Source organism: Nycticebus coucang, chromosome 14, assembly GCF_027406575.1.
Source record: "Nycticebus coucang isolate mNycCou1 chromosome 14, mNycCou1.pri, whole genome shotgun sequence".
In the NCBI taxonomy this organism is placed as follows: domain Eukaryota; kingdom Metazoa; phylum Chordata; class Mammalia; order Primates; family Lorisidae; genus Nycticebus; species Nycticebus coucang.
In genome coordinates, this window is record NC_069793.1 from 1,390,279 (window position 1) to 1,451,226 (window position 60,948).

Below are 60,948 nucleotides of genomic sequence, written 5' to 3' on the forward strand. Positions count from 1 at the left end.
AAGATGCACCCTAGGTGTGGACCCACCAATCACACTCCCTCCACCCTTCCTCCCCCTCCCTTCCCCTCCCTAGCCCCCTTCCCCATATTCTTATACCGAGATTGGGTTATAGCCTTCGTAAGAAAGCTATAAATTAGTTTCATGTTAGGGCTGAGTACATTGGGTACTTTTTCTTCCATTCTTTTGAAACATAATAAACTAAACTTTTTTTTTTTTATTTGGCCGGGGCTGGGTTTGAACCCACCACCTCCGGCATATGGGACCGAATAAACTAAACTTTTGATTCAAAATTGGACATTTCCTATTTAACGACCTCATAATTTTGATTGTTATGTTAAATCTTTCGTGAAGTTACACTTACGTGGATGTAATTTATGGGACTATTCTAAAAATGACATAATGTTTATAAAAGTCCGATGACCTTTCTGTGATATCATCAGTCCTAATTCTGATTTTAGCTTAAAATGCTCCATATCACGGAAATAACTAAATTTCCTCATCGATTGAAAACATCATCAAGTTTTTTTCATTAGATCATAACTGTGTACATTGCTGCATTCATGGGGCACAATGTGCTGATTTTAACCATGGCTGCTCTACGTTTTTTATATGCACAGTTCTTGTTCTAAATTCTTCTCTAAAAACATTTGCAATCAGCTCTAGTCCAAAATCGCACTTCATGGAAAAGGCTCTAATTAGAGTACCAAGTCGGGGTGGGGGGTGTGATTAACAAAGGACTCACAGGCGTGTTGTTCTGTGGCCTGTCTGCGTTGGCACACAGGTGTGGTTGTTACCCAGCACTGCTGGTGGCTCACAGCTGTGTCACTGAGTGGCATGGCTGCATGGCTGACGTGTCTGCTCCACACTGGGACCCACCTGGCTGCCGCCCGGGTGAGCTGTGCTGTCTGTAGGTCCCTGTAATGGCCCCACTGCACTGCGCTGTCAGGAGCAGAAGGCGACGTCAGGGGAAGTCTAGGTCGTGCCAACTAGAAAAATTGATGCCATCCCAAGAGCATTTCCCACTAAACAGGCACAGTTGTGCCTGGATCCCAAAGTTCCTTCGTTCCCAGGATGGTGGAGGGGGATCGGCCCTCCTGGGAAGGAGCCTTTTGGCTGTGGGGAACGGTCAGCTTTGGTCTTGTGAATACCAGGGGACAGCAGACCGTCGGCTGCCGGGACAGCCTGGAGACAAGGCAGCACAGGTGCAAGTCTGCTTGAGGCCTGGCTCTGCTACCATGGACGCTGTCCAGAAAGACACTTTGAGGACAGGACAGAGCATGGTCAATCTCCCCGCAGTCACTGTATTCCTTAAAGAATTCGAGGCCCTGGTCCCTGCCTCTTCCTGCACTGGAGACAATGTCTGCTGGGTCAGCGGTTACTCTGCAGTCTGTGACTGGACGTAGCCTCACACCCAGACCCCGATACCTCTGAGCACCTCCTGTGCCATCTGAGCAGGTGATGACTCAGGTCAGGTCCTACACTGTCCTGAGAGCTCAGCCCACACCCGGGCTTTGCAGAGGTGGCAGGTGAATGGAGGCTTCCTGTGCACGGAGGGCCCCCGAGGACGGAATTCCTACCTGAGAGACCTGAGGCCCACACTGCCCTCTGCTCTGTCCATGGAGGACTCTCAGGGACTGGGCATGGCAGGACCCTGACAGGCCTGCTTTTTTCTTCTTTTTTTGAGACAGAGCCTCAAGTTGTCACCCTGGGTAGAGTGCCGTGGCATCACAGCTCGCAGCAACCTCCAGCTCCTGGGCTTAAGCGATTCTCTTGCCTCAGCCTCCCAAGTAGCTGGGACTACAGGCACCCACCAGAATGCCTGGCTATTTTTCAGTTGTAGTTGTCATTGCTGTTTGGCAGACCCGGGCTGGATTCGAACCTGCCAATTCTGGTGTATGTGGCTGGTTCCTTAGCTGCTTGAGCTACGGTGCCGAGCTGACAGGCCTGCTTTATCAGGGCCCCGTGTGCCCTTCCTGGGGAGAAAAGTGTGACAGTATCTCAGGACTGCACAGAAAGATCTCAAGCAAATTACACCCTCTTGGAGGAGCCTGCATCCTGGGGTCCCTGGAAGGCTGGCAACTTGGGGTCTTCAGGGTCCCTGTGCACCTCATGGAATGTGTCATTCTCTGCCTTTGCTCCTGGGAGGGCCTGTCTTCAGCTTCCCTGGACTCTCAGGCCCTCTTCGTGCCTTTACCAGCCCACCTTGGTTCAGCTGGCCCCACCTCCCAGGCCCATTCTGAGCCCCCAGCACAGTCTGGGGTCCTCAAATGGCCCCACCTCCCAGGCCAATTCTGAGCTCCGAGGACGGTCTGGGGTCCTCCTCCGCTGGTCCCACCTCCCAGGCCCATTCTGGGCCTCTAGGACGGTCTGGGATCCTCTTCAGCTGGTCCCACCTCCCAGGCGAATTCTGAGCCCCGAGGACGGTCTGGGTTCCTCCTCAGCTGGACCCACCTCCCAGGCCCATTCTGAGCCCTCAGTGGGGTGCTCCCCAGCCAGCCGATTGTGACCTGTGGAAATTTCACTCGCCCATCACCCTGATACATGGCCAGGTGCTCCTCTTCTGCGAAGGTGATACCTTCTAGACTCTGTGTGTGTGAATACAATTATACACACTGTGTAAGGAGCTGGCTCACTCGGTTGTGGGCTCCGCTGACCATTCTGTCTGGGGAGACTCAGGCCGGACCTCTACCTGCAGCGTTGAGGCAGAATTTCTTCTTTGCTGGGAACGCTCACATATCCAAAGCCCTGTGTGGATTGGACAAGACCCACCTGTGTGGACAAAGCCAGCCAGCCTCACAGAGAGCTTGCTGGCCGTAACGTTAATCACAGCTGGAAATACCTTCATGGCAATATTTGGACAGGTGTCTGACCAAACAGCTTGGCATCATGGCCTGGCCACAGTGACACATGAGGGTCACCAAGCAGAGAAGTTCCAGCCCCTCCTTAGCCCCCCAGGGTCACCCTGAGACAGGGGTCCATTCCTGGGGCCTACAAAGGGCTGCCTGGGCTGTGAGATGGGACAGTTTCCAGCACCACTGTGAGACTGGGCTCTTGTTCTCAGGGTGCTGGCCCAGGTGGACACTGTGCTCCTTCATGGGACACAGGGGCCTCTTTGGAGGAGAGAAGCTGTGCTCAGGTGGGTCCAGACTCTTCCCACAACAAGCCCTCACCACTGTGTATTTGGGGGAACACACAGGGGATGCCAGGTCTGAACTCTAGTGTGACGGGTGCCCACCACCCACTGGAGGATCAGCAGATGCTGAAACATGGGTGGGTTCTCGGGAGGGGCCACCTGCTCAGGGGCAGAGGCAGGAAGGGAAGAAGCACAGCAGGCAGAGGGTTGAGGGGTGTTTATTCAGAGGGTCACAGAGGACCGCTGGGTTTCAGCAGGTGCTGGGTAACAAAGAGAATGTTTGGGGAAGGGGCCCAGGAGACAGGTGGCAGCTCCTGAGGATAGGGAGAGCGAGATCTCTCGGGTTGGCGGGGTGGCTGTGGGGGATGGGCACTGGTCCTGGGCTCCCCAAGCCCACCCTTCCCAGTCTGTGGATGCAGCTTCCATGCTAGTGGGGGGTGGAGGGCAGGAAGGGGTGGACAGGCAGGAGAGCTGCCCAGACAGGAGGGGGTATAGGGCAGGAGGGGTGGAGAGCAGGGGAGGGTGGAGGGCAGGAGGGGTGAGGACAGGAGTGGGTGGAGGGCAGGGCGGGGTGGAGCGCAGGAGGGGGTAGAAGGCAGGTGGGGGTGGCAGTCAGGAGGTGTTGCAAGGCAAGAGGGGTTGAACAGGCAGGAGGACTGGTTGGACAGGAGGGGGTATAGGGCCGGAGGGGTGGAGAGCAGGAGGGGTGAAGACAGGAGAGGGTGGAGGGCAGGGCGGGGTGTTGATCAGGAGGAGATGGACAGGCAGGAGGGCTGGAGTCAGACAGGAGCGGGTATAGGGCAGGAGGGGTGAGGACAGGAGGTGGTGGAGGACATGGGGGGTGGAGGGCTGGAGGGCTGGAGGGCAGGGTCACCTTGGCCCTGGTTAGTGGGTGTGAGGGCTGTCATGGACAGGGGAGTACACAGCCCAGCAAAAATCGCCATGAAGATATAGGAAGGGACATTCAGCAGGTACATTTCTAGGGTGAGGACAGGGCAGGCACCATGGAGCTATTTGTGGTTTGAAGATGGGGACTGTAACATTTTAGAGCAGTGCAGGCCAAGAACTCTGCAACAGGGTCTAGGCACTGGGCATGGCCTCATGGGGGATGACAGGTCTGCAGGGCCTTCTGAGACATGAGGCCAAGCCTCAGATCTTGCACTGGCAACAAACAGGGACACAGCAGCTGGACTGGGAGCAGGAGGGTTTGCAGCAGCTGGACTGGGAGCAGCAGGGATTGCAGCAGCTGGACTGGGAGCAGCAGGGATTGCAGCAGCTGGACTGGGAGCAGCAGGGTTTGCAGCAACTGGACTGGGAGCAGCAGGGTTTGCAGCAGCTGGACTGCGAGCAGCAGGGTTTGCAGCAGCTGGACTGGGAGCAACCACAGGACCCACAGCCCCCCTGGCCACAGCTGGAGCTGGAGCAGGCTGGCACACAGCAGCACATGGGCTTGCAGCAACAGATGGGGACACAGCAGCTAGAACTGCCGCCCCCACAGCTGGAGCTACAGCCTCCACAGTATCCACAGCCGCCCTTAGAGCCTCCGCAGGACCCACAGCCACCCTTAGAGCCCCCACAGGAACCACAGCTTCCCTTGCAGCCCCCACAGGACCCACAGCCCCCCTTAGACCCCCCACAGGACCCACAGCTGCCCTTGCAGCCCCCACTGGACCCGCAGCCCCCCTGGCCACAGCTGGAGCAGGAGCAGGCTGGCACACAGCAGCACACGGGCTTGCAGCAACAGACGGGGACACAGCAGCTGGAGCCGCCGCCCCCACAGCTGGAGCCACATCCTCCGGAACAGAGACAGCAGCCCATGGTTCTGGGGTTGAGGGTGGAGCAGGTGAGAGGAGCAGGTGTGGAGGGAGGGGCAGGTGTGGGGTCTCCTTTATACCCCTCCAGGGTCAGGGTGACGCTCAGCTCATGGCCACTTCCTGGTTCCTGTTTGCACCTTTCCCTGAGGAAATATCGTTGTTTTTTCTAAACTGAAAACAGTCACATCTGCTCTGTTGTGTTTTGCACTTTTACTTCTGAGCTGTGTGTCTGTCATTACCCTTTGGGGCTCATGCCACACGCACGTGACCTGGAAGAGACCGACGGGGCCCCGGCACCTGCCGGACCAGCCCTGTCCCTGTGCCAACAGGACTTCCGACCCTTGGGGGATGTCACTGGAGAGTGAGTGGAGACCTGGGCCTGGACCAGGGCAGCTGGGCCAGAAGCAGAGTGGGAAGCCCTGGTGCTCAGGTCCCCTCCTGGCGGACCCTCTGGGCAGCTGGAGGCACCGAGCCCCTCACAGGCCTCACGGAGCGTGTGGCTGAGCATGTGCCTGCTCACTGGGGGATACCCTGGGTCACTGTGTGCACTGTGGGGTTGGGGAGCCTCAGGGGAGGCTGGCACGTCTTCCAACGCTGCCAGGCAGGGTGACACTGTATCCTTGTCCTGGGGATACGATGACAAATGACCAGGAACATGGGCATAGACAAGAGGCGTCCTCCTTCAGGACTGTGTAGGACTAAGTCCAAAGTCAAGGTGTGGGCAGGCCCCGCTCACTCCAGAGTCTCACTGAGGACCCCTCCTGCCTCCTCCCAGGTCCCTTGGGGCCCATCCCCTCCAGGCTCCCCCTCCATTCTCACTAGGATTCTCCGGGTCTCCACGTGTCTCCTCCTCCGCACTGCCATTTCTCCTCTGCATCCCTCTGCCCAGGACATCTGTGACTCCCTCAGAGCCCATCTCCCGTCTGGGCACCCTCCTCTCAACATCGGGAACATCGTTCCCTCTGCAAGGACCTTTTCCAAAGAGGTCACATTCCCAGACCCAGGGACCTGGATGTGGGGAGGAGCCAGTCTTCCGTCACTGGCCCAGCCCTACCGGGATCTCCCTGAGTGGGCAGTGCCCGGCAGGACCAGGTCAGTCCACTGAGAAGAGTGTTTCAGGTCCAGGCTGTGCCCTCCACAGTCACTGTCTGTGAGGTGGATGGGTAACGGGACAGACACCGGCTGGTCACAGAGACTTGGGAGGTTTACAGGGCCTTGGGTGCCCTGCAAGGCCAGGCTGGGAGAGGACTCGTCACAGGACTCCTAACCCCATAGGACCAGCTGGCTCCAGGCTGTGTGGCCCTCACTGCCATGACTGTAGCCCTCCTCCTGATCACACCACACCTGCCCCAGGCCCTAGAGCTTTATCCCAGCACCTCCCCGTGAACTAACCTGGACCAGTTTTTTGGGGAGACAGGACAAGCCCACGCTGTCATGGGGCGTCCACAGACGGCATTTGGGGGGTAAAGTTGACCGAGTGGTCCCAGGCAGATTTAGGGGCCTTATCTACCTCACCCCTCACCTGCCTTCTGGGTGGACGAGCTCCAAGCAGAAAGCCTCCCCCGGGAGTAGGAGCCGGGGCCACCAGGACGAGGGGCACTGCCAGGATGGAGGAGGCCCAAGAGGCTGCTCAGGGCTACAGGTGACGGCCGCGGGGCCCCCTTCCACCTCCTCTGCTGCTCCTCCGTGCCTTTGAAGCTCCTGTCTGCACAGGCTCAAACTGGCCCTTCATGGACCTTGACTTAATTGCCCCCCCGGCATCCATGAGGATCTGGCAGGTCATCACTGGGTGTTCGCCTCCTTCAGGGCACAGACAGCAAATGCCCATGACAGCCTCCCAGAGGGAGACAAGTCCAGGCACCGTCCCGTGGGGGTCAGTTCTGGGCCCACAATCCAAGACGGTTCTCCCCACTAGGACCACTGGGGCACTGCCAGCAGGGTGTGCCTAGAGGGGTTGCCGCGGCCACCCACGGGGCCACCCTGTGTCTGCAGGGACCTTCCGCACTGCCCTGCGGGGGCCTCTGCATCTGGTTCCCCCTGCTTGGGCAGCTACTCCTGCGGGTCCCACCCACACACTCATTAGTCTCTCACACGGGGGTTAAACTTCACCAAGTAATGAGCAGGACTAGATGCTGTCTCTGCCCCACGGCCTGGACATTGATAGGGCCACAAAGAAGACTCCCTGTCCTTCTGGCTCTTTGACACTTCCTTCCAGCTGTGGACGGTTCTCAGCAAATGACCCGCCCACCCTCCCAGGTACTCCAGCCCATGACCTTTGGTCCCCGTCAAGGCCAGGCCCTCTGAGGGACACAGCACACCCTGAACTGCTTTACAGAGGCCCCCCTCACCCAGCTGTGGCTGTTCTGCCTGCCGGAGACAGCCATTTACGCAGAAGCTCTCAGTGACCTGCTGCCAGCTCCATTCAGCCGGGTTCCCCACGCACCGTCCCTGGACGCCTCACAGTGGGACCGGGGCTGAGGGAGACTCCTCCTTCTGTGCCTGCGGGAGGACCTGCTCTGCTGGCTGGTGGCTCCTGCAGGTGCTTTGGGGTCTGCGTGCCCCCAGGGCCTCATCCACTCTCCGGCTGGAGCACACTCTGGGGGACTCTTGGGGTGGGGCCCAGGGGTGGTGTCACCTTTCTGTCCCCCTCAGCATAGGTGGCCACGACCCAGGCAGGGTGACTGGGGTGATCATCTCTGTTCTCTGGCCAGTGCTCACATGTCACATGCCAGGTGCTGGGTCCAGGTCTCAGGGTCCTGCAGCGGGGGGACTCTGCAGCCTCAATCCAGCTGCCCTGGGTCTCCTGGAATGTGCTGAGAGCTCCGCGGTCTCCCCTCTTCCCTGGTCAGCTCCTCCTCCTGCAGTTGTGGGGCCAGTGACTGAGGGACTCAGGGAGAGCCCAGTGAGCTGACTGAGGTCATCCTGTGGCAGAAGCAAGTGCTCAGGTTCGGCGCTCAGGGACCCTGGACACCTGAACTCCCTGGTGATGGGAGGGCCTATAGTTGTGCACTTTGCTGACACTGAGTTGGCGCTGATGCAGGGAAGAGCCCAGCGCACCTGGCTCCCTTGGGGGGCCAGTCACCAGGAAGAGGCACTCAGCCTGGGCACTGTCCACTTCCCCTCACCCTGGGGCCAGAACTGTCACAGTGAGACCTGAGGAGCCTGCAGGTTGTTGACGGCAGGGGAGCCCGGCCCCAGGGACAGGGCTTTGGCATCAGGGAGCTTGTGGCCCTGGCCAGGTGCCAGCCATTCCTGCTCATCTGTGCCCTGTGCACTGTCCTTTGTCCTGAGCCCAGAAACATAAGTCACGTCTTCCCTGAGTTCCAGGAGGCATTCCAGCAAATTCCCAATGCCAAGGTGGGAACCCTGGGGACTTGTGGGCAATGGATCAGAAATGCGGTGGGTCTGGACTCATGATGACCCCCAAAGTCTGGACAGTCTCGAGGGACTAGGATCTGAACAAGAAGGAGCTGAGATTCGTCCCAAGCAGACCTTGTGGAGCTGGCCTGGGTCCCAGCGTACCGGAATGGTGTCCAAGGGCTGAGGGCAGGAGACGGGAACCTGGGTTGCTGACGGAGAAACTGGCACATCCGGGTCAGAAGAGCTCTGTGTGGGAGGCAGAGGGGACAGCGCTTGTCTCAGAGCCAAGAAGACAGCAGATGTAACGGAGAGGGGGGAGGAAACACCGGCACACATGTGGGGCAGGGCCCAGGGTCTTCTAGGTTCCAGAGACGTGCCGCTCCCCAGATCAGCAGCCAGGGCCATGAGCCCAGTCTCTCTGTCTCAGGGAGGCCGAGACACATGTTCCTGGGGGGCCTTTGATGTCACCTGGCCACGTGGTCCCGCCAGGCTGGGAAAGCAGGCAGAGGAGGCATGGAGAGGCCCGAGGTTTGCCGTGAACTCTACTGGTTCGGGGTCCGTGGACGGCACCCGTGACGTCCCACTCTGTCTGGATAAGGCAGCCACAGTGTCCTCCCGCGGGGAACGGGGCCCTCTCTAGGTTTGTCTGCCTCCTGGGCCCGTGATGGGCTTCACTGATCCGTTTTCTCGCCCTGACCGTGGGAGGGGCCTACTCTCCTACTTTTCTCACCTCCTGAGGAGGGACCCCTTTCTCTGCATTTGCACGGGACGTCCAATGCAGTAAACCCCCCTCTGATCCAGGCTCCTGGGCTGTGTCCGGTGGCTGTTGATAGGAAATCTGTCCACACCTTATCCGTCCCGTCACTGCCCCTGTGGTCTGTGCGTCACTGAGCAGTGTGGTCTTTATTTGCAGTAGGAGGGGCGATCCCAGAGATCTTTCCATTAGTGACATTAGAAAACTATTGAGCAGCTGGAGAATACGAGCAGGGTGGCGTTTTTTTCCCTCCATCGGTGGGCCATTCTCAGCAACAGTCCCAGTGGGCATTAAACAGGCCTCGTAGCCGCCCCTCATTAGCGGGTACGGCAGTCTATACGCCCAGCGAGTTCAGCCTGCCAACTGCACGGCTCAAACTCCCACGACTTGGCTGACCTCACTGTCTCCAGCAACAGCGGCTGAGGGACACGTTTCAGCGTGTCCCCCCACGGGGTGGGAAGGGCCGGATTCTCCATGAAGGCTGGGGACGAGTGTGCGCCTTGGGGCCTTTGCACTGGCTGCCTGGGAACTTCTGGGGGGAGCCACAGCTCAGTCTCCAGGTCCTTCATGTCTGTGCCCCAAGAACCGGCCCAGTGAGAGTCCCCTACCCCGTCTGAGCCCCCTATGGCGCTTGCCCCTCGCTCCCCTGTTCTATTTGTTCCCTGGGGCTCACTGGACAGTCCAGCATCCCACTCGGCTCACTGTCACTCTCCACGCACGGGTGTCAGCTCCCTGGGTGGGTCTGGGGGTTTCTGCCTGCCATGTCCACAGCACCTGCAGCGGGGCCCCGCCCGGACAGATGTCACCCCAGCTCAGTGCACTGGAGGGTTTTCCTCAGGTTACTCTGCTGAGCTGAGATATGGATTGCTAATTTTTTTTCTGTTTTGGATTCATTAATCCAAGTATGAGCATTGGGGTGTATTCTAGACAATTCTCCCACATTTTCTCTGAATGTGACTTCTCTCCTCTCGTTTTCCTTACCTCCTTCAGGAGTTGTACTGATGAGGGTGTTCAACTTTCTCCTGGCGTCCTCCCGCCTCCCTGCAGCGCCTTCACGAAGGTCCCATTTGCTTGTGTTTAAATATGGAATTATGCACAATTTACCATCATCTACTTTCCAACCTGTTAGTTCTCCTTTTATCTGACTGAACGTACTCACCGAGTTGTGAAATCTAATTGTCATGTATTTTGTTTGTAGAGTTCTGTATTGCTGTTTGGAATGCTGCGTTTACATTCTGTTCTTACGCACATTTCAATCTGCTTCTTTCTCGAGTCGTGAAGTACTTACTTGTATCCCGTGCTTGATAATTTCCATGCCCAGCGCCTTTGCTCAGCTGACTCGGTGTGGTTCCCGCCAGCCGTCTCATGGCGTCCGTGTGTGGGTCGTGATTTTTGAGCGTGGACTTGTGTTGCTTGGCGTTTCATCTGTGGGAATCCTTGACCCTGTTGAAGGGGGCTTCTTTAGCAGGGAGAGGACGCTGTGTTTTGTCTCACCTAGGACACCCCAACCTGGCTGACTTCACGGAGAATCTCATTGAAGTGTTTGAGAGCCTGGAGCGGGTGCAGACTCAGCTGTGAATGCTGGACAGACCAGCTGCTGAGGACACACGTGGGGGGTGAATTTGGCCTCCAACCTGGACCAAGGCAGGTTGCAGCGTGTCCTGCAGTCCCCATTGCAGAGGGGTCTGTCCAGTCCCTCGTCCCGCTTGGAGGACGTTGCCATCTTTCATCCCAGTGGGTCCGGCACCCCTTGCTCATTCCTCTGAGGCTTCTCCATGTTCTGACCAGCACAGTGACTTCTAAATACGACTTTCTAAAACACAGCACTTTCAACAGCACTTTCAGAGGCCAGGCATGGTGGCTCATGCCTGTAATGCCAACACTCTGGGAGGCCAAGGCAGACAGATTGCTTGAGCTCAGGAGTTTGAGACTGGCCTGAGTAAGAGCCAGACCCTGTCTCTAAATATAGCCGGGTGTTGTGGTGGGCACCTGTAGTCCCAGCTACTCGCAAGGCAGAGGCAAGAGAATCACTTGAGCCCAGGAGTTTGAGGTTGCTATGAGCTGTGAGGCCTCTACTAAGGGTGACAATGTGAGACTCTGTCTCAGAAAAAAGTTATTTTATAATTAAATTCTTTGGGGGTCTGGGCTGTGAATGCTGTCTACCTTATTATTGAAACAGAAACTCAGAAGAACTTTTTGAAATGTTCATGTTGCTAAGTACAACGTTTTCCTCCCCGCCCCACCAGGCCCTCCTGCCCCATCTGAGGGGGTGCCCTATGCTAGTGGCCCCCGGCCCTGCCAGTCAAGTCCCTGCGTCTGGGGACTCTAGTCACCTTCCATCTGCCCACGCTCAACCCAGAGTCCGGCTGAGTGTGGGCGCGTGGGGTACCATTCCCAGGGGAGTCTGTGAGCTGCCTGGGGCCATCTGTCCTCATCGGAGCCATGTCTGCCCCCCACACCCGCCCCTCACAGGTCGGCCCCCAGCTGCTGTGGTCCCAGATTCCACAGTATCGATGAGCCCTTGACACTAGACTCGTTCTCAGGTGCCGTTTCCAAGATGACTCCAAGGTGGAAATAACATGTCTGGAGTCTGAGTCTGCCCCAGAGGGTGGAGACACCCCTACCAAGGATCAGGAGGAGCTCCTGGAGGAGGAAGGTGCCAGCTGAGACCGGAGCAGGAGAGCTGAGTGAGACACAGGCAGGGAAGGGGGGAGGAGCCTCGTCCCCAGGTGTGCAGCAGGGTGCCGGGCGTGGAAATGCCCGCCATTCCCCGCCTGTGTCGGGGACAGGGAGACTGGTGGGGCATGAGAAGAAGACGGGGCATGAGGTGAGAAGGGGATGCTATAACTAAAATCTGTGACCCCCAAATTTGTATGTTGAGTGCTTAACCCCCAAGGTGACCAAATGTGGAGACAGGCTGCAGGGTGACAAAAGTTACAGGAGATGAGGAGTAAGGATGAGCCCTATTGAAGAGACCCAGGTCTTCATAAGAAGAAGGAAAGCCCCAAAGCACTAGCACTGCCCGCCCTTGTGCCAGGGCCTCTGAGGAGGAGTCCACCCAGGAGCCAGGCATGGACTCCACGGGACACCCGCCAGCATCACCCTGGTTTCCAGCCTCCGCGAGGTTGGGGACGCATGTGTGTTGGTGACCGTCCAGCCTGTGCGCCTCTGTGTTGTAACCAGAACAGAATAACTCACATTGTGCTGTTGAGAAGTGGGGTGCTTCTATGGCAAACCCCTGAAATGCCTTAGCCTCTCTGCTGCTGAGTGATGGTAGAGATGGGACAGTGCTGGGGACACGGTGCTGGGGACTGCTGTGCAGGGCAGGTCCAGAAATGCTGACTGAATGGTGGTTCAGTGAGGGCTTGGACATACAGGAGCCTGGAGACAACCTGTCTCAGCAGGGCTGCACTCAGGGGCAGTGGGTACATTCGTGGCTGCGTGAGGTCTCGCTGGGTCACATAGGACAGAGAAGAGGATCCTGATCTGGGGGTGGAGGGAAAGGGACCCTGTGCTGGCAAAGCACATGGCCAGCAGGTCCCGGGTCCTGGGCAATGTGGAGCCTTCGAGCTGGGACTGGACGTGCTGAGTCTGAACAGTGCTGAGGAGCTCGGCCCCCCAGAGCTCGGTGAGAGGAGAGAGGGCAGAGAGGGAGTGAAGGAGCAATCTCAAAGCAAAAACAAGGAGAAATGAAGGGTTCTGGGAATTCTCGGTCTGTCCGTGTCACCCACAGAAGAGCACGTGCTATGACTGTGGCTGGACGGCGCCTGGTTGGAAAAAGAGATCCTGGGCTCAGCTCACGGCCTTGTGCAGCCAACTCAGCAGTTGCTGGTGTTCAGACGCATCCTGCCCTCCACGTCTCTATTAACTTGAACCACAGGAGACAGAGGGACAGAAGGGCACGGAGGCGGCCGTCAGAGATCCTGGTCGCACACTCGCACGGCAGGACTGCGGGCCCTTCAGCCACAACAGGCTATGTTGTTTAGGGAAGGCAAGAAGGACCCCAGAGTCACTTCAGAGATTGTTAGGGCCACCCTGCCCACCAGGGGCCCACGAGGAAGTCTGCTTGCTCCTTGGTGTCAGAGGTGGTCCCTCACAGGCAGCTGGCGGGAACGGGGACTGCAGACGACCGTGGGATTCATGCTGCCCGCTCCCCGGGTCTGGAGGGCAGAGCCCCAACCACAGAGGACTATTCTCGAACCCAAAAGCCCCTGGAACTGGCCTTGCTGGACTTTGACCTTGCCAGGCACAAGTCCGTCCTTCCCTCTGGTCTCTCCGTCTGGGCTGGGGCGTCTGTCCTGCCTGTGTCCCATGGTGCACTTGGGAAGCCTCAAGGTGATTTACAGGCTCACGGCTGGGGAACCATGTGCCTCAGGGGGAATCCCACCTTGGATCTCACCTGTCTCTGACGTAGATGACGTTAGGTGGACTTTGCACTTTGGGTTGGTGCTAGAGAGAGTTAAGACTCCCAGGGACGAGGCGATGGAATGAATCTGTCTGCACCAACGAGGCCCCGGGCCGCATGGTGGGGAGGGAATATTTGTGTCTCCCAAATCCTCAGGCTGAAGCCTCTCTGCAAGGGACAGTGACCTTGAAGGTAGGGGCTCTGAGGAGGTGAGGAGGGAAGTCACGAGAGGCCGTAGGGTGAGGCCCTCTCTGCTGGGCAGAGGAGAGGCTGCCTTGTAGAGCAGGTGGGGGCTCTGCAGTAGGGCCCAGCCAGGAGGAGCCGTGTGCATGCGAGGTAGGGGGTAGGTGGGCAGGAATCTGGCAGGACAGGCCCCAATCCCGACTCTGCAGCCTCCAGAACTTGGGGGAATAAATGTCTAATGTTCCAGCCACCCCGTCTGTGGCGTCCTGTCCTGGCAGTCCAAGTCCACTGGCACAACACACAGGGGACAGTTGAGGGGCCTGGGACAGAGGCTGACAGAGGAGGCACCCAGGAGAGGTCAGAGGGCAGAGGGTGCAGTGGGCTGTGGTGACCTGGGACCTGGGAGACTGAGGGGGAGATGCCAAAGGTGCCTCCAGGTGTGGAATTCTGGAAGACGGGAAACGGTGATGCCTGGAACCAAGGTCAATGCCATGGGCTCAATTTCCCCCATTTTCATGTTGGGGTCCTAACCCTCACCTCACAGTGTGACCTCAGAGTGTGACCTCAGAGAGTGATCCAAGAGTGCGACCTCACAGGGTAACCTCAGAGTGTGACCTCACTGAGTGACCTCAGAGTATAACCTCACAGTGTGACCTCACAGGGTGAGCTCTGAGTGTGATCTCACGGGTGACCTCACAGAGTGATCTCACACTCTGACCTCACAGGGTGACCTCAGAGTGTGACCTCAGAGAGTGATCCAAGAGTGTGACCTCACTGAGTGACCTCAGAGTGTAACCTCACAGTGTACCTCATGTTGAGCAGGCCTTTATAGACGTGGTTAGCTAAGATGGGGACCTAACAGAGAAGGGGACCCATCCCAATGTGAAAGGTGACCTCATGAAAACAGGAGATTAGGACACAGCCGTGCACGGAGGGATCACCAGCTGAGGACACAGGAGAAGACCCCGTGTACAAGCCAAGAGGAGAGGCCTCGAAAGGAACCTACCCCGAGGCACCCCAAGGTCGGACTTCAACCTCCAGGGTGGTGAGACTCCCCTGTAGTTTATGACCGGCAGCCCTGGAGGGGCAGAGGATTCCCAAGGCATAGCTCCAAGTGTGTGAAAGTGTTGGAAAGAATCACAAAGCAAACTCATGGAAGGACAGAATGTATTTATTTAGAAGACAGATGGACCAGTGCAGGAAGAAGGCTCAGAGCCTGAGGCAGAGAGGCTGTGCCCTGCCCAAGAGGGAGCGAGGGTTGGACACCCCCCTCTCCTCAGGGGAGGGCCTCAGGGGACTCTGATGACTCCATGTCCTCTGGACAAATCCACAGACAATCGAGTTCAGGAGGCTCAGAGCAGGGACACCATGGAGGGAGGGAGGAGCCGGGGTGGCAGGGTGGGGAGAGGGGCCAGCCAGGGTCCCCAGCCAGAGGAATCCAGGCTCAGGGCACCTCCAGAAAGCTACCTGGGGAGGGCAGGAGATGTGGGTCTCCCAGCCCCGAGCACGGTGGAGTGGGAGATAAGGAAAGAAAGAGGACTGGGCAGGATGGACGGAGGGTTCTAGATGCTGGAAGCCTCCTGGCCTCAGTGACTGGGGTGAGCTCTGAGTGGGGACACCAGGTTGTCACAGGGCAGAGGACAGACTCGGAGTCATGCTGAGGACTTCAGGACACAGCTGCAGTCACTCCTGGGGAGGCCAGGTCTGCAGGACCCAGAGGAGGTCTGTGGGCAGAGCCTCAGATCTTGCACTGGCAGCAAATGGGTTTACAGCAGCTGGACTGGGAGCAGCAGGGTTTGCAGCAGCTGGACTGGGAGCAGCAGGGTTTGCAGCAGCTGGACTGGGAGCAGCAGGGTTTGCAGCAGCTGGACTGGGAGCAGCAGGGTTTGCAGCAGCTGGACTGGGAGCAGCCACAGGACCCACAGCCCCCCTGTCCACAGCTGGAGCTGGAGCAGGCTGGAACACAGCAGCACACGGGCTTGCAGCAGCAGACGGGGACACAGCAGCTAGAGCTGCCGCCCCCACAGCTGGAGCTACAGCCTCCACAGGACCCACAGCCGCCCTTAGAGCCCCCACAGGAACCACAACCCCCCTTAGAGCCCCCACAGGAACCACAACCCCCCTTAGAGCCCCCACAGGAACCACAACTCCCCTTAGAGCCACCACAGGACCCACAGCTGCCCTTGCAGCCCCCACATGACCCGCAGCCACCCTTAGAGCCCCCACAGGACCCACAACTCCGCTGGCCACAGCTGGAGCAGGAGCAGGCTGGCACACAGCAGCATACGGGGACACAGCAGTTAGACCCACAGCCCCCACAGCTGGAGCCACAGCCTCCACAGGACCCACAGTCCCCCTTAGATCCACCACAGGACCCACAGCCCCCTTTAGAGCCTCCACAGGAACCACAACCCCCCTTAGAGCCCCCACAGGACCCACAGCTGCCCTTGCAGCCCCCACTGGACCCGCAGCCCCCCTGGCCACAGCTGGAGCAGGAGCAGGCTGGCACACAGCAGCACACGGGCTTGCAGCAACAGACGGGGACACAGCAGCTGGAGCCGCCGCCCCCACAGCTGGAGCCACAGCCTCCGGAACAGCCACAGCAGCCCATGGTTCTGGGGTTGAGGGTGGAGCAGGTGTGGAGGGAGGGGCAGGTGTGGAGCCTCCTGGGCCAGGGCCCTTTATACCCCTCCAGGGTCACTCTGAGCACTTGTCATGTCATCCTGGCTGTTTTGGAGTTTCCTGGTGACAGGCTTATTTGTTTGTCCAATTTAGGATTCTCTTTGGCCTAATCCAACATTGACTTGTTCAAGTTTCTAAATGTGGCCCCTTCCTGAAGGAACCGGACCCTATAATTAACCTGCCACCTGCCTTCCCCTTCCTCGTGTCACAGGTGGAAGATGAGTCTCTACAAGATTGTCTGAATGTTTCCTCTGCCCTTGCCCTCTCCCTGTGCTTCCTGTGAAATCGTCATCTCTGTGCAAACACAGTTTGGTTTGACCGGACTTTTCTACAATCACTAAAGAAGCAAAACTGAAGAAAAGCGGCAGCTTCCTCCCGTGCTGACACGTGGGTGCACATCAGCTGATCCCACTTCCCGTATCTGGACACTGGCTCTTCCCGAGTCTTGGCGTCGTGCCCACAGGTCACAACAGTGGTATTTATAAAACCCTCACCAATTTCAGAGATGGGTGGGATGTCTTGTTGACTGTATTCTTGTTAATTTATTATTTTTTTAACTTTATTCAAGTTAATATGAGGGTATGATATTTAGGTTACAGTGTTCTCACTTCCAGGGTAAAGTTCCATTTGTAGAAGAGCCCCTCCCCCAGGCCGTGTGTTATACACCCTCCAATGTGCACATTAGAGAGATCCCACCTCCTGCCCTCCCTCCTCTGCCATACGCCCTCTCCCACCCCCGCCCGCTTCCCTCTACCTCTGAACTGGACTGTAATAGTCTTTCGTTGTTCTTAGGAAAATGTCATTGTTTATATATTGATTTCATATTAGTATGGAGTACATTGGATATTCATCTTTCCATTCTTCTGATACTTTACTAAGAAGAATGTATTTCACCTCCATCCAGGTAACTGTAAAAGAAGTAAAGTCTCCTTAAAATATACCAAGTTTGTTGATTCATTCATGGGTTGATAGGCACTTAGGTTGCTTCCCCAACTTGGTCATTATGAATTGAGCCGCAGTAAACATTCTAGTGCAAATGTCTTTGTGGTAAAATGATTTTTGTTCTTCTGGATGGATAGCTGGTAGTGGGACTGCAGGGCCACATGGAAGGTCTACTGTTAGATCTTTGAGGATTCTCCATACTTCTCCCCAAAATGTCTGATTAGTTTGCAATCCCACCAGCAGTGGGAAAGTGTTCCCTTCTCTCCACACCCACACCAGCATGGTTTTGGGACTGGTGGTGTGGGCCAACCTTGCTGGGGTAGGTGATATCTTAGTGTGGCTTTGATTTGCATTTCCCTGATGATAAAGATAATGAGCAAGGACACAATAAGAAAAGTGTAAGTGGGCAGCGATTTGAACAGAAACTTCTCTGAGGATGACAGATGAATGGCCAACAAACACACGGAAAAATACTGTTAATTTCTTAATTATTGACTGTGATGGGAATTCCATTTTCTCTGAGTCCGTGCATGGAGGGGACCACTCTGTGTGCTCAAGCAACGCACTTTGTACTCCAACCTGTGTCCCTGCCAGTTTTATTTATAGCGTATTTAAAAGCCGTACTATTTCCTGTCCAGCCCACACTATCACAGGCTACAAATTGAATGTCTGAAGAGTCAGAGGCCTCGTGTTGTTCAGGAGAGGGGAGGGGACAAGTTTCGGCTCCATGGGTTCCACTGCTGACCCGAGAGGAACTTGGAGGTGACGGGGTGTGGGGCGACGCTTGCAGAGGTGACCAGAGCGCCACCCTCACCCAGACCCCGAGCTGGCACCCTGCCCTAGATGCTGGGCAAAGGGACCTCAGCTTTCCCTTGTGCTTCAACGTAAGTATGAGATCCAGAGAGGATGGCTCTGACCTGAGGATGAGGACAGGAGGACGGCTGACAGCTGCGCAGACTCCCGGGAGAGAGGAGGGCACGAGGGAGGCGGCAGAAGAGGACGAACCAATATGAACAGCACACCTCTCAGGACAGTCTCCTCTGAACAAATGCGATATAGGGAAAATGAAAAATGTGGCACAGTCACTCTCCTAGGCCACATGCAAAACAGAAAAACTATAGGTAAGTGTTAAAAGGAAGCAGATGAACCTCAGATTGTTCCAGACGGAGCAGATGGTCAGAGGGAGTGAGGGCGGGAGGGACGGCTGGGACAGGGATCACTGGCGGAAGACACAGGAGTGAGGTGGGCACTGTGTGGACAGAGGAGCTGAATGGGCAGGAGGACAGTGGAGACCCCACATCAGGACAGGTGGGGAGGCTGGCAGCACACGGAGGGGAAAACACTCAGAACCACATTCCACCGCCCACCCCACAGACGAGGACCTCAGAGTTTGTCCCCAAGGAGCCGAACAAGTTCCAGGAACATTCAATGCGGCTGCCAAAGACTGAGGACTGCGTGTTTAATCGTGTGTCCCCAATACGTGTGACCCTTAGAACTGGCTCAGCCTCCTCAGTGAGAGCCTGTGAGTTTCCTGAACTTTCGCCTCCATGTGACTTCCTCTGCCCTCATCTGATACACGGGACACTTCAGCTGGGTAATCAATTCTAGAACAGAAAGTATAGCTGGGTAATCAATTCTAGAACAAACTTCACTGGGTAATCAATTCTAGAACAGAAACTTCAGCTGGGTAATCAATTCTAGAACAGAAACTTCAGCTGGGTAATCAATTCTAGAACAAACTTCACTGCGTAATCAATTCTAGAACAGAAATTTTACTGGGTAATCAATTCTAGAACAGAAACTTCAGCTGAGTAATCAATTCTAGAACAGAAACTTGCTCTCTGCCATCTGATAATAACATCGCTTCTCTTGTGCCTTTCATTGAGACTATAGAAAAGGGGCCCTAAACGTTCTCTCTTTAGGAGCAAACTTGGCGATGCCACCACAGCACGTGCGTTGGCTCAGGGACAAGGCAGGCGGTCACCTGGCCTGTGTCTCCCTCTGCGTTTGTGACCAGGGCTTGCTGTCCCTGCAGGAGCTGGCGGCTTCTCGTCCCTTCGGGGGCTCTCAGGTCTCTCTTGCCCGGCTCCCCAGCCTCCCCAGCCCCTGCTGTCCCTCTCTGCCCCTAAATGACCCCACACTAACACACTTCAAGTACGTCCACACATACTTGTGCGGCTTCCCTGGTTTTCTAACGGTCTTGGTTTAAAACTGACATGCGTGGGAGCAACTCATCTTCTTTCATCTTTTCTCTCAGAGTGTGGACTTGGTAGAAGTGACCTGCTGTTGGGGCCTGTCAATCTCGTCCATTCCCTCCCTGCGTGTGCGCTGGCTGGCACAGCCGCGCCCCTCCCTCCTCTCACTCATTGTTCCGGCCCTTCCCAGCTCCCCAGCTGCCCGGCCCCTGGCCCCACCATGAGCCCGTCCTGCATAACCGTGACCACATCCCCAGAGACGTACATGGCATGGGGGACGATTTCACGAGCTGGGGAAGTTGTTAGGGTCCTGGCAGGTTGGGGTCTCCCGACCCCACCAGGGTTCATCCCTGTTTTGCTTTCGGGTTTCCCGCACACCCGATGCTCTCTGGATATTGACCTGCTCGGCTGTGACCTTGCTGAGTCCCCTCTTCTAACAGTATCGCTGGCCCCTGGGAGTGTTTTCCCTCAGACATGGACTCAGATCAGCAAGCGACTGACCTGTCCTCTCCGTAGCGTGGTGAAGTGTCTTCATCTTATCTCAAATTTTAAAGACAGTGTGTCTAAAGTTACTTAATTAAACCTGACATCTGCTGTGGTGTGAGATGGACAGACTCATGAAGTTAAATGGATCTTTGGTCCTCAGCTTCTGTGCAGGAGCGTCCTAACTAATTTTATCAACTTTATGCCGCACCTGCTGAGACGGATCGTGGGAATTCTTCTCTCCTTCGAGCTGTTTTCTATAACAAGTCACAATGACAGATGTCCAGGTGGACAGCCAGGCTGATGGTGTAGGATGGACGCTATTTGATTCTGATGTTACCTGTCGATGACCACACTCGTTTCTCCTCATATTTAACTCAGACTAGCTGCACTTTCATTAATAATGGCTTTTGTTTTAGGGTCATACTGAATCTTGACGTCTCAGGTACACTGAATTACACTTAGCCTTCTCTTTCATTTTATTCCTAGAATTTGAAAAGGGCAGAAAATTTCTTAGGACTCATCTGTAAAACCGTCTGGGTCTGGACTCCACGGAGCAAAAGACTGCCCTTGGTCATTTCAAAGTATTTGCTGGTTATTGGTCTGTTCCGGTTTTCAGTGACTATTTGTATAAATTTTACCCTTTCTTGTTTTTTTTCTTTTTTTTTTTTTTTTCCAGTAGTGTCTCCATTTCTTCTCATCTCAAACCGATAGCAAAAGTTGTTCCCAATATTCCTTTCCACAGCAACCGTTGTGTCTGGTTACTTCACCTTTCTCGGTCTGCGTTTTGTCTACCGTGCTTGCTTTTCGCAGCCAGTCCCCTCGGAGCCGCGTCTCACGGACTCCTCTCGGGACGGCTTCCCTCTCGTCACTTGGTCACTGCTGTTCTCCGGCCTTCTCTGGGCTTCGTCTCTTCCTGTGCTTCCTTTTCCGGCTTCTGCATTTGAATCTCTTGTGTCAGGAGCTACATTCCTGGTGGTCCTGGCTTGGCGTCCCTCTTGAAGTCCTAGTCACGACCCCAAGAGGGGCTGTGTCACCTGAAGGCTCAGCTGGTGTGGGAGGACCCACTTCCAAGACGGTGCGTTCCTCACAGCGTGACCACTCCGCCGGGCTGTTTCTGACGCGGCATGTGGTTTCACCCAGAGGGGCCTGATGAGAGAAAGGGAGAGAGGCCTCGTCCCGCCCCCCCCAGGGCTCGTCGTCCACGCCCTGTCCCCTCAGTGCTGTCTGCTCCCTGCATCACAAGCGAATCGCACGTCTGGCACTCGGGCGCAGCTCTCTCTGCAGGTGTCAGCAGCATCACGTTCCAGCTCAACTGACCCAGGCAGCCCTCTCCCATCTGGAAAGACCCTGCCCGGGCACCTTTATCTCACGTTGCTGTGGTCTCGGTGGGGCTGTGTGTGTGTGAAAACCCCTGTGCCCAGTGTGCCCGGTCTCATAGGAGGTGCAGGATTGTTAGGAAGAAACGCTGCCCCTCCCTCACTCGGCCTGCTGGGCCACTGGGTTCTGGTTCTGACACCTGGAGGATGCGGCTGGACACGAGGCCCGGCAGGAATACTCAACAGTGCTGTGCAGGACCCTGTGTTTCCCTGCACGACCCTGTGTTTCCCTGCAGGACCCCGTGTTTCCCTGCACGACCCCGTGTTTCCCTGCAGGACCCCGTGTTTCCCTGCACGACCCTGTGTTTCCCTGCAGGACCCCGTGTTTCCCTGCACGACCCCGGGTTTCCCTGCACGACCCCGTGTTTCCCCGCACGACCCGTGTTTCCCCATATGACCCCCGTGTGTCCCTGTATGACCCCGTGTTTCCCCGCATGACCCCGTGTTTCCCCGCATGACCCCGTGTTTCCCCGCACGACCCTGTGTTTCCCTGCACACCCGCATTTTTCCCTGCACACCCTGCAGCTGTCCATGGAGCACTTTGCTGACACCTCAAAGACGACTCTGTGACCCAAGCAGTTAAGAAAGGGTCCCCACGCTTGATCCCTGGAGTGTAGTACAGGAGAAATAGGACAACACACAGTGTGTGCAGCGGAGGCTTCATGAGCATCCAGTGGGTCTGAGGAGCCCAGGCCTGGAGCCTGCAAGGGCTTCTGTCTTCCTCCCAGGAAGGACCTGTCCCCTCCTGTGCTGCTGCCCTGGAGCCCCAGACTGCGGGGCGGACACGCTCAGCAGTGACACCAGGTGGCAGCAGGAGGAATCGCAGCGGGAGTGGTGTGGAGCACAGATGTCACGGTTACCCCTGTGACCCTTGGAACTCGCCACACTCAGAAGGTATCTTTACCTGAGATCCCAGTCTTTCTGGGCGTCCTGCGTGTCACTGTCCACCTCCCACCTGGAACAGAGCCTGTCACGTGGGAGCGAGCTCCTCTGGTCGAGTGGCAGAGACTGGGGTGAGAACGTCCAGGTTTCCATCAGGACTCAGAAACTGCCGGCTGTATCTGGCACCAAAAGGGCCCTGCTGACCAGACTGCTGAGCCCCAGGTCCCCAGACCTGCAGAATCAGACCCCCAGGTCCCCCCTGAAGACAATGAGGACGCAGGGCCCATGATCTTCCCAGCAGGATGAGGAGCTGCGACAGAGGGGCCTGCCTGGGCCTTCCAGAGCCCTGGGCTTGGAATGATTGGGAGAGACCAGGAGGTCAGGGCCTCACGGTGTGGTCTGTGCTGCCTCACTGAGCAGTGAGTCGTGAGTGTCACCAGCTGCTCACCTGGTAGAGTGTGCGGAGTGGCAGCATTCCAAAGTGCACCTGCCCACGCACGTGAGAAAAGCAACCCCACAACCATCTCCGCGCCTCAAACAGGAACCAGGAAGTGGCCGTGAGCTAAGCATCACCCTGACCCTGGAGGGGTATAAAGGGCCCCGGCACAGGAGACCCCACACCTGCCCCTCCCTCCACACCTGCTCCTCTCACCTGCTCCACCCTCAACCCCAGAACCATGGGCTGCTGTGGCTGTTCCGGAGGCTGTGGCTCCAGCTGTGGGGGCAGCAGCTCCAGCTGCTGTGTCCCCATCTGTTGCTGCAAGCCTGTGTGCTGCTGTGTGCCAGCCTGCTCCTGTTCCAGCTGTGGCCAGGGGGGCTGTGGGTCCTGTGGGGGCTCTAAGGGGGGCTGTGGGTCCTGTGGGAGCTGCAAGGGCAGCTGTGGGTCCTGTGGAGGCTCTAAAGGGGGCTGTGGGTCCTGTGGGGGCTGCAAAGGGGGCTGTGGGTCCTGTGGAGGCTCTAAAGGGGGATGTGGGGCCTCTAAGCGTGGCTGTGGGTCCTGTGGGGGCTCTAAGGGCGGCTGTGGGTCCTGTGGAGGCTGCAGCTCTAGCTGTGGGGGCGGCAGCTCTAGTTGCTGTGTCTCCGTCTGCTGCTGCAAGCCCGTGTGCTGCTGTGTGCCAGCCTGCTCCAGCTCTAGCTGTGGCCAGGGGGGCTGTGGGTCCTGTGGCTGCTCCCAGTCCAGCTGCTGTAATCCCTGCTGCTCCCAGTCCAGCTGCTGTAATCCCTCCTGCTCCCAGTCCAGCTGCTGCAAACCCTGCTGCTCCCAGTCCAGCTGCTGTAATCCCTCCTGCTCCCAGTCCAGCTGCTGCAATCCCTGCTGCTCCCAGTCCAGCTGCTGCAAACCCTGCTGCTCCCAGTCCAGCTGCTGCAAACCCTGCTGCTCCCAGTCCAGCTGCTGTAATCCCTGTTGCTCCCAGTCCAGCTGCTGTGTCCCCCTGTGCTGCCAGTGCAAGATCTGAGCTGGCCCCTGAGCTGGGTGTTTGCCTGGGGCGGGTGCAGGTGCAGGGCAGTCCCTCTTCCAGCTTAAGACTTTGCTGCCCCTGCCTCTATCGTACCTGGCATCCTCTGTCCACACTGCTGCCCTTGCCTCGGTCCTTGGCATCTGCTGTCCACACTACTGCCCCTGCTCCATCCCTGGCGTCTGCTGTCCACAGTGCTGCTCTGTCAACAGGTCTCCATGATGCAGTGAACCCCGGGCAGCCTCCTTCTGACTGGACGCCCCTTGGCGCTGCCCACTTCCTCTCCTGAACCTCTCCACTCCCTTCCCTGGGAAGATCCAAACTCCCCACAGAGGCTCGGAGGTGGCTTAGACCCCCAGGACCCTGAGCGCTGCCCCTTCTGTCGGGAGCTCGGCCAACCCTTATCTCTCCGGCTCTCTGGACACTGGCACCTGACCCTGGCTCCTCTAAATAGACACTGACCGTGAGCTTGAAGCTCCTCTCCTGCAGTTCTTTCCTTCTCAGCCCCGGAGCTGTCTCTCCCCATGCCACCTGAGGCTGCTCCAATCTCCTCCCCCTCTCCTCAGTGGCCTTTGGAATGTGGAGTTACAGGACCTGTGTGGGGCGGTCCCTCCAGCCTGGGAGCGTGCCCTTCGGGTCTGTGTCACTGGGCCCTCCACAACTTGTGACTGTGGGCTCAGCTCCTCGGGCTGTGAATGCCCCATGTGTCCTCTCCCACCACCAACCTGTGGGCGTGACCCTGGACAGCCATCCCCTGCCCCCCAGATGTCCCCGGTGGGTGTCCTGGTTCCCTCCTGCACCCTGCTGCATCCACACCTGCCTCGCTCCTGCCTCTCAGCTGCTCAGCCTCTCCACCCCCCCCCCCCCCATCACTTTTCTCCACCATGTGGTGCTTCGAGCTCCTGGGTCAAGTCCTCCTCCATTCCTCCCACTGTCAACCCAGAACATGTGTCAGGGGAATGTGGGTGGGGACTTGGCTGCAGCTACTGCAGGGGTAACCAAAAATTAAAAATAAAAATGAAGAAAATGGCAACATGTCTGAACTAATTCAGGTTAGGCTGAACTGTATGTCACAGTAAAAGTTACACTGGCCAAACACACAGGCTTTATTTCTTGGGAAGGAGGCAGGGTGGACACTGCCGGCTGTGGGAATGACAGCAGCACACAGGCCACCACAGGACAGCAGATAGTGAAGGCAGCAACCTGTGAATTCCAGAACAGATCAGAGGAGAGATTAATAAGCAGCTCAGAGCTGCTGCTTTGTTGTTTTGAAATGTAAAGTCAGCCTCATGCCTGTGATCCCAGCACTCTGGGAGGCCAAGGCAGGTGGCTGCCTGAGCCCAGGAGTTTGAGGGTGCTGTGAGCTGTGATGATACCAGGGCCCTCCACCTGGGTGACAGAGTGCGACTCTGTATAGGAGGGAAGGAAGAAGAGAGGGAGGGATGATGAGAGGGAGGGAGGGAGAATGGGAGAAAGGGAGGAAGGAAGGAAGGGAGGGAGAGAAGGAGGGAAGGAGGAAGGGAGGGAGGTAGGGAGGGAGGGAGGGAGGAAGGAAAACATCAGCCAAAGTAGAAAATAAATTGAGGAAGCATAGACGCAAAAATAAGAAAAGAAAACATGGAGTTAACTGATTCCTAGGTGAGCACAATGGTGAGCTACCCCAGAGGCCAATGCAAGACCCTCACTTGGGCCCACGAGCCCAAGAGCAGCCTGGGAAGCATCAAAAACCAAAGCAAAGCCAGACCCAAAACATTTTCCGGAAAAATGTCTTCAAAAATGTGTGATCTGTCCTGCAATGGAATAGTATCAAATGTTAACAAGGAGGGAAATTCCAGCTCCTCCTACAACATGGAAGGAGCCTGAGGACTCTGCTGAGAAGTTAGCCAATCGCAGGACATGCGGTAGGTTCTGCTGACACGAGGTCAGATCCGTCCGATTCACAGAGATGGAGTGGACGGGGGTGGTGGGGCGGGGGGCTAGTGTTTGATATGGACAGGTTTCTTTTGGGAAGATGAAGCAGTTCTGAAGATGAGATGGTGACGGTCATGTCAGGAATGAACACAAGCCACTGAGCTGTGGGCTCAGATGTCACTGTTTGCCCCCATGGACTTCCTGGGAGCCTGACCAAAGGGGCGGGGGTCAGTACAATAAATAGTCTCATACTCAGTTCTTGCCGGGGCAACGACTGATGAGGCTCAGAGAGGCAGGCGCTTTGACCAGCGGAAAGGTGCCCGCAGGATGCTGCCCACTCTGAAATCTCACCAGGCCTTTTATTGTGTTTCAACAATCATTTCCAATATAGCATTAGCTGATTTATCATGATTGTTTTGGAGTCAAGGAAACTACATCCCCACATGTGACGTATGGGTGATCTTGCAGAAGACCGAAGGGGAATAATGTATAGGGGAGTGGGAAAGGGTCTGGGTTAGAATTACCTTTTGAAAGGGGAGAGATGTTACCTTTAAATCTATACTGCCGATCCCACCCAGCTGAAAGGCTGCTTTCTAATAACTTATTGAAAACAGGTGAAGCGTTTTATTCTTGTGGCTGTATTCCGCTTTCAAGATAAGGAGCCAAGCTCTTGCCATTTGAATCCCTCACAAACGCTTTAGCGCTTTTTTTTCTTTATAATTTTTCTAGCCTGCCCCCACACTGAGAAAGGGCTAAGATGGTAGATTTTATGTTACGTGCACTTTACCAAAATAAAACAAGAACAAAATTTTAAAACGTAGGGTGCTTATTTTTTGGCAAGTGAACAATTTCACAACATGGCGGAGTGGAAAGATGTTCTGGGGGGAGCAGATACGACCGTGAGCATGAGAAACACCAGCTCACTCTGACATCTCCCAGACAGAGGACCAGAGAAATGACTGAGAGCGCGGTCGGCCACCCCACAGAGAGGAACAGGTTCTGGGTCCCAAGTGGCTCCTCCCAATTCTTTCATGGGTAAAGCAGCGTGTGCTAGGTCAGTGCTGGGGGAGCACAGAGAAAGTGGCCCACTTCCTGTCCCCTGTCCTGGAGAACGGGACACAGATGCAAACATTTGACAAGTGGGGCTGTGGCAGAGAACCGATCTCTCTCACTTGATAGAAATGACACAAAATTACTGAATAAAGCACTGGCAGATGGAGTCCAGTGTCACATTTACATAGCAATGCATTGCAGTGGTTAAGGAACTGTCCCAAGAATGCAGCTATGCCTGTGAAACTCTTTGCCATATTGACAGGGAGAAGGAAAAGAACCACCCAGCCATCTCCTGAAGGGTATTGATACGCTCCACCAATACTTGGTAAAGCAGCAATAAATCAGCCATAGCTGGGACATCCCTGAATTTGATGGAAACACGTACGGACACATGCTTCTGGGCCTTCCTCTGCAGGACATTCCTACACCCCTGGGCTGTGCCCCCTACCCCGGGCCCCCTGAGTGATGGAAGGACTGGGGCCACCTGGGGAGAAGGGTTGGGGCAGGTGGGTGCCCCCTTCAGGCGTCAGCCCCTGCCACTCTGGCTCTGTTTTCTCCCCCCTCAGCCCAACTGCGTCTGCAGGGGGCCCAAAGCCCAGGTGGTGTGTGTGTCCCTTCCAGGGATAGGACCTGGGGGAACTGGCTCCCTCCTACCTGGGAGTTTCCGAATCACTGGTCAAGTCCACTGTCTGCTTCCCTGACTGTCACCAGGTCCCCAACCACCCAGCAGCCAGGAGCTCCCAACCTGCCCCAGACAGCGGGGACTTAACACACACGAGCCTGACGCCTGTATTCCTGGGGCTTCCTCTTTTAAGGGAACACTTGGAGAGACTGCCTGTTACAGAAGGGCAACTGCCACCTAGACGGTAGGCAGCCTCTGAGCCCCTCTGGACCCCGGCCGCCATCCCAGCCCTAGAAAGCTCAGCTCCGTGGCTTGGTCTAAAGGCTGTTCTCAGTCTCAGGGTTCTGCTGCTAGTTCAGGTCCTGGCACCTGTGCTCCCAGTGGAGGTACCTGGTCCCAGCTCAGCATTCCAGATGTTGTGAAGAGCAGGGCCTTCAGACTGCCTGTCCTCCATCACTGGGTCTGGATGGTAGTTGGAGGCTGCAGTGAGTTCTGATCACACAGACACCACAGTCCAGCCTGGGCATCATAGCAAGACCCCAGCTCTAAAGAGAGGGAGAGAGAGATGGAGAATGGAAGAAATGCCCAATTACACTTAAAGAAGGCAGAGAAAGAAAGTAAAGAACAAGTGGAGTAACTATAAAACAGCTGCCAAGGTAACATGTTTTAGCCTGACCACATCAACACCCCTTTAAATGGGAGTGTTGTAGATGTGACAGTTACGGACACCCGTGTCAGAGCGGATGAAGAGGCGGCACCCAGAGAAGCTGCGGTGCTGCGTCCGAGAAGCTCATCTGATGTTCCAGCTTAGTGGGGTCGGAAGTAGAGGACGCAGAAAGTCGGGCCGCAAGGGTGCTACAAGCTGAGAGGCTGTTCCCTGGGATAAAGGGGTCAGTTCCCCACGAAGACGCCGTGATCGTGGACATGTCTGTGCTGGAGACACAGCTGATCTGAAGGGGCCACAGTCATCCCCCAAGTCTGTGGCCTCCCGTTTTCGCACATCCTTGACAGGACAAACAGCAGACTTGGGAGACAAGAAAATCCCGAGTAGCCTCGCCTAGAACCTCCCTGCCCCACCCAGCACATTCTGGTCCAGGGCATAGGGCCTTTTGCCAAGGCCGGTCATATTCCGGCCATGAAACAAAACTTAGCGCATTTTAAAATTATTATTATTATTATTATTATTTTCCCCTAGGGCATAGGTGGCCTTTATTTCCTCTCTCGGGGAAGGAAGGGCAGGGGAGCTTTCCTGGGCACACCAGGCAATGAAGGGGTGGTTGTAAGAGGTGGCTATGCCCCCAGAGGAGGGGGCTGGAAGGGCCTGACCACCTTTCAGAAGGGCTGGTCCTTGTCCACTTCCTGGCACTTGTCTGCAGGGTGTGTGTGAGGGAGTCACCCCCACCTTGGGGTGGCAGCTCCTGCATCAATGCAGGCACAAGGAGGTATCTGCTGGTGTTTAAAATGAGGGAGGGAGGGCAGGTGCCCTGAGTCAGGGAACAGCGGGCGAGGGTGGCCGATCCCACGCCAGGCACCTCCCCAGTATGGTAACTTTCATAAGGCCTGGCTGGGGTGACTCTTCTTCCGAGAATGGCCCCTGAGAGGCCCACAGGCAATGCTCCATCTGCTGGCTGCTCCTTTCAATGTCCATCTCAAACTGTGACTCTTCACTGCCAGTAGGCTTCTCTTCTGGGCTGTTGCACAAGCGGTTCTGGCTGGCTTCTGTGGGGGGCTCTTCGCTGGCAGGGCTGGTGACCCCAGGAATGTTGGGCAGATCCCTCGGGGGTGTTTTGGTTATAGGTGAGTTCCAACACTCCATGAGGAATTTCCGGTCATAGATGATCCTGGTACCACCCCAGGGTGGTGCTGAAGAGCGTGCCGCCCGGGGTGGTGCTGTAGTCCCTGGGCGGGAGCTGCGCGCTGTCACCGAGGACCACCCGGCGGGTGGTGGGGATGGCCCGGCTCTGGCTCGGGGTCTGGCTGCAGCTGCTGCCCCTGGACATGGTCTCCTGCTCCGTGCCCCTGCAGCCCTCTGGCCGCCCTCCCGTGCCTCCGGCCTCACCCCGCCTCTATTATTATTTTTTGAAACAGAGTCTCAAACTGTCGCCCTGGGTATGGTGCTGTCGCATCATAGCTCACAGCAACCTCCAACTCTTGGGCTCAAGCGATCCTCTTGCCTCAGATATTTTCTATTTTGAGTAGAGACAGGGTCTCTTTTGCTGGGGCTGGTCTTGAACTTGTGAGCTCAAGCAATCCATCTGCCTTGGCCTCCCAGAGTGCTAGGAGTATAGGCGTGAGCCACACGCCTAGCCCCTTAATACATTTTTTAAAACAGAATTTACATGAAGTGTGTTCTCCTATCATAGCAGAATTAAACTTGAATTTGATAATGTAAAGCTATCTCCACCTATCAGAAAACTAATGGACGCCCTTCTAAACAACCTAGGCATGAAAGAGGGAGCATCAGTGGAGATTTAAAAAATATGTTTAACTAAGTAAAAATCAAAATATAACACATTGGCTCAGTGTCTGTAGGACGGTGGTTACGGCACCAGCCACATACACCGAGGCTGGTAGGTTTGAGCCCAGCCCGGGCCTGCTAGACAACAATGACAACTGTAACAAAAAATAGCCGGGCGTTGTGGTGGGCACCTATAGTCCCAGCTACTGGGAGGCTGAGGCAAGAGAATCACTTAAGCCCAGGAGTTGGAGGTTGCTGTGAGCTGTGAGGCCACGGCACTCTACCAAGGGTGACAGCTTGAGGCTCTGTCTCCAAAAAAAAAAAAAAAAAAAAAAAAAAAAAATATATATATATATATATATTCAATCATATCGAAATCCATGAAATGCAGCCAATCATGCTTAGTGGGAAATTCCCAGTATGGAATGGGGGAATTAGGAAGGAAGAAAGGCTGGAATCAGTAAGGAAGGTTGTACCCAGGCCACAGAGAGGAGCAGCGTCAAGTGGCAGCAGCAGGAGGAGGGGAGAGCACAGGCCAGGCCAGGACCAGTGGATCGGAGGACAGAAGAACGGGATGTATTCACGGAAGCAGAGGCTGGCTCTGTGAACTGTCATCCAAGTTGATAAATACCTGGCAGGCTGACCAAGAAGAAAGAGAGCAGACACAGTGGGGGACCAGGGACACTCACAGAAACGGAACTGACCCCACACTCATTAGAAAGGATGCCAGGGAACCCACCAGCCACCTCCACGTGAGGAGAGGCCAGCGGCATCCTCCACGTCAGCATCGTGCTGTCTCTCCGCGCAGAGTACAGAAACCCATCCGGCGGGTGGCTGAGTTACTTGCAAATTGTTGTGCCCTTCGACCTCATTTTTCTCACCATCGTGAGGGTGGCCTGAGAATTGCCTCCCCTTGAGGGCTAAGTTCCTCTCACAGGTTGTGGCCCCCCCATCTCCACTGGACCCCATGGTCAGCTGTGAGTGTCTTTTTGTTCCGTGTGGGTGCTGGGGTTGTTTGGTGCAGTCTTCCCCAGGTTTGCCATGCTGCTGTGGCTCCACCATGGGCACGCAGGGTCAGAACAGGCCTGGGGGTCACTGCGAGGTCCCTGCAGCGGTCTCCCTGCCCTGCCCCTCAGCCCTGGAACTCCACCGGCCACTACACTGTGGCTCTCACTGCCTCCCTGAGTGCAGAGTCCTCTCACCCCAGCTCAGCAAAGCCCTTATGCAGGGGGTTCTTTTAAGGGTCCTTTCCTATACCCAGAGTTCACAGTCTGACCCTGGGCAGAAAGGCCTGCCCTGTCTTTGGGAACCTTTGCCGTCTGGCACTGCCAGCTTCCCGGCATCGGACTGCGGCTGCCGTGTGCCTTGTCCAGTTTCCGAGCTGCAGGGAGCTGCCTCCCTGCTGCTCCGTCGTGCCTGGAAGCAGACGCCCAGTGCACCTTTCCTTGCCTTTCCCCAGGCCCTCTGCCCTTAGAAATTTGCGTTTGTAGATTCTATAAGGAGTTTTAAACATTACAAATCTACTCGTTATATCAAACTGCTTTCTAAAATGGTAGAGCTTATCTTAAAATAATAAAATCTGAGTGATTTGATATTACAAAAACCAGCCAACTAGTCAAACTGCAGTATTATACAGCAGATGTCTCCCCATAATTACAAAGACTGTTAATTCCTGTTGAGGCAAAAGTCCAATATTGACAAATGATGGTAGTTTAAAACACCGTGCGTGTGTACGTGTGTACAGGACAATGAGTGAATGTGCTAACGGTAACATCTCCTATACAAAATAATCATTATTTCTTATAAAGTTTGGAAGGCAGAAGCAGATTTCAAGACACGCTGTCCTTAAGGTCTCCCCCCCAAGCACCCCCACCATCAGTCAGAGTGGTGATTTGGGAAACAACTCAGACTCATTCTCCTTCAGGAAATCCTGCAGTGGCCCCGCATGGGCCCCAGTCGGCCTGAGGACGCTTGGAGGTGTGTTCGGCGGCTGACACATCTCCACCATCTGCACCGAGCTATCAAGCCAAAATGCCCTCCCATAAGGTGACTTTAAAATTGATATTGCATTATGTTTAGACTTTGTCTTGTGAAACATCTTGTCCTGAGTGAAAATATTTACAATCTGGTTCCTCTTAAGAGGTGATCACTCCACAGCTGCTGTCTGCCGATGGGATGGTCTGTCCAGAAAGGGGCTGGGCCTGGGCTGGGAGAAGGGCACAGGGGCAGGTGCACGCTGAGACCTGGGCCTGCAGCGTTCCTTAGACACACAGGAAAGGCTCTGTCCCCCCAGGGGTGGGAGCACCAGGGCAGCTGCAGTCTTTCCAGGTACCTTCTGCCAACTCTCACCCCAAATGGAAATGATTTCTCATGCCTAAAAGCAAGTTTTCCTTCTTCTGTGGCAAAACCCGGCCATTTAAATACTGTTTTCTCTTGGGGAATGATGCTTCGTCACACAGATTCTGCGCTCCCCCTTCCCTGGGCTTTCTCTCTCCTTTCCTCCAAGGTGGTGAGGCGAGCTGTTTGGGGCACGGCTGCAGTGCGGTTTTGCTGCACAGGGGAGGCTGCTGCTCCCTGGTTTTACTCATTTCTTTGACGTGCAGTAACTTTGATTCTTGTATTGATAAATTTCTTAATTATAAAAGTGATAGATGTTAGTGGTTAAATAAGAAAAGGAAAACATGAAGAATGGGAGGAAGGACTCTGCTGTGCACACAAAAAAACTGCAACGTGTCCCTGAGACCCCCCTTTTCCATAAAGTTACCTGATGGGGGCTGATGCAGGGACAGTCTGGGAGACTTTATCTGTGGCCTCCGGCAAAAAGTCTCGGCAGATGAGGGCACATCCTGACACCAGGTTCCAAATGGTGGTAATTGTGCATCAGAGCATGGTTTGAAGGTGTTTGAATGTAAAGTCATCAAGAATAATCTTTCGTCTCAAGATCTTGGTAACTTTTAAAAAGATATTTATGTTTTACAGTCTTATGTGATCACAGGGGGAATGAGGTTAAAGGGGTCGCAGGGAGGGAGAGAATCTTGGACTCCAGACAAGGAAGTGGGAAAGGACCCTGAAGCAAACGAGGAATTTGGGGGAGTGTGACCTAGTGAGCCAAGCATGTGTCCCTGTGAAATACGACTTCTAGCCTGTGACACCTGACCTCTCGCCGAGAATGATCCCCCCATAAAACAAAGACAAGGATCACTGTCACAGAACAATGTGACCGCGGCTGCCACAAACATCATGAGACTAACAGACGCCAACATACTGTCACCAGTAGAATAACAGTTAATAATTATTGATATGGAGGAAAGGAAATTGGATTTATGTGACAACTGAGGTGATCCACAAACAACGTGGCCAGATAGCTGCAGCCGGAGGGGAACCACTGGGGATTCTCACAGTTGAGTGTGGGAGGAACTGGGGTGAAAGTGCTTGTCTGGTGTGTTGCCTTCATGTGGGGTCTCGTGAGCGGGACCCTTTTCTGCTCTCCTAGTAAAACCTGTGCTTTTCTCTGCTTCCCTTTGAATAAAAGTTACACTTCTCTCTCTGCTATATTGGAGCCCCACTTGCCTCATTTCCCCTTCCTCAGATCCCTGCTCTCCCTTTGACTCTGCCGAACTTGCTGGTTGCGGGGCGACGGAGCCAGGTCCACTGAACAGCACAGAGATGAACTCTCACCTGTGAGACCCAGAGGTGCAGAAATTGATGTTGAGGGTGGGAGGTGGATCACACGCCTCTCCCCACCAGAGGGCGCCACCGGCCCAGTAGGTTGGTCAGCACAGTCCAGAAGCGGGGTCCTCCGTGGATGTGCCTGACCTGTTTTGAAATTGTGTTGCTTTTGGGTTTCTGAACATCCTGCTGGAACCTGACATCCAGGGCAGATGAGCATCCCAGGGTGGCAGACAGCCCCGGGCTCACTGTGGGCCAAAGTCTGGGCAGAGGAAGTTCATCTGGGGGAAGACGGCAGTGTCTCAGTTTACAGCTGCGGCTGGAGGATAGGGCAGTGTGGTGTGGCCTCTCCCATCCACGGTCTCCTGTCCCCAGGGCAGCGTGGCCGGCCTTGGGAAGGCAGCCTGCCCTGAAAGTGGTGGGTGAGCCTCCTCCCAGAAGGAAGCTGCTCTGCTGTTCACCGAGATTTCGGCCCCCACACTCACCCCACCTTCAGCTTCCTACTGGTTATTGAAGAATTGTCCCTATGAAGAGCAGGGGACAGTGGCGGGCGATTTCATAAAGAGAAAGCCCCAAACTGCCTGCCAGTCTCGACACTGAAATTATCAGCAGAGCCTTGGAAGATGCTGGAGGGTGAAGCACAGTTGGGGGGGGACCCTTCACAGCAGGTGCACCGTGCCAGGCTTGGGGCTGTGTCCTGCTCCTGGCTCTCTCAGAGATCATGGTGCAGGGCTGACTCCAGCCCCCAAGTGACACCAAGTCACCAGAGCAGCAGCACAAGGAACACACCCTTCTTCTTTTGTGAGCAGAGATTCCCCAGTTCAGAGACATCACCCGAGATGCAGAGGTAAAAGTCGTGGGGTGCCACTGGCTTCCAGATTTGCAGAGTAGGGCCATGGTGGCACTCAGTGGCACTCAGTAAATGAATGTGGCTGGACTGATGGGCACTGACGTCCTGGCCCAGCAGTGAGTCCATGCATCCTGGAGTCTCCACCCCCCTGCTCCTTCCACTGTTAGACAAGGGTGCAGGTGGGCACAGTGCGGCCGAGACGGTGCCTCGCCCACACTCTGTGCCCGGCGCCCTTCCTGTGGCCGGATTTGCAGGTGTGCGCTGTATGTGTTTGCATACTCACCCTTAACTTATCGATAACATAACATAACGATTGAGGTGGGTTCAAACCTGACCAGGACCTGCTAAACAACAATGACAACTACAATAAAAAAAATAGCTGGGACAAGTCCTGTAGTCCCAGCTACTTGGGAGGCTGAGGCAAGAGAATAGTTTAAGCCTAATAGTTGGAGGTTGCCGTGAGCTGTGACGTCACAGCACTCTACTGAGGGTGACATAGTGAGACTCTGTCACAAAACAAAAACAAAACAAAGTTGATGTATAAGTCGATATAAAAATACATAAGCATAAATATTATATAACAAGATAGCTAGAATACGTATAACAAAATAATAGTATCGTATGCTATAGTAAACATAAATATAGCAAATACAAATATAGATGTCCTAAATTAGTGTTCATTGAGCAATGTTAATATAAATCTACTTCATATTGACTGCATCATTATAGAGAAATAGGTCTGTATTTACATATGCAGGTACAGACAGTACTCTGTTGCTATAGCTATGTGCCCATTTATAAAATCACACACACACACACACACACACACACACACACACACACATAGAAGGAGACAGGGGCTTATTTTAAGGACTTGGTTCACACTATGGCAGAGGCAAGTCCAAGTTCACAGGGCAGGCCAGTGTCTTAGAAATTCCGGCAGGAACTGACTGTAATCTTGAGTCTGAGGGCAGAATTCTTTCCTTCTTGGGGAAACTCTGTCTTTTTATGTTAAAACCTTCGGCTGGCTTGTCAAGGCCCCCCACACTGGAGGGGCCACCTGCTTCACTCAGCTGTCCTTGCTGGTCCCTTCAGTGCTGGAAAGCTGCCTCAGCCGTCCATCCGGCACGGGGCAGTGGGCGCTAGCACTGGTCTGTAGATCCTGCCATAAATGGTCCTGTTGCTTTAGACTTGGGAAGTGGTCAGAGGGCAAAGAGCAGATTTTTGAGGGTGTCCCTAACCCAGTGGGGCCACAGCACTAGATTCAATTTCAGCCCCTTATAGTGGATGTTCTGCCGTGATGACGGGAAGACCAGCCAGGCCAGACTCCTGATGGGGTCGTGTGTCGGCGGAGATGCCTGCTGCCTCCCCCCGGAACCCCTTCCTTGTTCGTTCTCCTTTTTGCTCTGGTTCCTTTCGGGGAGGACTTGGGTCTGCTTCCCCCAGGAAGTATTCTGCTGACAAAGAGCAGCTGTGCCATCACACCTGTCTCCGTCTGTTTGCACTGCTTTGACAAAGTCTGAGAGAACCCACGATTTATAGAGAACAAATAGGCATTCCTTACAGATTTAGGTGCTGGGGAGTCCAGGGTCAAGGTGCCAGCTGGTCTGGCGTCAGGCAAGGCCCATATTTGCTTCTGGAATGAAGCTTGCAAACTTTGGAGGAGACCAGCACATGGCAGGGGGCATATGGGCAAGAAAGCCCTGGGAATGGGGCTGGTGCTGTGACAAGTCTTTAAACATGTGGATGTGGCCTGGAACTAGGTGATGGGTAGAGGCTGGAGGACTCTGGAAGTGTGACCTAGACAAAGCCCACCTGTCCATGAGCAGAGTGTCAGGGGGGTTCTGGCGGGGCCCAGGAGAAGGGAGGGTGGTGGTGAGAGTGGCCTGGGGTCCTTGCCTTTCTCAGGCATCACACAGGTGGCTTTGGCACTGATAGAAATGTGGGCTGTGAAGACTGTTCTGATAAGGTCTCAGGAGTGAGAAGTTATCTTGCTCAATCGCTTCTCGGCCTTTTGGCTAAGAACAAGTGTAGTATCAAGAAAAGTATCTTACTCAATTCATAATTGCGAAGTTGAGGAAGCAACCTAAGTGCCCATCAACCCGTGAATGGATCAACAAACTGTGGTATATGTATACCATGGAATATTATGCAGCCATTAAAAAGATGGAGACTTTACATCTTTTACAGTTACCTGGATGGAGTTGAAATACAGTCTTCTTAGTAAAGTATCACAAGAATGGAAAAATAAAATCCGGTGTACTCCATACTAATATGAAACCAATATATAAACAGTTACATGCTTTTATTATCCCGGCCCCCTCCAGTAAAGCCAGGACAATAAAACGCACTGATATAGTCCAGGTTGGGGGTAGAGGGAAGTGTGGGGGGTAGAGGGGATCTCACCTAATGTGCACACTGTGAGGGTGTATAAGACGCCCCCTGGGTGAGAGGCTCTTCTACAAGTGGAACTTTACCCTGGAAGTGAGAGTAATATAACCTAAAAATTGTACCCTTGTATTAATTTGAAAAAAAAAAAAAAAACCTAAAAAAGAGAGAGAGAGAACCATCTTGCTAGAAATGGGAGGAAAAGCCACCCTTGTTATAGAGTGTCAAGGAAAGTGCCCCAGCCCTCTGGGGAAGGCAGGCTCCGGGAGTCACGAGCGGAACACTGTGACGCCCCTTTAGTGAGGGCTCTCGCCCCGCTCCCTCCAGAGGAACCTTCCTTCTGGCCTGCTGCTTGTAGGCCCCACCTGCTAATGCTGTCCAGCACCCCGGACATGAAGTTTCAACACAGGAATTCTGCAGGGGACACATTCAGACCCAGTGTCACCCTCGGAGCCCCTCCTGCAGGCTGTGGGCAGCCATGCTGGTCCCCTAGAGTTTCTGGAGTCACAGGCCTGAAGGGCATCAGACTGAAGCAGAGGACAGCACCGCCCACACAGGGCTTCAGGCCTCCTGCCCTTGCCCTCTGAGCAGAAACCAACTTCAGCCATTGAGAAAGACGGAGCTGTCATCCAGCCAGAAGCCAAAGGGAATGCCTGAATTCCTGCTTGTCCTAGGGCACGATGTCCTTGACTTGGAGGGTAGGGTAACTAGAAAAAGGCTTTGTCATTTTCCTCTTTTTTTTTTTTCTTTGAGACGGTGTCTCACTTTGTTACCCTCGGTAGAGTACTGTGGTATCACAGCTCAGAGCAGCCTCTTACTCCTGGGCTCCAGTGATCCCCTGCCTCCGCCTCCTGAGTAGCTGGGACTACAGGCACCCACCACTTCGCCCAAATATTTTTAGAGATGGGTTCCCACTTTGGCTCAGGCTGGTCTGGAACCTATGAACTCAGGCAATCCACCTGCTTCAGCCTCCCAGAGTGCTGGGATTACAGGTGATAGTGCCTCAGAGAATCATTGCCTAAGGCACAGGCTCTGTTGGCTGTTTTAAAATTTATAGGCCTAGGAAACCAAAGGGAGACCGTGATAAGCAGCTGTTCTCTCCCATCTCCATCCTCGGCGGGCGAGGCTCCTCAGAGCCACCTGCCAGGGTGACCTGGGTGCCGCGCTCCTCTCCCCTTCCCAAGTATTTCCCTGAGTTTGCAGGTTTTGTTTGTGCTTAGGCTTCTGGGCTGCTTTTTAAAGAGTGACTTTGGGAATTTAACTCTTTACTGCTGAATTCATTACAGGCATCTTTATTTGGCCCAGTCATTTTAAGATGACACAGAGAAGGCGGCTCGGAGTGGGCCTGGGTCCCAGAGTCGGGTTCAGACCCGGAGGGCGGCTGCAGGTCCCAAGATCACCACCAGGTGGTGCTGTTGAACAGCAAAAAGCCGGCCGGGCGGGGGAGGGGAAGGGGGTCTCAGGGAGCCGTAAGGGGAGAGAAGGGCCTCAGTGGGGCTGGGGAGGAGTAAAGGGAGGGGAACCCAGTGTCCAGCGGGTCTGCCTGAGCTGCCACCGCTGAGCACATGCTTCCTGGGACATGCAACCCCCCAGAGAGCTTAAGGGACAAAAGCTTTCTTCTGCCCGAGCTGGGGACCACCCCACCTATAGAGAAGAACCCTGGGGAAGACTCAATTCTTACCCTGAGTACTTGTCACTTACCTTCACAGTGGGGACAGGGCTGCCTGGTCTTGGAAACTGCCTGGGCCACCTTGCTCCCTAAAGCACGCCTGTGCAGACAGGGCATCTCTGTGTCCACCAGGGCAGGCCTGCCCCTATGGTGGGGTATGGGTGGTCAGCAGGTGGCCACTGCCAGGAACCTGGGCTTGAGTGCCAGGGTGGAGGCCTGGCCTGGCAGGGATAGGACAGTGGGCCTGCTGCTTGGTCTGAGTGCTCTGAACAGAATACCTCAGGGGTTCGTTGGGCTTGTGTGCCCACCACCCACCTGCTAGGGTAATCGTGGGCTCTGGACAAGGCCTGGGGTCCCAGTGCCTGGGACAGCCATTCCTCAGCTCACCTCCTGGCTTCTACCAAGTGGAAAGCCATGAGCAGGAGGGAGGTCAGTGAGAACCGTAAGTGGAGATTGCACACGGGGATGCATGTAGCAAGTGTGGGCTTCCCATTCTAATGAACAAAAATCAAATAAAGGGAATTCTTCCTGGTGCCCCTGTGTGGACCAGAGCTCTCTGTGACCAAGACCTCCCTTCCTGGCCCACACCCTCACTCCCTCGAGCCTGTGAGGGTCTGGAATGGCCCTGGATGACTTTAGTCTCTGGCCTGGTGAGGCCGGCCCTGCCTCTGACTGGGCCTTCCCTGTGGACTGTGGTCCTCACCCAGCCTGGGCTGCACACATCTGCATGCGAAGGGGACATTGCAAAGGGCCTTTATAGAAATGAGCCATAGGCGGCCTCTGGATACTGGCCTTTGGTGATTTATTTCTTCATAGCAGAATGAACTCAGTTAGTTAAAAAACCCACCAAGCCCAACTCAAATTTGTGTACATTCAGTTACTGTAAAAAATGGCCCAGACCTGCAGATTCCCAGCCACCTAGAGCCCCCCTGGTTCAGCTGCTGGGCAGAGCCCCGCCAGGCATTTGTTACCCGCCCGTGACCCTCTGTTGGGAGAACAGGTGGCAGGTTGTGCAGTGGGGGAAGATCTGTTTCCAAATCGCTCGCTCAGTGTCACACTCTGTCAGGCTCACTGAGCACACTGCTGCCTGCAGGCCGTCCCAGATCCTGACCAATCTCTCCCTCCTCAAACAACTGCCATGGGACGGACGCCTGGGGCAGGCCCCCCGTCGCCCTCCCCATCCCGGAAGAGACCCCGCATTTCCTGGGCTCCTGTGGAGTGAGGTGGGGCCTGAGTGACCGTGTCCAGGGCAACAGAATGCGCAGGACATACGTGTGCCTCTTCCAGGCCAGACCTTGCCGTTGTCACGGTCCCCATGCTTCTTTCTCTCTCAGTGGCCAAGACATGTGGAAGTAGGACCCAGTCCTGAGCCTTAGAGCTCTGTGACCCCCTTTAGCCTGCAGCAGAGGATGTGGGGGGTGTGCCACCTGCCCCATTGGCCCACCAGGAGGTCACCTGTCAACTCCAGCATGGGGTCCACCGGTGGGGGAGACTGGGGGGTCTGGGAAGCTAATGGCCTCTGGACCATCTTTACTGGTGAAGGACAGAGGAACTGTGTAGAATAGCAGCTCAGCCCGGTGACTCTCCTGAGAACTCTGCAGCCTCCTGGGGACCCTCGGGGACCCCATTCTCCACTCTGGCCTCAGGCTTCCTTAGAATCCCCCCCCACGATCCCCTGGCCTCAGACCTGTGGCCCGAGTCTGTCTTTGATGACACACAACTGGGAGAGCTCCCCTGTAATTCAGGCTCATCTGTCCCCCCATCCCCACAGAGCTGGGTGTCCCAGTCAATGCTGGTGGGGGTGCCAGGGCGCAGGGAGCGAGCCTGTCACAGCCTGGCCCTGGAGCTGCTCTCTGCTTCACCCAGGAGCTGCCCTCCATGATGAGGTATGTCACATGGGCGTCTGCAGGCCCATGAGTCTGCTTTCCCTTAGAAATTCAGGCGGGAGCAGGGATTTGTCTGAATCAGAAGTGTTACTTGATAGAGAAAGCATGGTTTAGCTCTGGGACTCTGGGCCCTCCCCTGGGACTTTCTGAAGCTTTGTGTGATTTGGAAGCTGGCTGCCTGCCTGGGGCACATCTGACCTCAGGGAGCTGGGTCTGCTGCAGAATCTGCCCCCCACCTCCCAGACTGCCTGGGGCCTGGCCATCTCTCGGGTCTTCTGGTCAACACGTCTCACCGCACAGTGGGTGCCATCCAGGGTGCTCAAACAGGAGGCCAGGTTGTTTAGGGCATCAGGACATGCCCAGGGCCTTATTACTCACTTTCTGGGAGGCACCTGGTATGTGTCACCCTCTCCCCAGGTCTTGTCCACATGATGGATATCTCCTGTGTGCTGGGCCAGTGGGCTGCCCTGCAGGCCAGAGGGACAGCTGGGGGGACAGGTCCCTCAGACAGGAGCCCTAACTTGTTGAGGTCCAGTAAAGACAGGAGGATTCTAATGTCCTGTCTCTGGATAGAGACAGACACTGCCCTGGTCTCTGCTCCACTGCAGATGCCAGGGCCACTGTGGTTGTCCAGGAGGGAGTCCACCTCAGGACAGTAGCTGCTATGGGGGTCCTGATCTCATCAAGACAATTGTCATCCTGCAGACCCAGACATTGGTGCTATCGGAACCAGAGGGTTTGGTGAGTGGGGTAGTGCGTCCCTCAGTGCCTGCAGGTGGGATGGTTTCTGTGGTTCCCCCAAAGGAAGGCCACTTGTCACATGCTTCTCAGCAGGGCCAGTAGCTACAGGGCTCCACTGACCTTCTCCTGCTCATGGTTTCCCACATGCTGAGTATATTAGCCCAGAATTTTGTTCAGTAACTAAGGGGACAGCTTCAGGACACTGTAGCACAAGCCAGGCCCCTGAGGTGGCTGGTCCTATTTTCCACACACCTAACTCTGACTAGTGAATGGCCCTGCTGTCCTCCAGCTTCACTCAGTAGCCCTTGAGCGATTAGGCACAGTTACATCAGTGGAAGTCTGCAGCTCTGAGGGAGGCCAGGACAATGTGTGATACCCCCTTAGAAGGAGTCCTGGCAGGGGCCTCGTTCCAGAGACAGGGTCCCCCACATGCTCAAGTTGCTAAGAAGGGCTGGACGCTGGGTGGCGTGTCATCCACCGTGCTCCCCTGTCTTCAACTCCTGGGAGACAGGAAGGGTCTGGTTTCTTTGCCTTCACTGAGGGAAGGAAACTCCTGCATCTCATAAAAACTATACACGTCCAGTGTTTTTCCCCCAAGAAACAATGGCACTTATAGAAAAACGATTGGCTGCCGGAAGACCAAATAAATAGCAAATATTCCCTATACGTAGATGACAGAGATGCTCTTGATAAAAAGAGGACAACTGTTCATAACAAGTCCAGCGCCAAGTGGAGGTGGAAGGAAGCGGCTCCAACATGAAAAATAGTGTTTTTGGAGTCAGTGGGGCTCTACCTGGAGATAGCATCAGGAAAAAACAACGGTCAGTGGCGAACATAATTTAAAAGTATGAAACGCAAACCTATTGCCACCACCGTCATTTATTATGGAAACAAAACAACACAGGACAGATGATGTGGAAATAGTATGATTTCCATCAACAGGGCGACGGTTGGTTCATGATGAGAGTTTTCTATAGAATAGTATGTGAAGGGATGAGTTATGTTTGATATGAAAATATTCCCATTTTAGAAATAAAAAAGAAATCTGTGTCTTTGTATGTGTCTGCATTAGCGCAAAAGCCAGGTGAAAGTTCACACCAAAGTGTGCTAACAGTGATGGTGTAAGGGTTGGAAGGAGAAGGGATTAGGGAGAAAACTTTCTCTTTATATTTATTTACTGTTATATTGTTTACCTAGTAACAGCGATCAGATATTCCTTTCATTAATCAATTCAGGAAAATAAAGGAAATGTAAAAAGATACATGTATATTATGATTGTTTTCAGTTAAAATAATTGATATTTATACAATTCATCTGGGCACGGCAGTGCATGCCTGCAGTCCCAGCTGCTCCGATGGGCGAGGTGGGTGTTCAAGACCAGCCTGGGCAACATGGACAGACCCGATCCCTAAAAAAAACAAAAAACTAAATACAAAATCACAAAAATAATTTATACAGAGATTAAAAACAAAGCTTCTAAAGTAAATTTTTAAAAGGAAGGACAAGGAAATAAATCTAGAGAGATGGAAACACAGATTAAAGAAACACAAAAGAAAAGCAGAAATCTTAATAAACTGGGAGCTGATATCTGGGTTTGGACAGGCTCATGGCGAGACAGACCAGAGAGAAAAGAAGCATGATTGCAGGCTGGACGCTGGGCTGGCCCGTGATGGGGGAGCAGCCTCCCCACCTCCCTGGGGCATTGCTCACACCGCGTGGCGGCCGGGACCAGCAGAACACACAGACCCGGCAGCCGGCTTGGCATTACCGACGACACAGAGGCTCAAGTGTCGAATAATCCGAAGTAAATTAAACAAGAAAGGTTCAGACCCACAGGCAGCAGACTACAAAACTGGATTAACTAACTTTATTCAATAATAAAACACTGGAAGGATGGAGAGACCCACCATCGATCTGTCTGGGGAGATAGGACGTCACCAGCAGCTGTCACCCCACATTCCCGTGCACAGAGTAACCTGTCCCCTGGGGAGACATGCCACGCCAGTCGGTCCCAGATCCAGCACCGCTTTCAGCTGTGGTCCTGTGGAGGCTTCTGGGCAGAGGCGTGAAGGAGACGGTCTGTGTTCTATGAGGACCACGGCTGCTGTGTGAGAACCACTTGTCAGGGGGTGGCTATTAGCAGCATTATGGGGACACAGCTTTGGGCAGGTCACACATGACGGTGGCATACTGAGGTGCAGGGGTTGGCTGTGATGTTGAGACAGGGACAGATCTGACTCACTTTTCAGAGGCAAAAATAACAGGACCTGTTGACAGATGGGGTGTGAAGGGGAAGAAGAGGCAGCCCCGAGTGGTTTCTCAGCCCGAGATGGGGGCAGCAGCCCCTAGAGCCAGCAAGGCTGCGGTTAGACTTGGGGGCTGCACCAGACCCCTGCTGAGAGGCTGTGAGACATGCATGGGGGTCCTGGACACACCACAGCACAGTGGTGTGGGGTGCAGTCGCGGGTGGAGGGTGCCCTGTGGAGTTCCGTGCAGGTGGATGTCACACACAAGGTGGGAAAGAGAGGGAAGCAGGAAGGGGAGGGGAGAGAGAATGGCGGGGACAGGGAGGAAGAAAGGCCTCCAAGGACCCCCGGTCTGACAGATGAGAAGCTACAAGTGCCACCAACCAGAGTGAGAAGGGACCCGGAGAGGAGCCGAGGAGACTAGGTGACATGGGAGGACACACAGGGAACTGCGAGGGTGACGGGGTACTGAGCAGATGACGGGACAAGACTGACTTTAGTCCGCCTGGGTGACAGTGACTGCCAGCTGGAGACGCTGCTCAGCTAGAGGCCGAGTCAGCGCTGCTGTCCGAGGAACACCAGTAACAGTCCTCACCACCCCTGTTCTCAACTGCCAGTGGGACCCAAGGAAGCCCCAGTTTGCCTCCAAAAGGACTTTGCTCCAAATCCGGACTTCACCGGCTATGGGGTGAGGGTGTCACTCCTTGGTTGGACACAGGGACATCACCACCGCACAGCAGGCGGCATGAACACCAGCTCACTGGTATCAACTCCCTTTGCCCTCACCTCCCCTGGCAGGATCAGGGGACAAGACAGCGGGCCCAGATGGCACTTGCACAGCCAGCAATTTGTAAGCAAGGACAAACATGGCAGCCCACAGCAATGCTGTGGCACAAGGCAAACAGCAGCGTCAGTGCAGAGCAACCAGGAGCAGGGAGCACCGACCCTCGGGGCCGAGAACCAGCACCTGGCCAAGAGACAGACACCTCCTCCCCTCCTCCGCCTGACTCCCCAGGCAGCAGGCAGCGGCAGGGAGGTCACACTGTGCTCACCCTCAAGCACATACTTGTCTGTGTGACCGCGACACAAACAGCTCAGCCTCTGCCAGGCTCGGGCCTCCCATCTGGCACCCACAGCTAGGGTGGGCAGTGTGCTGACACAGGACTGAACGCCGGTCCCAACACTGACCCAGGCTGCAAGCCACAGCACAAACTGAGCAGATGATGGAAACCCCGGGGCCACCACCACCCTGTGTCCTCCCCAAGGCCAAGGGCGCCAGGACACGGCAGCCTGGAGGCTGTGGTTGGGGCCGGCTGGTGTGTGAAGACCCAGAGCTCTGCTGGTGGACAGCTGGGAGGGGTCACGGAGAAAGGGAAAGAGTCAGGGGCTTCCAGCCCTGCTGTGGCTGAATTCTCCTGCAGGGTCCGGGGCCACTGACCCCGCCATCCTGAAGATGAATTTTCATTCTCATGACCCCCATCTGCCAGGAAGACATGTGTGTCCTAGAACCCAGGACCTTGGGTCTCCCAGTAGCCGAGGGCCAGGCCATTCACTTCCTAGTCAGCTGAGGTGTCCCATAAGTCACTCTGCACGGACTGAAAGGAAAGGGCCCGGGGCAATGTCACTCTGTGACAATGCACAGGTCTCTTCTCCTGCCACAGGAAGGAGTTTGGGAGTGTCACAAGGCCACTCTCGGGACATTCACCATCTGAGGGCTGGCTCAGATGCCTGCGGTCCTGCCCAGCCCGCACTTCCAGCAGGAGAAGACAGCCAACCTTCACTTTGCACTTCATTCTCGGAAGCTCTGCTTGCGTCTTACCCTGAGTGTGCGTCCCTTCTACTTATGGAAAACAAATGGAGTCTTCGAAAATGTCAGAAAATAAACTTATAGTGGAACAAACGCAAGCCGAGTTCAACACAATGGCAGAGTTTGCCACCGTTAGCATCTAGAACACTTAGAAATGAAGAACGTGCTGAATCCTCGTGGCCCTGAACACGGGCAGGCTGAAGGGCTGATGCCCACAGGTATGAAAGGCATCCCAGGACACAGCCACAGAGAACCCAGGCAAAAACCAGGCGAGGGGCCGTTATCTCGCCAAGTGGCGATGACATAGAGCTGTCGTCTCGCTGAGTGTCTGCTTGCATGCAGAATGCTGAGCAGGGCTGGTTTGCGGGGCAGGGTAAACACTTCTGGGAAACGGCCTGGGAAAAGGCACCAGGCCGCCGCCACTAAGCCTGTGTGTGCTTTGAGGAACGATCCCCAGATGCAGCTTTATCCCCAGACGGTATCAGAGCGACGCTCGTTAACATTTCTGAGCCTGTAAACAAGAAGAAACAGCCTGAGATGGCGTGGTATCCAGCATCAAAGTCCTGGGCTGAGAACAGGTCATGGACGGGGCACGGGCAGGCCACCTCTGTCCTCAGCAGCACTGTCCCCATTAGGCAGAGGTGGCCGTGCCTCGTGTGTCCGACAGGAGGGGAAGGAGTGAAGGGACATGGGCTGTCCACCCTGCAGGATACCCTTGGCCTTCCCGAGAAGTAGCCGGCCCCAACAGCCTGGGCCCTCAGCTACTGTTCAGTGAGACCAGCCACCACAGAGGGACAGACGTACATGACATGTACGTCCATGTACATGACACCTCTCCAGTCCTCAGACGACAGAGACAGAGAGTGGACGGGGTCTCGGGGCTGGGAGGGTAGGCAGCAGGTGTTCCACGGGACAGAGCTGCAGTCTGGGAGGACAAGTTCTGGAGATGGAGGGTGCTGAGTGCCCCCAGCTTCGCCCCTAGCGCTGGGTAACAGGGGACATTTTGTATTATTCCTATTTATCATGGAAAGGAAGGCAAGAAGGAGGGAAGGAAGGAAGGAACAGATATCCCCCCACATGTCTGACTAAATGTTCTCATCCCGGAACTCAGACCTGTGGCTGAGTGACCCGAGACCATGCTGGGAAGGAAACTCTGATGGGGCAGCTCCGGGGCCCTGATATGCATGATGGGGCCCAGGATGGCGACAGCCCCTAGAGTCTGTGGCCTGGGCTCCCCATGGAAGCCGGGCACAGGGATGGCAGGTGACTGCTTGAAGGATGGAATGAGGGGAGGGGTATCAACAGAGAAACTCAGAGACGCCCCCACAGGAGCCTCAGCCCCCACAGCTGGACACACAACTGTACCCACAGCCCCACAGCTGGGCACATAGCCTCACATTTGGATACACAGCCTGACACAAAGCTGGACCAGCGCCCTTGGTACAGCTGCCCGTGTTTCTGGGGGTTGGGGGAGCAGGACAGAGGGGCTGATGGAGGGGGGTATGCAGGGGCATGTCCCTGTGCCCAGAACCCCCCCATCCCCGTGGTGGCTTTGCCAGCCTAGACCTTTGTGTGGGCCCCAGACCCTCTCGGCTTGTCCTCTATAGCTGGTGTCAGGGCACTTGGGCCCCTGTGGGCTGGGCCCTCTCAGCGTCTGGGGACATCACAGGTCCCAGTGTCCACGCCCAGCCTCTGCCTCCTGAGTGTGCCAGGGAGGAATCTACTGGGCCTGCAATGGTGTCGAGGTGGAGAAGGGCCCTGTGCCTGGGTGGGACCGCCTCCCTCCTGGGGTGCCCAGACCCTCCACATCTCCCTTTCCCACCCAGACTGGGGCGCCCACTCTGGTGTCCCAGCCCTGGGCTGGGTCGCCTAACAGGGGCTCCTGCTGTGGTGTGACCGGTGTGATGGCGCAGACATCTCCGCAGACCCTGAGAGGGCCCTGCAGAGCATTACAGCAAAATCAAAGCGAGCGGGAGGAAGAGACAGATGTGGTGTCCAGTAAACAGTCTGATTTCCCAATGTAATCCAGATTCTGGCCCAAGACATCAGGTAAACATCTGCGTGCGTCAGAGCCCCCGGCCCCCCTACCGCCCGGGGGGCCCAGGGGTCCCCAGCGCCTACTCTGGGACCCGTCAGAGTGACCACCGAGACATTTCGTAATTAGGCAAAATTGGTCCTTGCATTCCTTCACTAAATCCCAAAGATCTCTGCAATTTTAGGTCTTCCCCAAAATGAAAACATTTGGTGATTAAATGACACAACCAGGCAAGGTGTAGAATGTTCTCTCAGCTGGAAAATACCAATTAAGGAAGGAATTCTGCTTCCTACCCAACTTGGCTGAGCCGGGAGCCTGCTGGGGACAGCCTGGGAAGTGCTGGGCAGAGGGGACAGCTCGGCTGGGCCTCTCCAAGGGGTCTGGGGTCTGCGGGGCAGGAACAGAAACTGCAGGGAAGTTTTAAAACAGCCCAGAGATTTCCCACACACCCTTCCGCCAGTTTCTCTAACGGCTTCGTCTCCCTGAGCCTCGTGGCGGAGTCTGAGCCCCGGGATTGTCCTGAAGCTTGGGGACGCCTGCTTCTGTGCCATCCGACAGCGTGTGTGAACGTGTGCATTCCACCCCGAGACCGTCCCCGTGGTGTCACCCCACTTACAGACACTCACCCCTGCCCTGCCATCCCTCACTCCTGGTCACCTCTCACCCGCCTTGTCGCTATGATTTTGTCATTTTGAAAACGTGATATCAACGGAATGAGTGTGACTACTTGAGACTGGCTTTTCATCACTCGGCTGAATGCCCTTGACCTCTGTCCGTGCTGTGCGTGTCCATAGTTGGCTCCTCCCAGTCGGTCAGTGGTCTCCGTGGCACGGGCGTGGGGGCACAGTTTGTTTGTCACTCACCTACTGAAGGATATTTTAGTCGTTCCCAGCTTTGTACCGTTCCAGATATAGCTTCTGTGGACAATCACGCACATGCTTTTGTGGGAACACGTCTCCCTTTGTCTGGGGCGAGGCCCAGGAGGGCAATTTCGGGTCTTACGATACGTGCACGCTTCGTTCTTTTCAGAAACTGTCAGGCTGTCTCCCAGAGTGATGTATGACTCTGCCTTCCCACAGCAGTGTATGTCATAGCCAGTTTTCCTGTGTCCTTGCCAGCATTTGGTATTGTCATTATTTTTCATTGCAGTTGTCCTGGTAGGTATGTGGAGATGTTTTATTGTGTTTATCTGCCTCCCTGCTGGCTGTGCACGTGCAGTGTCCTTTCCCTGGCACCTGCCTGCTTGCGTCCTCCTCCCGTCACGCTGGGCTGGGTGGGGGGCATCTGCGTCTGTTCTGTGCAGTGCTGTGAGTTCTTTTAATATTCTAGAAATAAGCCCTGTGTCAGACAAGCATTTTTGTCAATATTTTCTCCTAGCCCGTAGCTTATCTCTTCATTCATCTGAACCGGGTCTTTCCCAGAGTAAAAGTTTGTAATTTCGATGATATCTAACTCGTGGATTTCTTTAAATAAAACACATTATGAAGCAGCTTTTGATGTTGTATCTAAGAATTCCTTGCCAAGCTGCAGGTGCTGGACATTTTCTCCTATTTTCGTCTCCAAGTTTTATTGTTTTTGTTCTAATTTGAAATAATTTTTATATGTTAGGCATAAAATGTAGTTCTAGAATTGTTGGGAAAATACCTAACTTATAAATATTCATTTGCTTCGGTGCAGTTTGTTGAACTCGTGTTCTTTGGTGGAGCTGCTGTAGTCTCTCTGTGCAGCGTGAACTGGCTGGGTCTGTGGCCTAAGCGCTCTCTGCCCCTGACCTTGTCCCAGGGTGGCACTCCTGACCCTGCTAACTCTGTAGGAAGTGTGAAAATTCAGTAGTGTAATTCCTCCTTTTTTCTAAAGTTTAGGTATGGTAGTTCTTTTGCCCTTCCGTATGAATTTTATAATCAGTTTGTCTATTTTAATTACAAATATCTTTCCTATTATTCTGATAAGAATATGTTAAATCTATATAAATCAATTTAGAAAAAACTAAATTAAAATACAAAAGTAAACACAATTTGGCACTTTAATGTATTTAGTGAGAAAAACTGCACAGGTGACACTCGGAATGATTCCCTAACACTTAGCTTCTCTGTGAATTACCCGTCCATATGCTTAGTCCATCTTTCTATGGAGCAGTTAATAACTTGTAAAATCAACATGAGTATCAGACGCATGGATATTTCATTGTCACGCTTGTAGGAAACTTTTCCCCTTCCTCTGTGACACTATTTTCTACTGTGACTTTCAGTAGAGCGGTGCTGTATTTTGAAATAGTGGCCGACCTCAGAGGTGTCCTGATTATTCCTGTTTGCTGCTGTGTTTGTAAAGAGCCTGACCTCAGCATTGTTACCACTTCACATACAGCCCTTCTGCAATGCTAGGTGTCTATTTTTTGTTTGGGTTTGACTTCAAGCAGAGTTTGCTTATGTCTGGGCTGAGGTCTGATTGTTCTGCTCTGGATGCAGTAGCTGTGGCTACACTGTCAGCTGGGCTGTCGTCTGTCCTTTCTCCTGTTGACTCAAGATGCCACATCCCTCTTATCCTAAATGATGATGGACAGGCTGGTGGGGCCTCTGGCCTGTGTTCTCATTCTAGTTACCCATTCCAGAGTCAGCGCAGGGCTGCTTTAATTACTGAACCCTTATAATCCATTCTGATGTCTGTCTGGGAAATCGCCACTTATTTCTCTTTTATGTTTTGCTTTCAAAATATATACTCTTTCATATATATTCTTTGCTGAGAATTTTAAACAAAACTTGGCAATGTGAAAATACCATTTATTTCAGTTGGAACAGAATTAAATTTGTAGGTTCATTTTTAGAGAACCAAAGTTATCACTAATATTCCCAATCAAGTATCATGTTATTTCTCTGCATTTATTTACATATTTTCTTTGGGGGAAGAGGGTCTTCAGACTTTTTTTAACACTAAATTTCCTTCATTTAGGGCGGCGCCTGTGGCTCAGTCAGTAAGGCGCCGGCCCCATATACCGAGGGTGGCAGGTTCAAACCCGGCCCCGGCTGAACTGCAAACAAAAAATAGCTGGGTGTTTTGGCGGGCACCTGTGGTCCCAGCTACTCGGGAGGCTGAGGCAAGAGAATCGCTTAAGCCCAGGAGTTGGAGGTTGCTGTGAGCTGCGTGATGCCACGGCACTCTACCGAGGGCCATAAAAGTGAGACTCTGTCTCTAAAAAAAAAAAAAAAGAAAAAAAAATTCCTTCATTTATTTTTGTTTTTCTCTGAGGAGTTTCCTATCGTATTCTGTGACTTTATAATTATGAATGGGAAAGGTTCTGACAGGACATTTCCTCTTTGAGGTGTACGACGAATCTGCCGATTTATAATGTTCCACCCTGTGCTGACCTTGTGCTTGTTGGAGCAGTTTTGCTTCTTCCTTTCTGACTATTTCCAAACGTATTTACCTCTTGTTTTGTTCCAAAGCTATCATTCAAAACAATGTCAAATAAAATAGATAGTGGTTTTACTTTTATATGAAGTTTGATATCAATTTCTGACAGGTGTCTTTGAGAAAATGAAGACCTTGCCAACTTCTCAAATTTTTCTTTTCTAAAAAATAAAATCCAGAATATTGAAATGGAAGCTTATGATCTTTAAAGTTTGTTGAACTTCATGAGCTTTTTCAGCTTGTGCTTGAAATATTCACAGATTTTTATCACTCGTGAAATTTCAGAATGACATAAACACACCATCTACTATCCCAACTTTTCTAGAATAAAACACACTCCAGCTCAGTGCCTGGCACACAATAGGTGCTCAATAAATGTGCATCATTCTCAGAACCCCCAGGGCATAACATAAAAATAATACATATATACAGTGTTGCACAAATGAGTGAGCAGAGGAGCAAGAACACGAGGAAAGTCTGCTCTGTGGGTCAGGCGAGGGCCCCGCTGCACTGGAGGAAGGGAACCGAGAAACCCCAGGGAATCCAGGCCCCACATTGCACGAGGTAACAACAGCCACACTTGGAAGGCTTTGAGCCCAACCAACGCCCAGCCCAGCCTACCTGCTGACTGCCCTGATGGCCTGAGAAGAGGGCCTGAGCCCAGCTGCCTCTGTTGTCTCTATTATTCTCTGCACGCACCGATCATATAGATATGAAAAAGGGCAAAAGGGGGGCGGCGCCTGTGGCTCAGTCAGTAAGGCACCGGCCCCATATACCAAGGGTGGTGGGTTCAAACCCGGCCCCGGCCAAACTGCAACAAAAAAAATAGCCGGGCGTTCTTGTGGGTTCTTGTAGTCTCAGCTACTTGGGAGGCTGAGGCAAGAGAATCACCTAAGCCCGGGAGTTGGAGGTTGCTGTGAGCTGTGATGCCACGGCACTCTACCAAGGGTAAAAAAATAAGATTCTGTCTCTAAAAAAAAAAAAAAAAGGATAAAAGGGACTATTATGCACAATGTTATGTCAATAAATTTGACAACTTTGTTGAAGATACAAACTGTCAAAGCTCACTCAAAACATACATAAACCAAATATCCTTATATCAGTTAAGAAAACTGAATTTGTTTTCTTTGTTGAAAGTTAGACATCCTCTAACAAAGAAAATGACAGCTTGGTGAGTTCCACCACGTTTCTAACAGAGGAACAATGCCAACTCCATACTATCTTTTCCAGGGGATTGAGAACCAGAGAATATTTCCCAACTCATTCTGTGAGGCCCACCCTGATACCAAAACCAGACAGAAATATCTCAAGAGAACTGAAGACCAACATCCCTCGTGAATATAGACGCAAACAGTCTGGCAGTTCCTCAAAATGTTAGACACAGATTTATCCTGTGATCCAGCAATTCTATTCCTACTACACACCCAAGGGAAGTGAAAACACATGTACAGGCAGAAACTTGTTCATGGACGTTCCCAACAGGAGGGACATCAGACTAGCGGTCACCCAGACCAGCAAGTAGCCCCGTGAGAGGGGCCAGCACAACCGTGGCAAAGTGACACGAATGTTCTGAAGTCACATCGTATGGCGGGTAGACTGCAGTGTGGCTGCGCAAGTCTTCTATACTACCCATCACTGTGTATGGACGGCACGTGGGTGAGGCGTGTGATGTGGGAATTGAGCCTGCATGAGGCTGGGGAAGCCATGTGCTCCAGACCACCAGCCACTCCTCGACATCTGCCCAGGGTCGATGGAAGAGTCTGGCTCTTGCATGTGACACTCACAGTGGCTCCGTGCTCTGCCCACTCCCTCCTCCCTCCTCCTCTTTCTGGCCCCACAGCGCTGGTCACTGCTGTGTGGTCCTCCTTATACAAGTGGTGCTGGGCCCGACCACACCAGAGCAGAAAAGTCCCTGGGCTGAGTCTCCTGGGTGGGTTCTTGACAGGATGGAGGAGTTCACACAGCTCCCCCCTCCCTCTCCCTTTCTCCTCTGTCTCTCGCCTTCCAGCTGAATGTCTTGTTGCAATGTCCCATCTGGAATGCCACAAGATAAAGTTAACTCTCCCGTGATGACGAATTGTACGTGTCAACTTGGAGAAAGCTTTTAGGTGAGATTAACATGTAAGTGGGCAAACTTTGGGCAAAGCAGCTTGCCCTCCACAACGTAGGCAGCCTCATCCAATCAGTTAGAGGCCTGAATAGAACAGAAGATCGGGCTTCCTAGCACAAGCCATGTGCCAGGCCTGCCCACTGGCTCTCCTAAGCCCCCGGCCTCCAGCCCCCAGGGCCCAGACCGCAGCCCCAAGATTGAGCTGCTTCCAGGGCCTTTGAGTCAGTTCCTCACAGCAAATCGCCCTCCTCACATGCACATCCTGCAGCTGTTTCTCCACAGAGCCCTGAGGGATGCGGTTACCAGGCCAGCTAGGACGTGAGGGTCCAGGATCCCAGCGTAGAAGGCCTGGGGAAGTGGCCCCTGGCTCTCCCTCATGGGACTTGCCAATGTTGTGAATGTGTGGGGTGAGCAGAGGCAGAAACGGCTGCTCAGAGGCCAACGTTACAGGTGGAAACTTCAGCAGCCTCACAGTTGAGTGCAAGGCCTCCCAGCGAGGAGGGCCTCACCGTTGGCTAGGTCGGGATGAGGACTAACACAGGGGACCAGCCCCGACTGAGTCACGGTGACCCAATGTATTTCTCCTGCTGCCAGAAGAACATGTTACTGGCTCTGAAAGAAGATGAGCTCAGCCCGATCCTCTGCTGGCGTCTGTACACAAAGTCCGGCCCGCGCAAGGCTGCTCAGGGCACCCGGCCCAGGCTCTGGGCTTCACTGTGTATGACTGAGGGTGAGTCCCCCCTCTCTCTGAGCCTCAGTTTCCTCAAAGGTAAACTGCCTCATGGAGGGGCATGAGGTGTGCCGGGCACACTCAGATGACAGTAAACCGCTTCTTTCTCTCTGCCCTCTCCTCACTCCCTCCCTCCTTCCCACAAAAGCGCAGAAGAGCTGATTGCAGAGAAAGTCTCCCAAGCAGGGACGCTTCACAGTAGCATTGCCCCAGTGTGGGGTGCTTGACGCCAGGTCACAAAAGGACAAGACCCCAAAGGAGGAAGAAGAGGCTGAACCTGGGTCCCCAAGGCCCCACGACATCCCGGTGGGTTAGCCATTCATGCTTAGCTCAGAGCCATGGAACAATGTCTTATCAGTAACAGCAGCCAGGCCATCTGTCTTCTTTAAAAGTACTGTTTTGTCATCAAACTATAAAACAGTTATTTTAAAATTTCAATGCTGGAGATGCCTAGGAAATAACTCTCTCACGGGTAACACTAGAATTGCTTTGCTGTGCGTGGGCACCGCGGGGCCTGCTGCCTCCCTCACATCCTCCTCTGCCCGGGAAGAAGCAAATTAATTGCTTCCTGTGAGAAAGAGTCTGATTCCGTCTTTACGATGTCTGGCTATTGCCAGCTTAAGCCTGACCCTGCCTCTGCCCTTGGTGCTCACTGCCAGCTGGTGGATGAGGGTCCTCAGGGCCCCCCTTGGTGCCATGAGGGAGTCAAAGCCCACCGGCTTCTGCCTGTGAGGGAAAGCTCCAACCAGCTCCTCTCCTGCCTCCCCACCTCCACCCCCCACCGAAAGTCTCATTCTATAAGTAACAAGTCTCTCCCCATCCCCAGGGGATGTGGCATCACTAGCCCTGACTTCAGGCCCACATCTGGTGGGGGTCCCTCCTTCCCCAGTGTTTTCACACAGGCCTCGGTGGTGCCTGCAGGCCCATCGTGTGTGCAGACCTGTGTGTCTGTGGCACTGCAGTGATCACCGCGTAACCTGCCATGCGCTGTCCACAAACAAAGCAGACACGCAACACCGGCCCGCTGGCTGAAATCACTTCCATTTATGAGATGAGACCCAATAACCAGAGATGCTGATGAGCTTGTTTGGGGTCACCCTCTAGCAGGGACGGAGTGGGGTCCCACCTGGTGACCAGCACCCTCTTCTTGTAAGCATGGCCACCTGTGATGGCCGCCCTGGTCTTACTGTGCACTGCTCAGGGAGTCCTTGGAGACTGAGACCACGTCACTGCAGGGTGGGGCTCCGTACATACTGACTAGAATCCGGGGACCCAAGCGGGTCCTGAGGCAGCATTAGTCACTGGGGGATGGGCTTGATTTAAAAGGCCGATGGCGGCTTTTCAGAAACCCAGACCCCTGACTTACACCACCTCCATTCTGGACCAGAGAATATTGCTGTGAAGAGACTTAGGTCAGGGTTCAGCAAATTTATTCAGCTAAGTCTGGATAAGAAATGTTTTACCTTTGTGGGCCCACAAGTCTCGGCCACGGGGAGAGCAAGCACAGTTATGGACACTAAAACTGGAATCTCTTCTAATTCTCCTGTGACACAGGAATTCTTTTTGAAAATTTGTATTCCACCATTGAAAAGCATAAAAATGATTCTCAGCTTCAGAGCTGTGCCAATGAGGGGACAATTGGGTGGTGGCACCCAGCACAGCCAGTGACCTCCAGGTGCCATGAGCCAGGACTGGCACTTCCAAGATCAAGTCTGCAGAAGTGGGGACAGACCCAGAGCACAAGCAGAGCTGCAGGGGCTGCAGGGGGTCCACGGCTTCTCAGTGTGAGGTGAACAGACAGACCTGACCTTGACAGAATCACAAACCCAGCCCACACCAGCCTTGCTGCACCACTTCCCGAAAACAGGCCACATCAGGCTCTAAGGGGCTGCAAAGGATATTTCTCAGAGCAGGTCTGGGGACAGGACAGGTAAAGTGGCTGAGAGCCTCTCTCCTACCTGAGACAGCACCAATCAATTTTTAAAAGCCCAATAATCCATAAACACAACAATACCTTATGCCTAACATAAAAATTAATTCAAATTAGAACAAAAACTTGGAGACGAAAATAGGAGAAAATGTCCAGCACCTGCAGCTTGGCAAGGAATTCTTAGATACAACATCAAAAGCTGCTTCATAATGTGTTTTATTTAAAGAAATCCACGAGTTAGATCTCATCGAAATTACAAACTTTTACTCTGGGAAAGACCCGGTTCAGATGAATGAAGAGATAAGCTATGGGCTAGGAGAAAATATTGACAAAAATGCTTGTCTGACACAGGGCTTATTTCTAGAATATTAAAAGAACTCACAGCACTGCACAGAACAGACACAGACGCCCCCCACCCAGCCCAGCGTGACGGGAGGAGGACGCAAGCAGGCAGGTGCCAGGGAAAGGACACTGCACGTGCACAGCCAGCAGGGAGGCAGATAAACACAATAAAACATCTCCACATACCTACCAGGACAACTGCAATGAAAAATAATGACAATACCAAATGCTGGCAAGGACACAGGAAAACCGGCTATGACATACACTGCTGTGGGAAGGCAGAGTCATACATCACTCTGGGAGACAGCCTGACAGTTTCTGAAAAGAACGAAGCGTGCACGTATCGTAAGACCCGAAATTGCCCTCCTGGGCCTCGCCCCAGACAAAGGGAGACGTGTTCCCACAAAAGCATGTGCGTGATTGTCCACAGAAGCTATATCTGGAACGGTACAAAGCTGGGAACGACTAAAATATCCTTCAGTAGGTGAGTGACAAACAAACTGTGCCCCCACGCCCGTGCCACGGAGACCACTGACCGACTGGGAGGAGCCAACTATGGACACGCACAGCACGGACAGAGGTCAAGGGCATTCAGCCGAGTGATGAAAAGCCAGTCTCAAGTAGTCACACTCATTCCGTTGATATCACATTTTCAAAATGACAAAATCATAGCGACAAGGCGGGTGAGAGGTGACCAGGAGTGAGGGATGGCAGGGCAGGGGTGAGTGTCTGTAAGTGGGGTGACACCACGGGGACGGTCTCGGGGTGGAATGCACACGTTCACACACGCTGTCGGATGGCACAGAAGCAGGCGTCCCCAAGCTTCAGGACAATCCCGGGGCTCAGACTCTGCCACGAGGCTCAGGGAGACGAAGCCGTTAGAGAAACTGGTGGAAGGGTGTGTGGGAAATCTCTGGGCTGTTTTAAAACTTCCCTGCAGTTTCTGTTCCTGCCCCGCAGACCCCAGACCCCTTGGAGAGGCCCAGCCGAGCTGTCCCCTCTGCCCAGCACTTCCCAGGCTGTCCCCAGCAGGCTCCCGGCTCAGCCAAGTTGGGTAGGAAGCAGAATTCCTTCCTTAATTGGTATTTTCCAGCTGAGAGAACATTCTACACCTTGCCTGGTTGTGTCATTTAATCACCAAATGTTTTCATTTTGGGGAAGACCTAAAATTGCAGAGATCTTTGGGATTTAGTGAAGGAATGCAAGGACCAATTTTGCCTAATTACGAAATGTCTCGGTGGTCACTCTGACGGGTCCCAGAGTAGGCGCTGGGGACCCCTGGGCCCCCCGGGCGGTAGGGGGGCCGGGGGCTCTGACGCACGCAGATGTTTACCTGATGTCTTGGGCCAGAATCTGGATTACATTGGGAAATCAGACTGTTTACTGGACACCACATCTGTCTCTTCCTCCCGCTCGCTTTGATTTTGCTGTAATGCTCTGCAGGGCCCTCTCAGGGTCTGCGGAGATGTCTGCGCCATCACACCGGTCACACCACAGCAGGAGCCCCTGTTAGGCGACCCAGCCCAGGGCTGGGACACCAGAGTGGGCGCCCCAGTCTGGGTGGGAAAGGGAGATGTGGAGGGTCTGGGCACCCCAGGAGGGAGGCGGTCCCACCCAGGCACAGGGCCCTTCTCCACCTCGACACCATTGCAGGCCCAGTAGATTCCTCCCTGGCACACTCAGGAGGCAGAGGCTGGGCGTGGACACTGGGACCTGTGATGTCCCCAGACGCTGAGAGGGCCCAGCCCACAGGGGCCCAAGTGCCCTGACACCAGCTATAGAGGACAAGCCGAGAGGGTCTGGGGCCCACACAGAGGTCTAGGCTGGCAAAGCCACCACGGGGATGGGGGGGTTCTGGGCACAGGGACATGCCCCTGCATACCCCCCTCCACCAGCCCCTCTGTCCTGCTCCCCCAACCCCCAGAAACACGGGCAGCTGTACCAAGGGCGCTGGTCCAGCTTTGTGTCAGGCTGTGTATCCAAATGTGAGGCTATGTGCCCAGCTGTGGGGCTGTGGGTACAGTTGTGTGTCCAGCTGTGGGGGCTGAGGCTCCTGTGGGGGCGTCTCTGAGTTTCTCTGTTGATACCCCTCCCCTCATTCCATCCTTCAAGCAGTCACCTGCCATCCCTGTGCCCGGCTTCCATGGGGAGCCCAGGCCACAGACTCTAGGGGCTGTCGCCATCCTGGGCCCCATCATGCATATCAGGGCCCCGGAGCTGCCCCATCAGAGTTTCCTTCCCAGCATGGTCTCGGGTCACTCAGCCACAGGTCTGAGTTCCGGGATGAGAACATTTAGTCAGACATGTGGGGGGATATCTGTTCCTTCCTTCCTTCCCTCCTTCTTGCCTTCCTTTCCATGATAAATAGGAATAATACAAAATGTCCCCTGTTACCCAGCGCTAGGGGCGAAGCTGGGGGCACTCAGCACCCTCCATCTCCAGAACTTGTCCTCCCAGACTGCAGCTCTGTCCCGTGGAACACCTGCTGCCTACCCTCCCAGCCCCGAGACCCCGTCCACTCTCTGTCTCTGTCGTCTGAGGACTGGAGAGGTGTCATGTACATGGACGTACATGTCATGTACGTCTGTCCCTCTGTGGTGGCTGGTCTCACTGAACAGTAGCTGAGGGCCCAGGCTGTTGGGGCCGGCTACTTCTCGGGAAGGCCAAGGGTGTCCTGCAGGGTGGACAGCCCATGTCCCTTCACTCCTTCCCCTCCTGTCGGACACACGAGGCACGGCCACCTCTGCCTAATGGGGACAGTGCTGCTGAGGACAGAGGTGGCCTGCCCGTGCCCCGTCCATGACCTGTTCTCAGCCCAGGACTTTGATGCTGGATACCACGCCATCTCAGGCTGTTTCTTCTTGTTTACAGGCTCAGAAATGTTAACGAGCGTCGCTCTGATACCGTCTGGGGATAAAGCTGCATCTGGGGATCGTTCCTCAAAGCACACACAGGCTTAGTGGCGGCGGCCTGGTGCCTTTTCCCAGGCCGTTTCCCAGAAGTGTTTACCCTGCCCCGCAAACCAGCCCTGCTCAGCATTCTGCATGCAAGCAGACACTCAGCGAGACGACAGCTCTATGTCATCGCCACTTGGCGAGATAACGGCCCCTCGCCTGGTTTTTGCCTGGGTTCTCTGGCTGTGTCCTGGGATGCCTTTCATACCTGTGGGCATCAGCCCTTCAGCCTGCCCGTGTTCAGGGCCACGAGGATTCAGCACGTTCTTCATTTCTAAGTGTTCTAGATGCTAACGGTGGCAAACTCTGCCATTGTGTTGAACTCGGCTTGCGTTTGTTCCACTATAAGTTTATTTTCTGACATTTTCGAAGACTCCATTTGTTTTCCATAAGTAGAAGGGACTCACACTCAGGGTAAGACGCAAGCAGAGCTTCCGAGAATGAAGTGCAAAGTGAAGGTTGGCTGTCTTCTCCTGCTGGAAGTGCGGGCTGGGCAGGACTGCAGGCATCTGAGCCAGCCCTCAGATGGTGAATGTCCCGAGAGTGGCCTTGTGACACTCCCAAACTCCTTCCTGTGGCAGGAGAAGAGACCTGTGCATTGTCACAGAGTGACGTTGCCCCGGGCCCTTTCCTTTCAGTCCGTGCAGAGTGACTTTTGGGACACCTCAGCTGACTAGAAAGTGAATGGCCTGGCCCTCGGCTACTGGGAGAACCAAGGTCCTGGGTTCTAGGACACACATGTCTTCCTGGCAGATGGGGGTCATGAGAATGAAAATTCATCTTCAGGATGGCGGGGTCAGTGGCCCCGGACCCTGCAGGAGAATTCAGCCACAGCAGGGCTGGAAGCCCCTGACTCTTTCCCTTTCTCCGTGACCCCTCCCAGCTGTCCACCAGCAGAGCTCTGGGTCTTCACACACCAGCCGGCCCCAACCACAGCCTCCAGGCTGCCGTGTCCTGGCGCCCTTGGCCTTGGGGAGGACACAGGGTGATGGTGGCCCCGGGGTTTCTTCCATCATCTGCTCAGTTTGTGCTGTGGCTTGCAGCCTGGGTCAGTGTTGGGACCGGTGTTCAGTCCTGGGCCAGCACACTGCCCACCCTCCTTGTGGGTGCCAGATGGGAGGCCCGAGCCTGGCAGAGGCTGAGCTGTTTGTGTCGCGGTCACACAGACAAGTATGTGCTTGAGGGTGAGCACAGTGTGACCTGTAGCTGCCTGCTGCCCGGGGCGAGGGGAAGAGGTGTCTGTCTCTTGGCCGGGTGCTGGTTCTCAGCCCTGAGGGCCGCTGCTCCCTGCTCCTGGCTGCTCTGCACTGACGCTGCTGTTTGCTGTGTGCCACAGCATTGCTGTGGGCTGCCATTTTTGTCCTTGCTTATAAATTGCTGGCTGTGCAAGTGCCATCTGGACCAGCTATCTTGTCCCCTGATCCCTGCTGTGGGAGGTGAGGGCAAAGGGATTTGATACCAGTGAGCTGGTGTTCATGTCACCTGCTGTGCAGTGGCAACATCCCCGTGTCCAACTGAGGAGTGACACACTCTTGTCCCATAGTGGGTGAAGCCCCGGTTTGGAGCGAAGTTCTTTGGAGGCAAACTGAGGCTTCCTAGGGTCCCACTGGCAGTCACAGTATAGGGTCAGCAGTGAGGGCCAGTGAGCTGCTGAGGTTTGGAGGGTCTGGGGCCCTTGTGGGGTTGTTTGGGGTCTGTGGCTCTTGCTTGGGTGTTGGGCCTAGTTTGAGCTCCTGGGAAAGCACATTTGGGGGTTCATGGGCAGGGTTGCCCCCACTGCCACAGCAGGCTTTTTGGCAGGAGTTGTGTATGTGTAGGCCTTGAGGGCCCAGACTGTCCATGGGCTCAGAGGCCTGTCTGGATAGACTCTGCCTTGCCCATGCTCAGGAGGACTCCAGGTCCCAGGCTGCTCTGGCCTGTGCCTGAAGCCCCTTCCTTGCCATGACTCTGCCCCCACTCCCCCCGAGATTGCTCTTCCCTAGACAGATCTGACCACAGCCCTTCCCCAAATCCTCCCTGAGATGCTTCTCTGGTGCTGAAGGGTGTTTTGGGGACAGGGGAGGATCAGAGGGTGTCTCAGCCATGTCTGTAACTTGTCTACACACAGGGCAGGATTTAGGGATTACTTGTGCAAGGCATACAGATGAAAGGACCAGCAAATTAACAAACGCTGCCAATTTCCAGGAAAATGTTGGCCCTGGACCAGTCCCATGAACTTCAGCCCTGTCTAGTCAGCACTCCAGGCACCCCCCCACTTGCCTGCCCAGACCCCTCCTCAGGCTCCATACCCACATGCTGGGCCAGCTTCCCCAGTAGGACCCCTCTGCCTTTTGGGTCCCTATCCTGGGCTCTGTACCCAGCTGGTTACATACACATTTGCTGAACATGGAGCCAGCCCACCTGCCTGGCACTGGTCCCCAGCACTGCCCAGGCCCCTCTGCCTGGGTCCCCAGAGTCTCCACATTCCCTGTCC

The 60,948-nt window shown here is 54.5% G+C and overlaps 2 pseudogenes; one reads left to right on the forward strand and one right to left on the reverse strand.

Moving 5' to 3' along the window:
- Positions 1 to 28,744: 28,744 nt before the first annotated feature.
- Positions 28,745 to 29,255, reverse strand: LOC128565282 (eukaryotic translation initiation factor 4E-binding protein 1-like; annotated as a pseudogene).
- A 6,975-nt stretch (positions 29,256 to 36,230) lies between these two features.
- On the forward strand, positions 36,231 to 36,466 carry LOC128566281 (uncharacterized; annotated as a pseudogene).
- Positions 36,467 to 60,948: the final 24,482 nt, after the last annotated feature.